We start from the raw sequence: 72,089 nt of genomic DNA, 5'->3' as shown, positions 1-72,089 counted from the left end.
CCCACCCCCTCGGTTTCACCAACTTACCTTTCCAGCAGGGGCGCTGCCGACACTCCATCGTTCTGCGCTGCTCTGCTCCTGACGTCACACAGTGCATCAGGTCACGGCGTGCGTACGTCAGAGCAGCGCGGGACCATGGACGTACTGTGGAGTGTCCAGAGGCCGCCTGCTGGAAAGGTAAGTATTCCGCTCCGTGGTCTCCCGCGGCGCTTGGGAGTAATAGCAAGCGCTTCACTCCCCCTCCGTGGTCACATGACACAAACGAATCTTCGATGCAAAAAATTTGCATCGAGGATTTTTTTGTGTCGAATTACTCGTTTCAGCCCTACTATGGGCAAGTAAGCCAGTTTTTCTTTGCCATTTTTGAACAATCTTCCCCATTGCTTTTTTTCTTAGGTGTGGAAATTGACCTGCTGTGCAGATTTTGAAGTCCTCAGCATGTCAATTGTTTGTGCAACATACCTGTGTTCTTGCTGCGTTCTCTTTCAGAGGAAATTACATTATATTAACATAACTAAATTTTGTAATTAAAGGGGTATTCCCATCTTAGACAATGGGGGCATATCGCTAGGATATACCCCCATTGTATGATAGGTGCGGGTCCCAGTGGTGGGACCTGCACCTATATCGAGAATGGAGCTCGGCCATTTTCGGCGGCCCCATAGAAATGAATGGAGGGCGGCTGCACATGCGCAGTGCGCCCTCCTTCACTTTCGGGGCTCCATTCTCGATATAGGTGTGGGTGCCACCTCTGCGACCTGTACCTATCAGACAATGGGGGCATATCCTAGTGATATGTCCCCACAGCAGCCGTGGGACCCGCACCTGTAAGACAATGGGGGCATATCCTAGCGATATGCCCCCATTGTCTGAGATGAGAAAACCTCTTTAATGTAATTCAGTTTTACTGTGTATGCCCTTCCCCTTTGTTGGAAGAAAATGCAGCATAAAACACAGGTAGGTTATTGCAAATACCAAATGCTTTTTTTTTTCTTGCTACATGTGGCAACATCCCTTAGGGCTCCTGCACACTAAGGCTACTTTCACACTTGCGGCAGAGAGATCCGGCAGGCAGTTCCGGCGACGGAACTGCTTGACGGATCAGGCAAAATGTATGCTAACTGATGGCATTAGTAAGACTGATCAGGATCCTGATCAGTCTTAAAAATGCCTGATCAGTCGAAAAAAATGCATTGAAATGCCGGATCCGTCTTTCCGGTGTCATCCGGCAAAAACGGATCCGGCATTTATTTTTTCACCTTTTTTTTCAGTCTGCGCATGCGCATACCGGAAGGACGGATCCGGCATTCCGGTATTCTGAATGCCGGATCCGGCACTAATACATTCCTATGGGAAAAAATGCCTGATCCGGCATTCAGGCAAGTCTTCAGTTTTTTTAGCCGGAGATAAAACCGTAGCATGCTACGGTTTTCTCTTTTGCCTGATCAGTCAAAACGACTGAACTGAAGACATCCTGATGCAAACTGAACGGATTACTCTCCATTCAGAATGCATGGGGACATACCTGATCAGTTCTTTTCCGGTATAGAGCCCCTGTGACGGAACTCTATGCCGGAAAAGAACAACGCAAGTGTGAAAGTAGCCTAAGGTTTCTCCATTCCAGCTTGTTGTGGCCTGTATGCAAAAACCATAAACTTCAATGGTCAAAAAAAACAAACACAAGGATAGGACTGTTCCATTAGGGGCCGGCCGTTCTGTTCCGCAAAATGCACAAGGTCGTATCCATGTTTTGAGGATCTCTAATTTGTGGACCGCAAAATGACAAACACCTGTATGCAAGATAACCTCCACCAAATGCTTGTTATTCCAGTTTTGATGGCTGTGCATCGATGATAAACTTAGGGGGTCATTTACCAACATACTTACGTCAGATTTTGGTGTAAAAGTAGTCACAAGACACCTTTGCAACTTTTTAAACGACTTATAAATAATGGTCATGCTCCAGCAGCTCAAACCACCGGTCTTTGCAAATGACCACCTTACAGGCTTAGTGGGATTCCAGTTGGTACAAGTTATTCCCTATCCACAGGATAGAGGTCCAACCGGAATACCCCTATAGGAATGAAAGGATCATAGCTTGACATAACACTTCCTGATCAGTATGGCTTTCCCCTTAGAGGACATGGGTTGCAATATCCACTGACAGCCCATTTGTATATACAGTTCATACATCTGAAGGAAGTTTGATATATACCACAGGATGGGCAAAAGTCTTCCAATATAAAATAGATAAAGCACAGTATACACAAGATTATTCACACAAAACAGAATTACACATATCAGTATTTTAAAAAAAAAGCACATTAACAACAGCAACATTTCATTTCAATCTTCAGTAGCAAAAATACACACTTAAGATACATCCTCAACTCTTAGTTTGTCAATAGGCAAAGGCTTTTTCGCCAGATTTTAGGGCGCACAGTTACAACACATTTAGGGCATATTCACACGACCGCACATTGTGGTCCTCATATAACATATGCTGTCCGTGTGCATTCGTACAGAACGGAGGCCCATTAGGCTAGACGCACACGAACGTATGCATTTTGCGGGTCCGGGGGGAAAAAAAAAAAAACGAAAAAAAAAAATCCATATAGCATTTTTTTTGCAGATCCATCGTAACAATGCCTATCCTTGTCCGCAAAACGGACTAGAATAGGACATGTTCTATATTTTTTGGCGGGGCTATGGTACTGAGCAACGGAGTGCCTGTCCGCATCTTTCGCGGACCCATTGAAATAAACGAGTCCGCACGCGAGCCGCAAAATTGCAGACTCAGTCATACGATCGTGTGAATGAGCCTTTGATGTAGTGAAATTTAAATAGTGGCTTTAGCTACACAAGTGAATAATGTAAAAATAGGAGCATGGATACAGGTTTACCAGAAACCTGCGCTAACGTCCTCGTCAGTCTGTCTGTCCATTCATGTGGTCACTTTTCAGGGGGTTGACAATTTAAATAAAAAAAATATAAAAAACTGTAACCCATTCTGGCCCTTTTATTCTCTCAGCCCCTAAAAGATTGAAGCAGTTAGTGAAGTCCGCAGTGTATCATTTAGGCCAGGTACCAGCAACCTCCGGCGCTGCAGCTCTGCGCAAACTACAATTCATTTCTATGGGAGTAAAAGAACAAGTGGGAATGCTGGGAGTTGTACTATCATAGGAACAGGAGTGCCGAAAGCTGCCGACCCCTGATTTAGGCTCAGGATACAGCCATACAAGGCATTCTCTCCAGAGCAGAAATTCTGCGGATGGTCACCCAGTGCAGAATCCAACATGCATTAATATGCTGTAGATTGTTTTTGCAGCAAACACACAGGATAACATTTCCTAAAATCGCCCACTACTTTGCTGGGACAGTGAAGCGCTTTGGATTTTCTGCACACAAAGCTATAGAATATGCATCCCGTTTGCACTTACCCCCAAGAGTGCTGGAACTTTGGATATAGTCTATAAATCACTCATGCTCAACCTGCGGCCCCTCCAGCTGTTGCAAAACTACAACTCCCAGCATGCCCGAACAGCTACAGCAGGGCATTGTGGGAGTCGTAGTTTTACAACAGCTGGAGGGCCGCAGGTTGAGCATGCCTGGTCTAAATACAGTTTAAACGTGCAAGGGACAATGCAATTCCCTCAACACAAGTAGCCAACACCCTGGAGCAGGGATGCTCAACCTGCGGCCCTCCAGCTGTTTTAGGCCGACACCATGCCCTTCTGTAGGCCGATAGCTGTAAGCTGTCCAGGCATGCTGGGGAGTTGTAGTTTTGCAACAGCTGGCGGGCCACAGGTTGAGCATCCCTGCCCTAGACAGACTATCCTAGAGCCCATAAAAAACCCAAGTACAAATGGAGCAAATGTAGTTTAATTCTCAGTAATAATGGTTGCTAGAAAATGGTCGGGCATGTGAATTCCCAGTCTCAACCTCCTTCTTGTAACAGTTGGTTAGCAGATTGGCTTTTTTGGTCAGCTTTGTTAGGACAGACAAGAGCCCTCTTAAATGATGCTGAAATTGGTCCACTAGATCACCAGTCTCTTCCTCGGGAGCTTCCTTGTCAGGGCAGCGATCGTCCGTTTTTCCATTTTCATGATGCACTCCCCATTTCATGTCGTTTCTCAGAGACTTCAGAAGGAGATAGGAATCATAGAGATTATTGTTCTGGCCAAGGAGATCCTTAGGTTTGATGGGCTCTTCCTGTTCTTCTTTGGCTGGGGGTAATGTCCTGTAGCATACCTGGGAACCATGATTGTCTCATCCATGATGGTAGTGGCAGTGTTGAAACGGTGGATGGCATCTAGGAGGGAATGGCGGTGCGGACTGTACTCTGACACTTCCATGGCGCTTTAGTCTGAAAATAAATAATATATAATTAGACCACTTAACTTTTTTGCACACTTGTTTTAATGGCCTTTCCACAGAAGTCGTGGTGGATGAGGGGTTGGTAGCCCCTAGGCGGGATAAAATGTGACACCCTCATGGCCTAGGGAAAGCTGTGAGAAGGCCGTGGCGCTACGGCCATTGTCCTTCTCAAACAGGCGATCAGGTGTCAGACCCCCACTGATCAGATACTGATTTAGGCTCATGCACACAGCAGTTACCCGGTCATATTGCGGCCGCGCAAAGAGCGGGTACGCATATGCTTGCATCGGCCGAGTGTGCTCCCCACATTACGGATACGGACCCATTCACCTGAACTTTCGTGGTGCTTCTGTCCATGCCTCCGCACCGCAAAAAAAAAAAAAGAAAAAAAAATAGAACATGGTTTATTTTTTTGCGGTGCAGACGGATCACGGACCCATACAAGTTGAATAAGTCTCGATCCTTCCCGACCGCCGCACGGATGTTGCCCGTGCATTGGGGACCGCAAAGTTCTACGTTTAGGCATACAAATACCGCTGCAAAATGGCGACCAGAGAACCGCTTTGTAAAAGTTGGTTAAACTTAATCTTTTTGATTTTTTTTCTTCTGCAGTTGTCTCCCTGTAAAAATGGTAGTTTCAAAACTGAAATGTACTAATGAAGTAAATGCAAATCTACCACAACATCGGCACATTTAAGGGTCCGGGTGTTGTGACCATAATACAACTGTGTGAAGTCTGTTCTAGGTAGGTTCACACCTAGGTAGATACGCTATGGATTTGCTGCCTCCAATTTTTTGTGCAGCAAATCCACAGAATTGGGCAGCACCAATTACTATGAAGAACGTGTAATCCACATCCATTTCTGGAGCAATAAAACCTCATGTAATTCTCATTTGTAGTGTGGATTTCTGCAGAACTCACCCTTGCATTGAAAAGTGCAAAATCCACACACAAAAATAAAATAAAAATCCACAAGATTTGCAGATCGCCTCAGGATTCAGAATGCCTGATCCTCTTGAGGTCCTAGGAGAGAAGTGGCCTCCCGTTCTCTGGAACAGATATGCCGAGCATGCATGGGTAGAGGTAGATGCTCATTTGGGTTACTATTCCTACCTTACTCAGCTCTAAGCCCAGGCACACTTTCTTTTAGCATAACTTAGCCGCACAAAAATAAGATCATGAGCCAGGTGTACATAAAGTACAGGAAGATGGTGCCACCCAGCGCTCCCCACGCTGGAGGGGAGGAGAGGCGCTGCCCAGGCTTAGTCACTTTTACAAAGCCGGTTTCTGGTCAGGGCTAGCCGTGGTGTTTGTAAGCCTAGACCAAGTGGAACCTGCACACAGAAATAGTCGTTTTGCACATCTCCCACTTTTTAGCTTACAAATACTATACCTATACACAACACCCAAGTGTGAATGAGACTTTAGAAAAAAAAAGAAAAAAAAGAAAGAAGAAGTTCAGGACCCGTTTGTAGCCCGCCATAAAACACAGACACATCCGGACTGTACTCACACAAAATGATGTAGTGTGCCACCATTCTGCAAGCCATACAACGAATGTGCTCTGAATTATTTTTTTTTTATCCTTCTGTCAAAAAAAGAAGCAATGTAAACAGAGCCCAACCCGGCTATAACGAGCAGACTTTAAGCATTGTCTGCAAACAGCTTGCTGAGACTTGTAGTTCAAAAAACAGCTAAAGCAGTTATGCCTTCTACAAAGTGGGGCTCCCCAGCATTAAAAAGCTATAAGAAAAAAAACTTTTAAATTTCCACTGCAATAATACCTGATCTGTAATTCAAAAGTTCTAACCAAGACAGATGATGGGTAAGAGAGAAGATCCACCCAAACCAAAGATCTCTGTCCTACTAATTCATTGCATCCCCTGATACATACAACACACCGCACCCTAGACATGGTGTCGATTACCATTAGATGATCATCCTTCCTCTCTGTCCAGGTTCCAGCACAAAGTCCTTTCTTAAAAAACTTGGCACCTACAACCAAGCAAGCACTGCCCCCCTCGCCCAGCTGCTGCTCTATTTATGGAGGAGGCCACCCTGCTGCAGCTCTGCTCCTCAGCTGATCCTCTGCTATTGGCCAGCAGTGCAGAACAACACACCCTCATCTCTGCACCTCTTCACTGCCAGAGGAGCCTGTCGGATGCTCAGAAGTCCTGAGTCACGTTGTAATGTCTAGGCTGTGCCCTGCGGCAGTGGGAGAGTTAAAAGCAGGATGTTATTCTCTGTTACTACAGAAGATTGGCAGGGTGGGCCGTCAGAACAATGCTAGGTCTCTTTCACAATTGCATACTTGATCAGTAAATTGTATCTGGGTTTTTTGTGTGTTTTTTGTTTGTTTTTTAGAAAAAAGTTTCCATTATATTTTTCTGTGTTTATGATCCTTTCCTGGTTTTGGCATAGAAAAAAAAAAAAAAAAAAAAGAGGCAAAAACTAATGAAATACACAAGTGTGAATGAGACCTTAGGTTGGTTTCAACATGATCACTAGGGCGTATTTTTCTTCCGTTTTTTTTACAGGTCCGTATAGGGAACCATTCATTTCAATGGGGCTTGAAAAAAATTGGAAATGACTCCGTGTGCAATCGATCCGCCAAAAAATAAAAAGGATGCAACACGGATGTCATTCGTTTTTTTTTTGCGGATCCGTGTTTTGTGGACCGCAAAATACATACTGTCGTGTGAATGAGCCCTTCAATTGCATTCACATGGCTCTGTGTGGTCCAAGTGACAGTTGCATTGCTTGGACCAAGCTCACTTCAGTTCCAGTCCTACTGCAGGTCCAATGTCTTGTACTCAAATGATGCTGTGAGTACTGAACAGTACTGCTGGAACTCACCGCATTATAGATCATTATGATGCAGTGAGCTTGGCTCACATGAGATGCAGTCGCTTGAGGAAATGTAGTTGCCACACAGACCACAGCCTTAAGGCCCCTTTCACACGGGCTAGAATTCCGTGCGGGTGCAAGCACCCGCACTGAATCCAGACCCATTCACTCCAATGGGGCTGTGCACATGAGCAGTGATTTTCACGCATCACTTGTGCATTGCATGAAAATCGCAGCAAGCTTTATATTGTGTGTTTTTCACGCAACGCAGGCCCCATAGAAGTAAATGAGGCTGTGTGAAAATCACAAGCATCCGCAAGCAAGTGCGGATGCGGTGCGATTTTCACGCATGGTTGCTAGGAGACGATCGGGATGGGGACCCGATCTTTATTATTTTCCCTTATAACATGGTTATAAGCAAAATAATAGCATTCTTAATTTAGCTCAGTTTCGTCAAGCGGACAGCAAAGCGCTGCAGGCAGCGTTTTGGTGTCCGCCTCCAGAGTAGAATGGAGACTGATCGGAGGCAAACTGATGAAGATCCTTTTCCATTCAGAATGCATTAGGGCAAAACTGATCCGTTTTGGACCGCGTGTGAGAGCCCATGACGGATCTCTCAAACGGAAAGCCAAAACGCGAGTGTAAAAGTACCTAATACTGTACGGAGCGCTCCTGCTCCGTACAGTATTAGAACGAAGTTTTATGCAAATCGACTTTGGATGTTTCATGCCTACTTACAAGCATAGGACTGTTCTATAGACGGCAGGACGTTCTGTGCCACAAAATGCGGAACACACACAGCCGGTATCAATATGCAGTGTAAATTGACCTGTGGAGAGGATTTGAAATCGGCTGCGGATTTCTCCCTTTGCAACGGAGAAGCTGAAATCCACAGCAGTTTCTGATTTCCAAAGAAAAAAACGCATTCGACGCATGTTGTTTTTGCAAAAACAAAGGGGGTCATTTACAAAGTCTTTTTATGTCAGTCTTTTACTCCTTCATTTTTTGACATTTTATGCCGGCTTTGTTGTTGGAAGATGTCCATAATTTATCACCCTGTCATAAATTAGGTGCATCTTTGGTAGTTCTTGTGTAACACCCCAGAGTTGTGTTACTAAACTCTTCTACCCCGCTACAATCTGTTAAGAGCCTTAACCTTGTCATCTCATGTAATTTCACATAATATCCTCGCAACTGTGCATTCTAAACCTTGTCAAATGTATACCGTAATTGTTGCAATTTCCATGTTCACCAGCAGGTGGCAGCAATGTTCTGGCAAGGAGCTAAGTTTCAGTTTAGTGTTTCTGAGCTGGAATAGTTCATTCTAGTTCAGCTCCCCCCTCTGTGAGCAGAGTGGGTTGCTCCCACATCCTGCCTCATGGGTGGAGAAGGAAGTTAGAGTCAGTGTGCCAGCCACTCCGGCTAGGGGAAGGCTGTGCGTGTAGGAGCTCCCAGATATAGGTATTTAAGCCAGGATCTTGTGTCGGCTGAGACATTGATCATTAGCCTCAGCTGGAAGAAGCAAGCAGACCACTCCAACTCCAGGAAGAAGCATACCCTGTGAAGATAGCTGTGAGTACAGGCCAGAGACCCAGCCATATTCCTCGTCAGCTAGTCAGTCCCCAGACAGCAGAAGATAGAAAGTGCAGAAGCCAAATTCCTGCCACAGTTTAGAGCTAACAAGCAGACATCCTTTTCCTGCAAAGCTCCAGGTACATGATAGAACAGAAGATATATTCCTGCCACACATTGTCAATACCTGCTGGGACCAAAGACTAATGCTGTACCTTGCTTGGATGAAAGCTAAAACCAGTAAAGACAAGTTTGAACATTACCCAAGGTCTGGATCTCAATTACTGCTGCAAATTCCTCTATTACTCCTACTAGCACCACACTAATTTTATTGCAAGTGAGCCAGGAGTCCAGCCGTACCCAGGTAGAAGACACCGTTGACACCATTACCACTACCATACAGAGACATTACACCACTCTGGCATTCCTAACCTGGTACGTGAGTTACAACACCTTAAAGGCCCTGTGTTAGTACCCTGCGCACGCTGCATTGGCGTCACGAACAAACTATAGACTATTATATCACCTACACCTGACCCAGCCATTGCATATTTTGGCGGCAGAGTGCATACCCCGGTCCAGCTCACCGCACTTGCACCTGCCGGAAAATCTACGCCGGCCCCTTTTGCTGGTGTAAAATTAGTACGTTTGGAGGCAATAGCTATAGAGCTATATAGCTATTGAAAGTGCATTCTCTGCCAATCCCAGCATGCATATCCAACAGCTACTGAAGGTGTATGTCCAGCATTTTTGACCCTGCTTTCCCTTTCCTGTTGACAGCACTAGACAGGGGAGAGCAGGACAAAGCTACCGTACTTTTTGTGAAACTTTTCTCAACAGGAGTGATGAGAATTAGAATTTTTATTCTGCCAGGTTCTGCTCCTGCAGCAGCCCCCCTCCCCCGCCTCCCGCTCTGAGTGATAGCTGCAGCGTCAGTACATCCATTACTTCAGTGATTTCCATCAGTGATTTTTAAACCAAAACAAGGAATGGAGCTTCCATTGATAAGGTAGAATGGAAAAATCTTTACTCGTTCTGTGTTTTGGCTGAAAATCACTGATGGAAATCACTGACTTAAGAGCTCATACACACGACCGTGTGCTGGCCGTTCAGTGCATTGGAGACTGCAAATTGCGGTCCCCAATGCACGGCAACATCCGCGCGGCTGCCGCAGACAGATCCAGACCCATTCAACTTGAATGGGTCCGTGATCTGTCCGCACCACAAAATATTAGTGCATGTACTACTTTTTTGCTGTGCGGAGGCACGTACAGTAAACCCACGGAAGCACTCCATAGTGCTTCCGTGGGCTTCGGTTCCGTGCCTCCGTTCCGCATCTCCCGGATTGCGGACCCATTGAAGTGAATAAGTCCGTGATGCGGGATGCACACGGCCGGTGCCCCTGTATTGCGTACCCGCCGTGTGCGGGCCGCAATACGGCCACGGGGGGCACACGGTCGTGTGCATGAGCCCTAACACTGAAATGTGAACTAGGCCTGAAGCCGCACCTCTGGGCACTTGTACTAGCAGAATCTGGCAGAATAAAACTTCATATTCTACCCCCTCCTGATAATAAAAGCTCCACAAAAAGTATATTTGTACCGTTCTCACGAACGCTATCTCTATTCATATTGCTGTCAGCAGTTTAGCATGGTCAAAAGTGCTGACAGACTCAATTTAAATACCATGTGTCTTTCCTATGTCCTTGCTTTAGACATACATTCTGAGGAGGGAGGCCGCATGTAGCTTCTGAAAAAAAAGGGGTTCAAGTAACTTTTATATAATGTGTATGGCCAGCTTTATATTTGAAATGACATGCTACTGAAAGAAGAAGCCCCAAAATGTGTCCATGTCCTACATCTTATACCTCCTATACAATCCTTTCTGTTTATACGCTAACTATCTATAGAAATATCTCTGGGCGAGTATTTGTGTAGTACTTCTTTGTCTCGCAAGACTGGTATGGGGCATTTCATGTTCAAGAATTAAGGCCTCGTTCACATCACCGTTTCTCCTTTCCGTTCTCCGGCTCCATTGAGGACGGATTCTGCAGATAACTGAGACCTAACTGAGCGTAACGGAGCCTAAAGACCCCATAGACTATAATGGGGTCCGTTCAGGTGTCCGCTCAAAACATGATGCATGCAGGACTTTCGTCTCCGCTCAAAAATCATGTTCTGAGCGGACCCCATTATAGTCTATGAGGTCTTTAGGCTCCGTTACGCTCAGTTAGGTCTCAGTTATCTGCAGTATCCGTCCTTTCCGTTCTCCTGCTCCTCAACGGAGCCGGAGAACGGAAAGGAGAAACGGTGATGTGAACGAGGCCTAAGACCATTGGCCAGTTTTACACATTTGCAACAAAACCACCCATCGATCGAAATAACACGTATTACTAGCAGCACATTGTCCAGAAACCATGAGTCTGAAATCCAACCTCATAATCATGATTTTGTTGAAGTGATGTCTGAGCTACACTCATTTTTGTCACTTTTATAGATTTACACATTAATAGTGAAAGACGTAAAAACAACGGATGGGTTCTATGTCTGTTCTGCTATGGTTTGCTTTCTGCTTGGAAGCTGTCTGGAACCAGCAACAAGCAACTGACCGAGGCAGGAAGTCCACTATCCACTGGAGGAAGTGTGCACAGGAAACTTGCCTCTGAATAAGCAAAGTACAGAAAACTGTGTGAAATGCTGTAAATGCAGAGACGTTTAAAGGGAATCTGTCACCAGCGACCTCCCTATCCAGCTGTTTGCATAGACATATAGTTCACCTGATTAAAATGCGTTTTTCTGTTTTGTTGATCCAAGGCTCAGTCCCCAAGTTATGATACTTTTAATTAATACTCAAATTAGGCCTTTGGTGCAGTGCGGACATCATCATTGCTCTTTTTTCGCCCAGGCTCCACTAATTTTTGTGGCCATCCTCTCCCTTGCTGCTTTGTTTGGCAGGGCAAGGCAGTGGTAAAGCATCATGGGAGAGGATGGCTGCAAGAGCAGTGGTGACACCCTCGTTGCACTGGTTACCCAGGTGTTGAGGCCTCACTACACACTATGCGCTGGCACTTGCCTGTACTACATATTGGTGAGAGTTCCTGTCAGGCTGCTCAGCCATGATGGCATATCATAGGCAGAATCACAACATTACCACTATTGTAAAGCAGTGTGGTCCGACCCAACTCACACCCCGAGTCAGCTCTGTGAGTGGAGGCAACCAGTCCTGCTCACATGCTAGGACAGGATGCTGGCGGCCATTTTAAATCATTATTTGAGAATCCCTTTAAGAAAAAGTAGCATAGCTCGGGAATGGAAGCTCGGATCAACGAAAGAAAAACTTGGAACCGAACCCGAGTTCGGGAAATGTTTTTTTTTACAGTAGAAATCAATTTATGAAGTTATTACGCAAAGTCTCGCGAGATTTCGTGAAGTAATAACTTCGGCTCATCGGAGCCAATACATTCTGATACTGTACGGAGCGCTCGCTCTGTACAGTATTGAAACAAACATTTATGCGAATCAACTTCGGATGTTTCATGGTGCCTTGTAAGTCTGGAACACACATGCAACAAATTCGATGGGTTGTCCGAGAGTGTAAGGGCTTGTGCACACGACTGTTGTTTTTGTTCACATCCAATACTCCTATTTGTGTGGGTCAGATGTGGACCCATTCACTTCAATGGGGCCGCAAAAGATGGGGACAGCACGCGGCATACTGTCCGCATCCGTATGTCCGTTCTGTTACACTCGCAAAAATATAGAACATGTCCTATTCTTGTAATGCAAGGATATAACAGTTCTATTATGGGCCGGATGTTCCGCAAAATGTGGAAGGCACACGGCTGGTTTCTGTGTTTTGCAGATCCGGAATTTGCGGACCACAAAAACGGCTACAGCCATGTGCATGAGCCATAATACTGTTGACCTATTTTCAGGATAGGTCATCAATATCTAATTGGTGGGGGTCCAAATCCTTGGAACCCTGCCAATCAGCTGTTTAAAGAGGCCACGGCACTCACTGCAACCTCCTCCTAGGCCACGTTCATCAGTCACATGGCCTATGTGAAGCTCAGTCCCATTCAAATGAATGGGCCTGGGCTGTAGTAACAAGCACAGCCGCTATACAATGTACGATGCTTTGCCAGGTATCCTTTGATGAAGCCGTAGCTCTCACCCTCAACAATCAGATATTGATTACTTATTTATTTTATAGATATTTTCCTCCTGGAAAACCCCTTTAACCTATTAACGCATAATTATGTACATGTACGTGATTGGAGTTAAAGGGAACCTGTCATGTGGATATTTGATTATAATCTAACTAATTATATACAATCATTAACTACTAAAAAGTGCCTTAGATGTATTCACTTACTGGCGTGACAGATGGTTACCTCATAATATACACACAAAGATGCCACATGCCGCATGCTAATGAGCTGATTTGAGTCCAGCGTGATGTCAGTGAGTCCAGCGTATATTTAATTCAGAGCTGTAGCCACTCCCCTGCCCACCTGCTGCTGATTCATATGGAAAATAACTGTCATTCAGCAGCAGGTGGGCGGGGAGAGTCAGGAGCTCATGAATATTCAGGACTCATCATTATCAGCTGGAGCTTTTCAATACAAGATGTTGGCAGATTGACTGGGTCAATTAAAGAAAGTGACCCAGCATTTTGCTAAGAGAATCGGTCACTTATTTATGTTGCCCTTAGTTAGGACACCATAAAACTGGTGACAGGTTCCCTTTAAGTGAATATATGGAGCAAGCTCATGCACTGAGCTCACTCCACACGCGGCAGGTGCCAGCTGTATAATACAGCTGACACCCGCCTGCAGGTACCAGAAACAGAGATGACTGATCCCAGTCATTTAACCCCTCAGGTGCTGCTGTCAATAGTGACCTCTGCCTTTTCAGAGCCCCTGCATCGAAAACAAGGGGCTTCGAGTAGTTGCTATGACAGCCTGGGGCCTCGTGAAGGCTCCTGGTGCTGTTCTTAGAGAGCTGCCTCAAAAGGTGCGCCTGAGGCAGCCTGTCAGAATCCCATAGACTGCAGTAGTATTATATTGCAGTCTACGGTACAAGCGATCAGATTGTTTTAATCCCTAAGGCCTCTTTCACACGAGTGAGTTTTCCGTTCGGGTGTGAACACACAGCACTCTCACTGAATCCTGACCCATTCATTTCAGTGGGTCTGTGCACATGGCCTTTGTTTTTCACACATCATTTCTGTGTCGTGTGAGAATCGCAGCATGCTTTATAGGCCTCATGCACACGACCGTTGTGTGTTTTGCAGGCCACAAATTGCGCATCCACAAAACACGGATGGCGTCCGTGTGCGTTCCGCAATTTGCGGGACGTGGACAGCCATTAATATAACTGCCTATTCTTGTCCGCAAAACGGACAAGAATAGGATAGGTTATATATTTTTTGCGGACCACGGAACGGAGCAACGGATGCGGAAAGCACACGGAGTGCTGTCCGCATCTTTTGCGGCCCCATTGAAGTGAATGGGTCCGCATCCAAGCTGCAAATACTGCGGCTCGGATGCGAACCCAAACAATGGTCATGTGCATGAGGCCATATTCTGTGTTTTTCACAAAGCCCTGGCCCCATAGAAGTGAAAGGGGCTTCTGTAAAAAATACATGGCATCCTGATGCAATCCAGATGCAAAGCATTTTTCAGTGATAGTTGCTAGGAGATGTTATTTGTAATTCTTCAGTTTTTTTTCACGCGTGTGAAAAACGCATGTAAACGGATAGCATCCACGTGAGAAAAAACTGAACCACTGAATGCAGTCGCAGACAAAACTGACTGAATTGGCTTATGAAATGGTGCGAGTTTCACTAAACGCATCCTGACACAATCTGTATTGTTCGTGTGAAAGAGGCCTAAGGGAAATAAAAAGAACTGGGGAAAAAGTAACAACAAAAAAAAATTAAATTTCCCCCCTCTGCCAATTTTACACAAAAAAATAAATAAAAAAACATCGGCATGGCTATTGGAATCATTGTTAATTATTTTGCACTTTTTTTTTGTCCCGTTGCCCCCTCCCCCCACAATTTTTTTTTTAGAAAATGACACCACTAATAAAAACTACAGCCCTGTAAAAATGAGCCCTCACACATCAACGTAGATGAAAAAAAAAAAAAGTCATGGCTTAGAATATGACGAAGCCAAGAAAACTTTTTCTAAAGGTTTTTATTTTTTTAAGTAGTAAAACATAATGGAAACTATATACATTTGGTATCGCCGTAATTGTACCAACCAACAAAATGTGTACATTTTAGCATACAGTGAATGCCGTAAACACTGAACCAAAAAAATCCATGGCGGAATTGCATTTTTTCTCGATTTTACAATACAAGCTATGGTTAATTAAATGGTGTTATTAAAAAATAAAACTTATCTGTCCTCGAAAAAAAATAAGCCCTCATATGGCTATGTGAGCAGAAAATGTAAAAAGTTATGGCTCATGGAATGTGGTGGTGGCAGGGCCGGCGTCAGCACCCGGCAAAGCAGGGCAAGTACCGGGGCCACTGCTCTTGGGGGGGGGGGGGGGGGGGCACTCAGGTCTAGTCACAGATCGCTGAAGAGTGGGACTCCATATATGGCTATGTCCATATACCGAATTAGTGCTATAACCATGAAGGGGGTATCCCCAAGCATTGTCAGTATGCTTGGGGACACCCTGTGTATTTAAGTCTAATTATCCTCTCTTTCTAAAATGTTCCTGGTGGGATTTGAACTCACAACCTTCTACATTCAAGGCAAGAACCTTAACCACTCAGCTTATTTTTTGTTGGGAAAGGTGGCAACCCTAACAGAGCCCCTGCTCCCCGGGGACCCCCATCACTTTTTTTTATAGTTATGTCTACAGAGATGTGTGGGGGCTCATTTGAGGGAAATCTGTCTTTTTTGACAATACCATTTTGGGGTGTGTATGACTTGATCACTTTTCTTGGGAGATAAAGTAATGAAAAAACGGCAATTCAGCCTTTTTTTTTATTTTTTTCTGTTACATCCTTCACCATATGGGCTAACTTTTTTAAAATATTTTAATAGTATGGGTGTTTTCGCATGCGACAATGCCCATAATGTTATTCTTTTTTGTTTCTTTTTATTTTGGGGAAAGTGGGGTGATTTTACCTTTTAAGTTTTTTTATATTTTCAAAACTTTTTTTTTTTTTTACTTTTCATCAGATTGCAGTTTATACAGAATAATGGAAATTGCTCCATTATTCTGTATAGAAATCACTATTTCACAGTTTAGTGCTGCCACCTAGTGGCCTGAACTGGGATATACTAACAATGAGCCTGGAAGCCTAGTACAGGCCGCGGCTCATTTTTAGATCAGGGTGCTTTCTCTGATGTCCGCTGGGGGAAGGCGCGTCTGAGCAGGAGGCCCGCGCTTCCGTTTTTTTTAACACTCTCAGATGTCGTGGTGACATTTGGCAAATGCCACAAGGGGGCCCACTGAGATTTATCGCCCAAGGGCCCACATGAACCTGGAGCCGGCCCTGGGTGGTGGGGAGAACAAAAACTTAAAAATGAAAATTGGCCTGGTCTTTAAGGAGTTAAAACATTAAAAAAAATAGCAAAGAAAGTGTTATAAAAGTAAACCCTTGCAGAAGGCCTCATGCGTACGACCATGTGTATTACAGGCCTCGAACCACAGATCTGCAAAATACGGACACCTTCTCTGTGCACTCGCTCCATCCACAATGTGGAGTAGAAGAGGACATATTCTATCATTTGCAGAACAGACACACAGGGAGCCATAAAAAATACAGATGTGTCCATGGCCACATAGGAAGGAATGGGCCATTGTGCGATCTGCAAAAAATGTGGATAGTACACGGATGAAAAATGCGGTCGTGTGTAGGAGGCCAAATACTGAATGAAGAGACACTTTACAACCTGGACACTTCTGTATGACTGGGACACAGTGTATGTAGCGTCTCAGACAGAACCCGGGGCTGTGAACAAGCTGTAAATATCCAGCCTTTACGTCCCTGTCTGTTCTGCGGATCGTTGCTGGATAAATATTTACATTCCTGGAGTAGAAGCTGAAATCCAAGCTCCACCATCACAGATATAGTAGGGCAGCAAATGGGCCCCATGTTTGTGCATGTAATAGATCATTTGGGTTTTATTTGTGCATTTTAAAAACATGCATAAGAAGCACTACAAAAAAATAAAAGCTACAAAAGCCTTGTGTGCGAATCCAGACCCTTAGGCCTCTTTCACACGAGCGTGACGGATCGGCTCCAGATGCGTTCAGTGAAACTCGCACCATTTTGCAAGCAAGTTCAGTCAGTTTTGTCTGCGATTGTGTTCAGTTTTTTCCGCACGGTGCAATGCGTTTTGATAAAAAACTGAAGGTTTACAAACAACATCTCTTAGCAACCACTTTCTTGCGGATGCAATGCGTTTTTCACTGAAGCCCCATTGACTTCTATGGGGCCGGGGCTGCGTGGAAAACGCAGAATATAGAACATGCTGCGATTTTCACGCAACACAGAACTGATGCGTGAAAAAAAAAACGCTCATATGCACAGACCCATTGAAAAGAATGGGTCAGGATTCGGTGCGGGTGCTATGCGTTCACGTCACGCATTGCACCCGCGCGGAAAGCTCGCTCGTGTGAAAAGGGGCCTTAGGGCTGTTCCACACGAGCGGATGCCGTGCGTGACATCCGCTGCGTGAATGACAGCCAAGACCCGCTGCGGACAGAAGAAGCACGGAGTATTAACATGACTGATAACGCTCCGTGCCTCTCTGTGACCTTTATACTACAAAATCACAGTGAGATTAAGTCGTCAACGTGATTTTGTAGTAAAAAGATCAGAGAGAGGCGCGGAGCGTTATCTTCTGTCTTCTTCTGTCCGCAGCGGATGTCACGCACGACATCGCTCGTGTGAAACAGCCCTTAGGCATTGGCAAGGGCAGTCTGGCTATATAACCTACAGGGAAATTTCCTAGTGGGCTGCTGCCCATGAGACCGCCCGAGCCCTCCTCACTGCCGCTGGCCAGGTACACAACAATCAGATTCTCCCAGCATTAACTAATGCCAGGAGCATCAGGTACTTAAAGGGGTTCTGCACTTTGTTTAAACTGATGATCTATCCTCTAGATAGATCATCAGCTTCTGATCGGCGGGGGTCCGACACCCGGGAGCGCCGCCGATCAGCTGTTTGAGAAGGCAGCGGCGCTCGAGCAGCGCTGCGGCCTTCTCACTGTTTACCGCAGTCCCAGTGACGTCACGACTTGTATCAACTGGCCTGGAGGGGGCTAAGCTCCATTCAAGTGAACAGAGCTTAGCCGCGCCCAGGCCAGTAGTAAACAGTGAGAAGGCCGCGGCGCTGCCTTCTCAAACAGCTGATCGGCGGGCTCCGGGTGTCGGACCCCCGCCGATCAGAAGCTGATGATCTATCTAGAGGATAGATCATCAGTTTAAACAAAGTGCAGAACCCCTTTAAGCACCTGGCCAACAGCCGCAGAATTCAGCTGCATCATCATCCTGAATATGGCGATGGGACGGTATTTTATGCTGCACTGTGATATTTGGTTCTGCTGGGGTGGTAGTTTGTGCTGCAGTACAGCATTGCTGGCCCCACGTACATCCGTTATCCCTGCCTTCTGTCAATTTGGACTCACCTTAAACATTAAATGTTTTTTTTGAGATTTTAATACTGATTACCGGTACCTATCCTCTGGATAGATCATCAGTATCTGATCGGTGGTGGTCCAACACTCGAGACCTCCGCCGATCAGCTGTTTAAGACGGCAGCGGAACTCGCAGTGGCCTTCTCACAGCTTTTCCTAGGCCAATTCCATCACGTAGCCTAGGAGCAGCTCAGCCCCATAGAAGTGAACGGGGTTGAGCTGCGATACCAAGCTCAGCCTCTATATAATGTACGGAGAAGGCAGATCACAGCAGCACCAGTGCCTTCTCAAACAGCTGATGAGTGGGGGTCCTGGATGCAAATTTTTGAACGCCCCCATGGCTAGTCAAGACCACCCACGCTCACCATACAACCTTCCACTCACTCACCTGAGTGCCTCCTTCACCTCCATTATGGCAAGGCTCCTGCAGCGGTACATATGTCCTGTAGACAGTGAAACACAGAGACTGTAGAGCAGGGATGCTCAACCTGCGGCCCTCCATCTGTTGCAAAACTAAAACTCCCAGCATGCTCTAAATGCTGTAGGCTGTGCAGGCATGCTGGGAATTGTAGTTTTGCAACAGCTGGAGGGCCGCAGGTTGGGCATCCCTGCTGTAGAGCACCTACCGTCAAGGGCCTTATGTTCTCTGCCAGAATCACTGAGAATTGAAATCAGAGGGAAACCTCTGTGTGCCTCCAAATTAAATCAGTAAAGTTCCCATACACTAGAATGGCAGGAGAAGATGATGACAAATGCACATTTAAGTTCTGCTAGGGTTGCTTCACGTGATAAAAACAGAAATGTCCAGAAGCCAGGGATGATGTTATCTAATGGACACCTTATCCTCCCTGGGGGGAATAAATCAGTGCAAAAATATCTAATAGCTTTAGAGGTTAAAAAAAGACAATTGTTTAACTAGTACGTGTGCAAAAGTGCACCGGTTATTAAATGGTTAACAAACGGTAATCAATAAGATTAAGCCTGCCTCCTGGTGGTTAATGTGAGAATAGCAGGAGTCCCTACAAATCCATATTAGGGACGTGTAGGGGGAGTTTATCATTGTCGGTGTATTGAGGTCCGTTTTTAGATTGTAGTTTCTGTGTACACTTACGCCAAATTTATGAAATTTGTGCACAGTAATAAATTAGGTGCAATTGCGATGTGGTTAATGCCTATATCAGTAAAAAGTATGCTGGGGCGCGCTTGGCATAGAGGTTGTGACTTTAAGAAACAAAAGAAAAATGAAACTTTAAAGGGGTTGTCCCATCTCAGACACTAGGACATGCCCCCAATGTCTAATAGATGCAGGTCCTATCAGATGTTGGGGGCATATCCTAGCGATATGCCCACGATTAGCGAATTGACTTCGGATGAAACATCCAAAGTCGATTCGCATAAAACAGAATACTGTAGGGAATGGGAGCTGCGTACAGTATTAGAATGTATTGGCTCTGATAAGCCAAAGTTATTACTTCGCAAAGTCTCGAGAAACTTCGGGTAATAACTTAAAAAATTAATTTCTACTGTAAAAAACCTTTTACAGAACTCTGGTTCAGTTCCAAGGTACCACTTGGAATCGAACCCGGAGCCAATACATTGTAATACTGTACTGAGCTCCAGCTCCCTACAGTATTCTAACGACGTTTTATGTGAATCGACTTCGGATGTTTCATCCAAAGTAGATTCGCTCATCCCTACCCACAATATCCGAGATAGGACAACCCCTTTAAAAGTGATCTACAAAACAAACTTAGGCCCGAAATATGAGGGCACCAGCCGTGTGCTCCCCGCATCACGGATGCGGACCCATTGACTTGAATAGGTCCGCAATCCGGAGCTGCAGTGCAGGAACGGAGGCACGGAACCCCACGGAAGCACTACGGAGCGCTTCCGTGGCATTGTGTCCGTGCCTCCGCACCGCAAAAAAATAGAACATGTTCTATTTTTTTGCTGTGCGGACGAATCACGGACCCATTCAAGTTGCATTACGGCCGCACAACCGTGTGCACGAGCCCTTAGCTTGGACTTTTGAAAGTGGCTCGAGGTGGTGCAGGAGGCTAACGGTCCCAACATTTTGTGTAACTAAAAACATGCCAAAAAACTGGTGTAACGCCTTTAAGAAATGTCTCCTTGTGTGCGCTGCTATGTGGTGCCACCCTATACTAGCGCATCAATCCCAAAAGAAGTGCCTGTAAGTTGGACATTTCCGTGATATGTATATAAAGTCTGTCCTTCTGGTTCTCATAGAATCTGTGGAGGGGAAAAAAATAAGTGCCATCATGTAAAATCAGAGGCACACTGGTACTTTATAGGTGTCACATTAAAAATATATTAAAATGGATCCTTCACACATTTCTCTGTATTTCAGAACGCCTATAACTATGTGCTTTAAAGTGCTTTAATGCCCTTTTTTTTCAAAATATCTTATGACTTTTTTTTTTGTAGCGTTTGAGGTTCCATAGGCAGAAAAAAAGCCACACGTAAAGCATACCACATGTGGCAAAAGGCTCACTACGTAGATGACACAATATTTATAAGGCAAAATTCACTCAGCCATTCCATGTGCAAAACAAAGACGTATGCCTGTGTCCATATGGCGTCCAGGTGGGTCAGGGTTTTTTTTTCTGGAGCCATTCACTTTAAATGAGTTTCCAATGGAAAACCGACATGTGGATGTTAATGTGTCTGTGTGTTGTGTGGGTGCAGTCCAGATGGCACAAACTGATTCAAGCCGTAAAGAGGAGTTTTCTGGCCGATCAGCGGCCACATCGGATTCAACAGCATGTGTCTAAATATTTTTAATCTAGAGAAGTCTAATAGTGTAAAAAAAATAAAAAATATGATATATATATATACACACACATACATACATACATACATACATACACATATATACACAATACAGACCAAAAGTTTGGACACACCCTCTCATTCAAAGAGTTTTCTTTATTTTCATGACTATGAAAATTGTAGATTCACACTGAAGGCATCAAAACTATGAATTAACACATGTGGAATTATATATATAACAAACACGTGTGAAACAACTGAAAATATGTCATATTCTAGGTTCTTCAAAGTAGCCACCTTTTGCTTTGATTACTGCTTTGCACACTCTTGGCATTCTCTTGATGAGCTTCAAGAGGTAGTCCCCTGAAATGGTTTTAACTTCACAGGTGTGCCCTGTCAGGTTTAATAATTGGGATTTCTTGCCTTATAAATGGGGTTGGGACCATCAGTGGCGTTGAGGAGAAGTCAGGTGGATACACAGCTGATAGTCCTACTGAATAGACTGTTAGAATTTGTATTATGGCAAGAAAAAAGCAGCTAAGTAAAGAAAAACCAGTGCCCATCATTACTTTAATAAATGAAGGTCAGTCAGTCAGCCGAAAAATTGGGAAACCTTTGAAAGTAAGGGCTATTTGACCATGAAGGAGAGTGATGGGGTGCTGCGCCAGATAACCTGTCCTCCACAGTCACCGGACCTGAACCCAATCGAGATGGTTTGGGGTGAGCTGGACCGCAGAGTGAAGGCAAAAGGGCCAACAAGTGCTAAGCATCTCTGGGAACTCCTTCAAGACTGTTGGAAGACCATTTCAGGGGACTACCTCTTGAAGCTCATCAAGAGATTACCAAGAGTGTGCAAAGCAGTAATCAAAGCAAAAGGTAGCTACTTTGAAGAACCTAGAATATGACATATTTTCAGTTGTTTCACACTTGTTTGTTATGTATATAATTCCACATGTGTTAATTCATAGTTTTGATGCCTTCATAGTCATGAAAATAAAGAAAACTCTTTGAATGAGAAGGTGTGTCCAAACTTTTGTTCTGTACTGTATATATATATATATATATATATATATATTATAGAACAAAGAAGTAGGACTGCACTCCAAGATAGTGATAAAATCAGCAAGTGGTTTATTCACCCATAATATGGCAAGTCTTGCGACGTTTCGGCTCACAAGAGCCTTCCTCAAGCATGGTAACAGTGAAAGTGAGAGCATTATAAAGGCATTTACAAAGTGTCCAACCCATAAGGGTGTGGTTACAATCAATTACAATTGCAAACATACGATGCATAGCAATACAAATAAAGTGCATGTGCATAAAGTGAGCAGTGGTATACAATTCATGACTAAGGGATGCCATCCCTACAAAGTGTATTAAAATGTATGTGATACTTCATCTAAGCTAAAATCACAATTATATAAGTGATAATATGATGAAGGTGGATCACAGAAGTCAAACCGTAGGAAGCAATGGGGCCCGCACATACCATGGCGTTCTTTGTGCGTCTCCAGGTCCTCATTGCGCATGACCACACTGACATCATCCGATGCATCACAGTGTAAAGGTCAAGCGCTCGCGTTCTGCCTGGGTCGACATGAGAGCGCCATTTTACATAAGGGAAAGACCCCTAAAGGTTACGTACAGGTTATCTATTTAACTGTTGTCCACACGGAACAATCATATCTCCGACCGCTGCAGGGATCTCCTACATATATCAGCAAATGGACAGGGGTCCCGTCCAAATGGGCGGGACACCTGACCAAAGCGCCACTACAAGCACAATTGCCAAAAAAATAGCAGTCGTAGAGGGATGATCCCTCAATTGTACCAACAACCTTATCTTGTTAAAATATAATGACATATCTGGAGTAACGCATTAATAAAAGAACGCTGATGTCCACCTCGGGTCGCATAGCTTCCAAAGGGTCTGATTCTAGGATCCACATCCAATTTAGTGAAAATATAAAATCCTAAAAAGCAGAGAAAATATATTTTAGTTTCAAAATAGATCTTTTTCATAATTGTAAATAAATCTTTCACGGTTATCAAGCACCAATATACAAAAATGAGAAAGACAAAGCGCAAACATGCCAAGGGACCGGGGGTCAGCCACAGATCCTAGGTCTCTCACCTGAACTCAATATTGAGACCCCTGGGATGCAGGCTATCCAGATCATATATCCAGCGTAACTCTCTTTTCTTCAAGAGTGTCAGGCGATCACCGCCTCTTCTAGGAAGCCTGACCTGATCAATGATCCAGCATCTTAGATCACGCTCGGAGTGTCCGAGGGATCCAAAATGTCTGGACACTGGTAGGTCAGTACGTTTCTTCCTTATTGAATTCCTGTGGTTATTCAACCTTACTTTCAATTCTGTGGAAGTTTCCCCGACATATAATAGGTTACAGGGACAAGCCAACACATAAACTACATATGACGAGGAACAGTTTAGATGGAACTTTATCGGATACTCTTTGTTGGTAAGCGGGTGTGTGAAAGATCTAGTTTTACATATATATCGACAATTGACACAACCGAGACACGGATAACATCCAAGTCCCGGCTGTGTCAATGTCCGCTGTATGCTGGTTTTCTTTGGACCTGCATCCGCTCTGACCAAGTGGTCTTTAAGATTTTTGTTTTTACGGTACGATAAAAGGGGCGGAAGCTCCCTAAACTTATCTGACATCGTATCCAGTATACTGAAGATCAGGATCTATATCATTCAAATATGTATGAAACTCCCTCAATTGTAGTTCAGTGCCTGATCTTCAGTATACTATATCATACTCTAAAACGCAATTGTCATTTCTAGACACGAACGTCAAGCTAATTGATGGTATGGTTGGCACAGGCTTATATGTCAAATCGACAGATAGAATAATACTATCCTACGTTATGAAAGCAATTATCCACGCAGCCTGGTTAAACACCTCCCCCATTCGCAGTTCCTCCGTACGAAACGCATTGTTTCAGACCACACTGAGTTGGAGACTACACTGGATACGATGTCAGATAAGTTTAGGGAGCAGGGTTATCCTCGCAGATTATTAGATGCACATAAGAACAAAATCCTACATATGAATACTGAAATAACACATACCACCTCTAAAAAACTCAGAGGATACCATTTATGTCCACATATTCTGGATGTAGTATGGAGATAGGACGTATCCTGAAGGACAACTGGGGTATCCTAAGCAGGTCTATTAAAGATGTACCAGAGTTTAAGCTTCCGCCCCTTTTATCGTACCGTAAAAACAAAAATCTTAAAGACCACTTGGTCAGAGCGGATGCAGGTCCAAAGAAAACCAGCATACAGCGGACATTGACACAGCCGGGACTTGGATGTTATCCGTGTCTCGGTTGTGTCAATTGTCGATATATATGTAAAACTAGATCTTTCACACACCCGCTTACCAACAAAGAGTATCCGATAAAGTTCCATCTAAACTGTTCCTCGTCATATGTAGTTTATGTGTTGGCTTGTCCCTGTAACCTATTATATGTCGGGGAAACTTCCACAGAATTGAAAGTAAGGTTGAATAACCACAGGAATTCAATAAGGAAGAAACGTACTGACCTACCAGTGTCCAGACATTTTGGATCCCTCGGACACTCCGAGCGTGATCTAAGATGCTGGATCATTGATCAGGTCAGGCTTCCTAGAAGAGGTGGTGATCGCCTGACACTCTTGAAGAAAAGAGAGTTACGCTGGATATATGATCTGGATAGCCTGCATCCCAGGGGTCTCAATATTGAGTTCAGGTGAGAGACCTAGGATCTGTGGCTGACCCCCGGTCCCTTGGCATGTTTGCGCTTTGTCTTTCTCATTTTTGTATATTGGTGCTTGATAACCGTGAAAGATTTATCTACAATTATGAAAAAGATCTATTTTGAAACTAAAATATTTTTTCTCTGCTTTTTAGGATTTTATATTTTCACTAAATTGGATGTGGATCCTAGAATCAGACCCTTTGGAAGCTATGCGACCCGAGGTGGACATCAGCGTTCTTTTATTAATGCGTTACTCCAGATATGTCATTATATTTTAACAAGATAAGGTTGTTGGTACAATTGAGGGATCATCCCTCTACGACTGCTATTTTTTTGGCAATTGTGCTTTTAGTGGCGCTTTGGTCAGGTGTCCCGCCCATTTGGACGGGACCCCTGTCCATTTGCTGATATATGTAGGAGATCCCTGCAGCGGTCGGAGATATGATTGTTCCGTGTGGACAACAGTTAAATAGATAACCTGTACGTAACCTTTAGGGGTCTTTCCCTTATGTAAAATGGCGCTCTCATGTCGACCCAGGCAGAACGCGAGCGCTTGACCTTTACACTGTGATGCATCGGATGATGTCAGTGTGGTCATGCGCAATGAGGACCTGGAGACGCACAAAGAACGCCATGGTATGTGCGGGCCCCATTGCTTCCTACGGTTTGACTTCTGTGATCCACCTTCATCATATTATCACTTATATAATTGTGATTTTAGCTTAGATGAAGTATCACATACATTTTAATACACTTTGTAGGGATGGCATCCCTTAGTCATGAATTGTATACCACTGCTCACTTTATGCACATGCACTTTATTTGTATTGCTATGCATCGTATGTTTGCAATTGTAATTGATTGTAACCACACCCTTATGGGTTGGACACTTTGTAAATGCCTTTATAATGCTCTCACTTTCACTGTTACCATGCTTGAGGAAGGCTCTTGTGAGCCGAAACGTCGCAAGACTTGCCATATTATGGGTGAATAAACCACTTGCTGATTTTATCACTATCTTGGAGTGCAGTCCTACTTCTTTGTTCTCTATACCATTGGGGATTGCCGTTACCCTACGTTGGACCTTGCACCCACATGCTGGCTGGTGCTCCCACTGGACTTTTTCTTCTATCTATCTATCTATATATATATTTTTAAAAAAAATTGTGCAGTAGCATATGCCAACTTATGCCCCTTCCTTCAGTACTGTATATTACATCATGGTCTGTACTGGTTAGTACCAGCATTTATTATATTACGTCCAGCCACCTTCATAGAGCCGCCCCCTATTAGTACATAAAACACACAGTACAGGGAGACTTCACCCCAGTATAGCTCATGCTGATATCATGGCTTGTGTGGCTCAGATCACCCGCTCACAGTACTTACCGCTGTGCAGCAGAAGCGGATGGGCTGGTAGTTTGCAGCAAGCAGGGAAGAGACTCCTGAACAAGCAGCAAGAACAGATGAAGCAGCGGTCAGCAGTCCATCATGCACGATTTCAAAGGCTGCAACTCCATGTAATGCTCCCTTCCCCTGCAAATGGCACTGGGTTTGAGTGGCCACTTGGCATTGGGAGATTGGAGTAAATGGGCAAAAAAAAAATATATATAAAAATAAAATCTGTGCTGTCCAGTAGGATCTGCCCTTGGTGGATATACATGTCTGAAACCATATTTTCTATGGAATCCATGATAGAAATCCAAGGCTAACCCTCTGATTTCGGCCGAACTTGTGCAGTTTACAGTGCCACAGAATATATTTGCCCCATTCAATGTGGCTAATCCACGTGTGGCTGCACTTTGAGAATTAACAGGTCCATTCTTTTTTCTGCAACACAGAATTCAGTGTGGGGGAAAAAACACACCGTAAGCACGAACGACACCAATTCCCATTTAAATCAATAAAAAAAATAAAAAAACTTAAGGCATTTCAGAAGAAAAGACAACTTTATTGTATATGAAAGGAAAAACAAATACAAGGTTATCTGTCCTCCATACAAAACATGTATTCCACATTACAGCAGCATATAATACTGATAATCAATGTGACGCGCTGGTCAAGGAAGAACCGCCACACGTCTGGGTAAACACTTTGTATTCCCTTTCAGTTTAATAACAGTTATAAAAGTACAAGATACATTATATCAGTAAATAAAGTGAAGTTAATAAAGGAGGAGGAAATCCCTAAGCTTCAGTTGGTTTTCATAGTAGCCAAAAGTTCATAACAAACAAAATAACTTATAATAAAACAAAAAGCTAAACGGCTCATTCAGAAGCAGGAATCTTTTTCGGGCTTATTAATTGCAAAACAATTAACTTCTATACTAAAAACGATATATACTAGTGTTAAAGAAAAAGAGGAATGTGATCTCAGCAAAGGTATAACTATACACATAGAGGGGACATAGTGCGCTAGTATTAAAGGGGTTTTCATAGAACATAAAGAAAGACATACTGTCTCCTTTCTCCCCTGCAGGTTCCAGCATCGTGCTCCAGTCCTGGCGGCAGTGGCGACAGCCTGTAAACACAATGCCACTGCTGCAGCCAATCACTGGCCTCAGGATTCACGTCCGGCATACTGCGGAGGCCAATGATTGGCTGCAGTGGTGACCTCTTGTGTATGGGACGTTAGCGCTGCAGGACCAGAACGCGATGCCGGAAGCGCTAGAGGATAAACATTTTTACTGCTGCTGCCGCCTGAGTTTTTGTTTAAGGCCTCTTTTCACATAGGCGTTGCGGGAAAATGTGCGGGTGCGTTGTGGGAACACCCGCGATTTTTCCGCGCGAGTGCAAAACATTGTAATGCGTTTTGCACTCGCGTGAGAAAAATCGCGCATGTTTGGTACCCAACCCCGAACTTCTTCACAGAAGTTCGGGCTTGGGATCGGTGTTCTATAAGATTGTATATTTTCCCTTATAACATGGTTATAATGGAAAATAATAGCATTCTGAATACAGAATGCATAGTACAATAGCGCTGGAGGGGTTAAAAATTTTTTAACTCACCTTAGTCCACTTGATCGCGTAGCCGGCATCTCCTTCTGTCTCCTTTGTTGAATAGGACCTGTGGTGAGCATTCATTATAGGTCAAGGACCTTTGATGACGTCACTCCGGTCATCACATGGTACGTCACATGATCTTTTACCATGGTGAATCACCATGGTAAAAGATCATGTGATGACCGGAGTGACGTCATCAAAGGTCCTTGACCTATAATGAATGCTCACCACAGGTCCTATTCAGTAAAGGAGACAGAAGGAGATGCCGGCTACGCGATCAAGTGGACTAAGGTGAGTTAAAAATTTTTTTATTTTTTTTTAACCCCTCCAGCGCTGTTTTACTATGCTCTCTGTATTCAGAATGCTATTCTTTTCCCTTATAACCATGTTATAAGGGAAAATAATAATGATTGGGTCTCCATCCCGATCGTCTCCTAGCAACCGTGCGTGAAAATCGCACCGCATCTGCACTTGCTTGCGATTTTCACGCAACCCCATTCACTTCTATGGGGCCTGCGTTGCGTGAAAAACGCAGAATATAGAGCATGCTGCGATTGTCACGCAACGCACAAGTGATGCGTGAAAATCACCGCTCATGTGAACAGCCCCATAGAAATGAATGGGTCCGGATTCAGTGCGGGTGCAATGCGTTCACCTCCCGCATCGCACCCGCGCGGAATACTCGCCCGTGTGAAAGGGGCCTAACTCTGACAACCTCACTGCAGTGAAAGATTTCCCTGTCATCCAGCAAATGGTTTCCTCAGAAGGCTTTGACACAAATTTTCTCAAAATAAAAAAAATGGTCTTAAGGCAGGTATAGGCTACAGGAATGAACAATAAAGGATAACGGCCCAGTCCCACCAATTCAGGCCTAGATTAAATAAGCTCCCTATTTTCCTCAGAGCCTTGAGTTGATTAATTATATTCCAGAAATAAATTATTACCAAGACTAGGAAATGTGATTAGTGTCGTCAGTGACTGTAGTCTTATCTCCTTCCAAACAACATTCTGTCCCTCGTTAGAGAATGAATAGTGACGTCTATCTTTTTATACGACGGGTTGCTGGTGGCTACATAATAAAAACATTATATGAGCAGGATTGTGGGCCGTTGATCTGGCCGATTCCTGTTGATGGAAATTTGTATCGCTCCTTGACAAGCAGTTAACAAGGCTAATGATACTATATTAATTAAACTCGCAAATGTTTAATGTGCCGTGATTGAGAATAACAACAACATGGAGAATCTTCTCCCCCTGCTGCTTGTAGTGTTTTTGAACATGTGGCACTAATTTCCAGACAGCAAAAAGGGGTCCTCCGAAGAACCCTACAGGAAAAGTTTCCCAAATGTAATAATGACAGACTTATCTGGATTTATTAGAAAGTGTCTGGAAAAAAACACCACTCAAACACACCCGAAGCTGCAGGCTGCTCAGCCATTGCTTCAGGCCTCTGTACAGGTAAAGCCGGTCATACACACGAGTCTAAAACTGAACGGACAACTTCAACCAGTCATTCGCCAGGTGACAATCTTTTTAGCCTTTTTAAAATGTTATAGGCTGACTTAAGGAGATACAAAAATCATGAGGTCCGAAAGAAGAAACTCTTCTGTCAGGGGCAAGCGGAGTCAAACAAAGTATAGATAATTCCCTGAAAAGAAAGATGCAGAGCAAATTAGAACATTGGATCTAATATTAACAAACTCCCCCAGGATTAAGAAATACATCAATCCATTTTACAATATCTGTAAATGCTGACCCCCCCCCCACTATACCTTTATCCTGAACATCCAGACGATCAACGCGTTTACACCATCTCATACTGGTTGTTTGTGATATATCGTGACAGACAGCAAGCCAGGAACATTCCTACCAGCTGCAAGAGAAATAGCTCATCATCAATTTTGAAATCACAATCGTTTAGAAACTTGAGTTTAAAAAGAGGTTTTCATCAGGATAAGTTATCAATATCTGTAGGGTCCGTCAACCAGCTGCGGCACTCCAGTGGGCAACCAGCTGCGGCACTCCAGTGGGCAACCAGCTGCGGCACTCCAGTGGGCAACCAGCTGCGGCACTCCAGTGGGCAACCAGCTGCGGCACTCCAGTGGGCAACCAGCTGCGGCACTCCAGTGGGCAACCAGCTGCGGCACTCCAGTGGGCAACCAGCTGCGGCACTCCAGTGGGCAACCAGCTGCGGCACTCCAGTGGGCAACCTCCTCACAGCATTAAAAGCACAGCACCGTCCATTATATAGCAGCTGTGCTTGGTATTACAGCCCAGGCTCATTCACTTGAATAGGACTGAGCTGCACATAGGCCATGTCACCAATGAACGTGACATCACTGGCCTAGGAAGAGGCTGCGGCGCCCACCCGGACACCGTGGCCTCTTCACAAAGCTGATCAGCGGGGTGCCAGGAGTTTTATAGATTTGTGGTCTGTAGTTGGCATTTTCCATTAAATGGGTTTTCCGGGAGTAGAATACTGATAACTTATCCTCAGGATCCTGAGGATTGGTGGAAAACCAACTCCTGGCACCCCGCCGATCAGCTTTGTGAAGAGGCCACGGTGTCCGGGTGAGCGCCGCAGCCTCTTCCTAGGCCAGTGATGTCACATTCATCGGTGACATGGCCTATGTGCAGCTCAGTCCTATTCAAGTGAATGAGCCTGGGCTGTAATACCAAGCACAGCTGCTATATAATGGACGGTGCTGTGCTTTTAATGCTGTGAGGAGGTTGCCCAATGGAGTGCCGCAGCTGGTTGTCCACTGGAGTGCCGCAGCTGGTTGTCGGACCCTACTTATCCTGAAGATAAGTTATCAGTATTCTACTCCCGGAAAACCCCTTTAATGGAAAATGGCAACTACAGACCACAAATCTATAAAGTATTTAATCTAAAAAGCATAAATGGCAATTCTTATTCACATAGAATAGGACATCAACATGTTATGGCTCAGCCATACGAGGGCTTCCATGGAGGAGAGTACTGCGTCTCCACTACCAACGAATATACAGTGTCATCTGAGACTTTGGTGGCATATCACTAGGATATGCCATCAAGGTCAGATAGGTGCGGGCCCCAAAGGTGGGACCTGCACCCATCTCAAGAACGGGGCCCCCCGAAGTGAGCGGAGAGCAGCCGTGCATGTGTAGCGCCCTCCATTTATTTCTATTGGACTGCCGAAAATAGCTGAGCATTGGCCCAGCTATCTCCTGGCAGTCGCATAGAAGTGAATGGAGCAATGGCCACACTTGCACGATATGCTCTCCATTAATTTCTCACTCGCTCGGCTAATTTTGGAACTCCCATAGAAATTAACGTGCTCTCTTCACTTTCGGGAGGCCCCTTTTAGAGATAGGTGTGGGTCTCAGATCTGACTTTGATGGCATATCAAAGTCCCAGATGAACCAACCCCTTTAATTCTTCTGAGGTTTTGTACAAAGTGGACCCCATCTGTCCATAGGTCTTTTTATTGACTATGGACATCATAGAGGGAACGTACCCACTCGGAAACACTTTCTATTCGGCTCCTCCTCTGCATGTATTAGATACCAACACAAAAAGCAGAACGCCATGAAATCTCTATTAGTAGTAAAATGGGTCACAGGGAAGAGCTCAGTGACATGTAATTCATAGGGTTCCACTGTCTGTGTCAGGTAAAAGTTCCATGACACAGACTGCACCTAGTTAGGGCAAAATAATGGCGAGCCGAGTCCACATCCAGTAGAAGAATGCTATAACTATAGGTCTGGCCAGAAATAACTAACTGCCTATACATGAATTATGTTTAAAGTAGGGCTGAAACGAGTACTCGATTGAATCGAGTAATTCGACACAAAAAGAAATCCTCGATGCAAGATTCGTTTTTGTCATGTGACCACGGAGAGGGAGTGAAGCGCTTGCTATTACTCACCGCTTCGTCGTCACCCGCTGGCCCACACCGCGCTGCACTGTCCTCCTGACACATCGTAAGCGCGCACCATGACCCGACGCTGTGTGACGTCAGGACGACAGTGCAGCGCGCGGAGGAGAAGATGAAGGAGCTGTGGAGCCCCTACAGGAGAGGTAAGTAATTTATTTCACTGGCGCTGGAGACATGGCTAGGAGGGGATGCTGGTGGCACTGGGGGGGGGGGCAAGCTGGTGGCACTGAGGGGGCAATGAGTTTTTATAAAGAAAAACGTTCTTTTACTTAGTTTTTTGTTATTAGAGTACTCGATTAATCAATAGAATACTCGCTTACAAAAATAGTTGATAGTCGCAGCCCTAGAGAGTCACCGTCATGTGACAATGCCACGTAAAATAAAAGCTTCTCTAAAGGGTCTATGAGCAGTTGGGAAGGCGGGTACACAGCCCCCACATTGCTTGCTCCTGCCTTGGTCTCTGCGAAGTCAGTCAATGTCTCTCCTACAATCAGCAGTGCCAAGGGTTCTAGCATCCACTGCCACAACGGCTCATAATGCTCATGTCAATGCTACATGCACATTTATACTCACCTGGAAACAAGCTATACCAAACGAAATTCCTGCTACAATGCCCATCCGAGACTCCATCACTGATGTCACTTTAGAGATGCAGCCCTGAAGGGAGAAGAGCATTATACTGTATTATGATCAGCTTAGAAATGTTTAGATTCCTAAACAGCCTCCAACTAAAGAAATGTAATGGCCTTTCCCATATAAGATTCCCATAAACTGCATTTTTCCCCAGCGCAGAGTAATGTCTGACAACTACTCTCCTGAAGAGACCTGGTGGAAGCTGCAACTTGGCGCAGAAGGATCACAAGCACAAAAACATGGAAGTGCCACTGCACATTCGTAGAAAATAGTTAGACGTGGCTATGTGGTCTGCTCTCGGATGGGCCTTTATTCTTCCTGCAGAGTCCCAAAATCTCACATTTCTGTAAAAAGTATTTTCTATGGATATGGCCACTTCATTACTTTACAGAGTAAGCCTATTGGTGGCATCCGATTCTTAGTGTATCCATTAGGGTCCTTAATGGAGTTTTCGGACAATTTTTGCCACCACCCTGTTCTAAACATCCAAAATGCCGGCAATCTGCAATGTATTTGTGATTCAGAAACTGCGGCTATACTTTGGTCAGAGTGTGGGTGCTGTGAGGCCTGCCTCACTGTGTATTTCCCATGGTTAGCTTCTTGCATCCACCTCCCAATGTACAGGATATCATCCGTGATACATCGAGCTAGAAATGCGGATAGTCGAAATGAGCACCCTGCGCATGTGCAGAAGAGAGTATTCATGAGAATGAAGTTAGGCGAGGAGTTTGCTAGGCAGATATTGTCTGGTACGTTAAATGCTGGGAATTGTAGTTTGCAACGTCATACTAAAACCAAACGCCCCGAACAGGAAGCCAACAATATAGACCAGGGGTAGGCAACCTCCGGCACTCCAGGTGTTGTGAAACTACAACTCCCAGCATGCATACTTGCTCTGCTCTTCTCAGAACTCTCATAGAAATGAATGGAGCATGCTGGGAATTGTAGTTTGCAACATCATACTAAAACCAAACGCCCCGAACAGGAAGCCAACAATATAGACAATGGTGGACGCTCAGACCATGGAAGAAGGTAAATGCTGAATGTTAAATGGGCCTGGTTCTGGTAAAAAACCTTTAAATATAACTTTATACACTGACAACTTATCAATCACACAAGTTATCCAGACTAGTAATATCTTTTATCACACTCATCATTGACTTACATCTGGGAAGACAACATTCTTGGCCTTCACCATGTCCTTCATGGCCTCCTGTGTACAGTTTCCTGGCAGTGCACAGCAGCTTTGGGAATTCCACTGGTCTTGTAGTACGGGCTCTGCCCCAGTCGGTGTAGGATTTCACCCCACAGCATTTCAGCTGCACAATACAGAAGACATGCAGAAATCTCAACATACAAAAATGACATTTGTCAGTAACAGGAATAGAGTTAAAAAGGAAAAAAAAAACAACAATACAACCAATTTCAAGTTATTCTGGAATCAACACAAACATGAACACAGCAGAGTGACGGGGGAAAAAAAATATATAAAAATAAAAAATCTGTAGCGGATTACTAGCTGAGAACAGGTCGTTTTTTGTGGAGGCTTAGAGGAGTTTTTATGGGTATTAGAAGAGTATTTGGTTGAGGTTTCTCTGCTTCTCCATTGACTTCTATGAAATCCAAAATCAAAGTCCCACGTCAATTCTCAATGTCCATCTTCCGCTGCGGAATCGCTGGCAGATTTTAGCCATTAAGGCCGGGGTCACATGTGATGGAAAATCCAGCGGCAAATTCAGCTACGGTTTTTGCTGCATTTCCGCCACAAAAACAGCATGAAAAAAACATATGTATTACGTGCAGATTGGAAAGGGTGAAAACCGCAAGACAAATCCGCTGTATAAATGGACATGCTACAGATTTTTTTTTTCCCGCAGCATGTGGATGAGAATTCAGAGATTCTCATCCAGTTTGCTGTTACTGTACAATGCTGCGTATTTGCCTTGTGTAAGAACTAGTCTGTCATGTGTGACCCAGGACTGAAATTCGCCTCAGCCTAGTCTGGTCAGCGCAACCAGTAGAGGACACATCACCTCTACCCGACGGGTCTTTTTTAGTAACTACTTGCATTCTCCTGTAACAACAATTCTGGAGCATCTTTTTATATAACTATGTTGTGCCATTCCTCTATTATTCCTTCTAGAAGTGTATGAATTCATTACCCAGCTGTCTGCAATAAAGGACCATCCGGGTGTTACCAGTTGAGGGTATGTCCCACTGTCCGATCAGTGCAGGGACGCACCCAGGCGGAGCTTTATTGCAGACCGCTGGCAACATACCCATAAACCTCTAATAAGAACAATAGAGGAATGACACAGCAGAGTTACATGGAAAGATGCTCCAAGATTATTACATGGGAATGCAAACTGTTATCATGTATCCATCACACACTCACCTAGCAAATAGAGGAGGGACGTGTTCTTTGCATTAAAATTAGAATATTATTAATTACCAGATCCTAAAATGTAACACAAAATGCCTTCACACGCACCTTTCACATTCACACAGCCGTCTAGGGCTACTTTCACACTTACGCTTAGTCCTCATGCATTCTGAATGGAAAGAGCCGCTCCGGACGCATCAGGAGGTTTTCCGTTTTGTGACCGGTCATAAAAACAGGAAAAAATGGATCCAGCACTGAAAACAATGTAAGTCAATTGTGACCGATCACTTATTTATTTTTTTTGGCCCAACGGATCCGTCACCCACTGACTTTCAATGTATTTAGTGACGCATCCATTTTTTTCTGTTTTTGATTTCACCTGATGTGCAAAATCAAAACGGACCTGTTTAATTGCGGTATTGAGATCCTCTGCCTTATCTCAATAGCGGAATTAACAACGCAAGTGTGAAAGTAGCCTGAAACTACAAGCCATTAAAATGTGACCACTATGAAAAAACATCCAAGCAGACGAGCGTTCCTCCCGCAGCGAGTGCGCATCGCAGCTCCCACGGGATTCACATAGCATTATATTGATTTATGATGCTATGTAACCCTTACAGTTCTGGAATGTATTGGATAACACTCTCAGCATTATGCCAGTGTTATCCAATACATTCCAGAACTGTAAGGGTTACATAGCATCATAAATCAATGTAATGCTATGCGACCCCCGGCCGGGAGCTGCGCTGCGCTGCGGAACGCTCGTCTGCGAGGGGCCTTAGGCCTCTTCTACAAGAGCGATTCGGATTGTGTCAGGATCTGCTCAGGGAAAAACCGATGGTTTTGTATGCGAGTTCAATCCGTTTTGTCTGTGGTCGCGTTCAGCATTTCAGTTTTTTCCCGCGCGGATGACATCAGTTTTGATGCTACTGAAGAATAGCCAGCTACCATCAGTGAAAAACGCATTGCATCCGGATGCCTTCAGTTTTTCACGCAAACCCCAAAGCACAATATAGAAGATGCTGCGATTTCTCCTGGACACAAAGATGATGCATGAAAAACGATGCTCATGTGCACAGACCCATTGAGATGAATCTCGTGTGAAAGAGCCTTACTCAGCTGACGCAGATATCTATATCCATGATCCGGTATGTTTCAGCAGATGTCCGTTACAGGACTATGGGAGCCAGGTCAAATCATCATTAAAATCTTACAGCAAATTCTAACATCTACTGTCCAGTAAGCTATTGCCTCCCGTTGCCACAAGGTGGCACTCCCGCTTAAGTTCTGCAAGAAACTGAACTGATAGGCGTACTACTAACGTAGATGTGCGAAGCCTTGGGGTTTACGGTCTTTTTATAGAGAACATTTGTCATATCAACCCTCAAGTGACAACTGTAGTCCACAGAACCTACATAGCACTGGTTTCATCCGTTTTATGGAGTCATCAACCCCTCTGGCCTTACTAACATACCCAAGATATTAAACCCTTCAATATATTATGCAACTTTGGCGCAACACAGCCATCAATAAGAAAGATGTGATGAAAGAAACGTCACATGCACATTGTGCTATCAAAACTGCTGCAAGAGCTGCGTCTTCAGGGAGTATAAATGCGGTAACGCTCTTGCGGAGGACATCATAGAAGGATTCACGGTCTACTCACCGTCCTCTGAATGGTGTCCACCGCCTGGCTCCTGGGATCTCCAGTAGAATTATACTGTTTGAGGGCTTGCATGTAACCTTGTTCAAAGCTGTCCTTAATCTGAGAAGAGACGCGTACAGCACAATCATATGTGTAATGTAAGTTATTGTAATTCCACAACCAGAAGTCTAGAGTTGGCCATATATATATATATTGTTCGAAACTGCAAATTTTGGTGGAATGGGCTGACCATCTGTGTATGGGGCCTCATCACGACTGATATCATGGGAGAGAAAGGTACCTGCACACCAGTGCGAGTGAACGCCCATAAGATCCACGTGAATTTAAGCGCGTTTCTGCACCAAAATCCGCAATTTCTTACGTGTGGATTTGATGCGGTCTTGCAGCAGATCTCACCCTTCATTGGAAAGGGCCGAAAATCCACAGCTGAAACCGCAAGCAAAAATTGATATGCTGCGGATTTGGAAAGCCACATGGCAGGTCAATTTCCGCACAGAAAAAAGTTACATAAAACATTTGTATAATTTCATACACTTTGCTGTTACTGTACTACGCTGCAGTTTTCTGCGCAGGTGGCCTACGGGTTGGACTGCTGGATTTTACCATACCCGAGCCTTTTCTTCCTGGGAAGACGAGCCGCAATCAGAGGCGTTTCACCCCTCTTTACATTCAGTACATTGAGCCAGCTGATAGTTTCTCTAGTGTGTATGGCCATGGCCTAGTGTGTATACTCCCCGCCTTACATTAAAGGGTTTGTCTGGCGTTTAATACGGATGACCTATCCTCAGGGTAGGTCGTCGACATCTGCTCAGTGGGGGTCTGACTCCTACAGCACCCCCGCCGATCAGCAGTTTGAAGAGGCTGGGGTGCTTCTCCGAGCGCTGCTTTCTCTTCCAAGTCCAGTGATGTCTTATGAATCACACAGCCTAGGTTCAAGTGAATAGGGCTGCAAGGAGACCATGGCGTTCACCAAACAGCTGATCAGTGGAGGTCTGACTCCCACAGCACCCCCGCCGATCAGCAGTTTGAAGAGCTGGGGTGCTTCTCCGAGCGCTGCTTTCTCTTCCAAGTCCAGTGATGTCTTATGAATCACACAGCCTAGGTTCAAGTGAATGGGGCTGGGAGGAGACCATGGCGTTCACCAAACAGCTGATCAGTGGGGGTCTGACTCCTACAGCACCCCCGCCGATCAGCAGTTTGAAGAGCCTGGGGTGCTTCTCCGAGCACTGCTTTCTCTTCCAAGCCCAGTGAGGTCTTATGAATCACACAGCCTAGGTTCAAGTGAATGGGGCTGCGAGGAGACCATGGCGTTCACCAAACAGCTGATCAGTGGGGGCTTCCGGTCTCCACTGATCATATACTGATCAGTATAAAACCCTCGGAGAACCCATTAGATTATTCTCAGTGCTGGTACTGCCACTAGTAATAACTCAGGGCCGACAGAACTACTGAGGACAAAGCTTTACCTAGCTGCTACAATGTGGAATTTACATGGAGGGTTAACAAAGATCTTCAAATTTCCAACTCTTAACCATAAAAAAAATAAAAAATAAAAAATACAGGGTAATTAGAGAATAATTAAGTTTCAGCTATATAGTAATGACATTCCATTAGGTGATTCATTTATGTAATTCCTCTGATTACAGAGTAATAATTCTAACATAATTGCACTGTGTGTGATTTCCTTTACAAGATCCTCAAAAAAGCAGCAATTTGGGAATTCTGTTAGGTAAAAAAAAAATAATGGATTCCTTAGTGGTTGATACTTTTTAATGGCTAACTGAAAAAATGATAAAAGGCATCGAGCACTAAGGAATCTCTTTTGTATCTTCTGTTTACGGCTCATGCACACGACCTATTTTGCATCAGAGTCCGAATTGCGTGCGGATTGCCCGAGACCCATTCATTTCCACGGGTCTGCAAAAAACAGACAGCACACGGTTGTCATCCATGTGTCTGTTCTGCAAACGACAGAACTTGTCCTGTTTTTGCCCGTATTGCAGACAAAAATAGTCATTTCTAGTGATGGGAGTGAGAAAAACGCAGACCGCACACAGGATTGGCGGACCACAATACCGAGGATCGCGTGCATTAGGCCTAACAACACACAGATTATATTTTGCCATTTTGATAGGGATCTATTCTATGCCAGACTCCTTTCACTTTTGGAAGTGTTTTTCGGTCACATACATGACACGGTGACCTTTGGGCCTGGCAGGCGTTAGACAGCTCACCTCATGTCTGAAAACCAAGCCCACTATGGCAGCAACCAGTTCAATCAGGAAGATGAGGGACAGGAACATGGCGTACTGAAAAGAGAGGAGGAAAACCAAAGAGAGAGAGTGACCATTAATAAGAAGAACTCCTGTCGATCGATGATTTTCAGTAATAATTTGCTTTTTTCCATGCTACAGCAGATAAATATGGGCAATACTGTCAAGGAAATATCATTTACTTAGCAAAATATTTATGCAGCTACAAGAACAAATGTTCCAACATGGAAGACACAGCAGAAGAAGGATTGTCTGACCAAAGAGGAATCTATGCCGATTTAAAGGGAACCTGTCACCGGGATTTTGTGTATAGAGCTGAGGCATGGCCGCTAGCACATCCGCAATACCAGTCCCCATAGCTCGTGTGCTTTTATTGTGTAAAAAACCGATTTGAACATATGCAAATTAACCTGAGATGAGTCCTGTCCCCGACTCCTCTCACGTACAGGACTCATCTCAGGGTAAATTTGCTAAGTTTTTCTTACACAATAAAAGCACACAGAGCTATGGGGACTGGGTACTTGCGGATGTGCTAGCGGCCATGCCCTCAGCTCTATACACCAAATCCCGGTGACAGGTTCCCTTTAAATCGGCATAGATTCCTCTTTGGTCAGACAATCCTTCTTCTGCTGTGTCTTCCATGTTGGAACATTTGTTCTTGTAGCTGCATAAATATTTTGCTAAGTAAATGATATTTCTCCTTGACAGTATTGCCCATATTTATCTGCTGTAGCATGGAAAAAAGCAAATTATTACTGAAAATCATCGATCGACAGGAGTTCTTCTTATTAATGGTCACTCTCTCTCTTTGGTTTTTCCTCCTCTCTTTTCAGTACGCCATGTTCCTGTCCCTCATCTTCTGATTGAACTGGTTGCTGCCATAGTGGGCTTGGTTTTCAGACATGAGGTGAGCTGTCTAACGCCTGCCAGGCCCAAAGGTCACCGTGTCATGTATGTGACCGAAAAACTTCCAAAAGTGAAAGGAGTCTGGCATAGAATAGATCCCTATCAAAATGGCAAATATATCTGTGTGTTGTTAGGCCTAATGCACGCGATCCTCGGTATTGTGGTCCGCCAATCCTGTGTGCGGTCTGCGTTTTTCTCACTCCCATCACTAGAAATGACTATTTTTGGTCTGCAATACGGGCAAAAACAGGACAAGTTCTGTCGTTTGCAGAACAGACACATGGATGACAACCGTGTGCTGTCTGTTTTTTGCAGGACCCGTGGAAATGAATGGTCGCGGGCAATTCCGCACGCAATACGGACCTCTGATGCATAATATGGTCGTGTGCATGAGCCGGTAAACAGAAGATACAAAAGAGATTCCTTAGTGCTCGATGCCTTTTATCATTTTTTCAGTTAGCCATTAAAAGTATCAACCACTAAGGAATCCATTATTTTTTTTTTACCTAACAGAATTCCCAAATTGCTGCTTTTTTGAGGACTTGTAAAGGAAATCACACACAGTGCAATTATGTTAGAATTATTCCTCTGTAATCAGAGGAATTACATAAATGAATCACCTAATGAATGTCATTACTATATAGCTGAAACTTAATTATTCTCTAATTACCCTGTATTTTTTATTTTTTATTTTTTTTATGGTTAAGAGTTGGAAATTTGAAGATCTTTGTTAACCCTCCATGTAAATTCCACATTGTAGCAGCTAGGTAAAGCTTTGTCCTCAGTAGTTCTGTCGGCCCTGAGTTATTACTAGTGGCAGTACCAGCACTGAGAATAATCTAATGGGTTCTCCGAGGGTTTTATACTGATCAGTATATGATCAGTGGAGACCGGAAGCCCCACTGATCAGCTGTTTGGTGAACGCCATGGTCTCCTCGCAGCCCCATTCACTTGAACCTAGGCTGTGTGATTCATAAGACCTCACTGGGCTTGGAAGAGAAAGCAGTGCTCGGAGAAGCACCCCAGGCTCTTCAAACTGCTGATCGGCGGGGGTGCTGTAGGAGTCAGACCCCCACTGATCAGCTGTTTGGTGAACGCCATGGTCTCCTCCAGCCCATTCACTTGAACCTAGGCTGTGTGATTCATAAGACATCACTGGACTTGGAAGAGAAAGCAGCGCTCGGAGAAGCACCCCAGGCTCATCAACTGCTGATCGGCGGGGGGCTGTGGGAGTCAGGACCTCCACTGATCAGCTGTTTGGTGAACGCCATGGTCTCCTTGCAGCCCTATTCACTTGAACCTAGGCTGTGTGATTCATAAGACATCACTGGACTTGGAAGAGAAAGCAGCGCTCGGAGAAGCACCCCAGCCTCTTCAAACTGCTGAGCGGCGGGGGTGCTGTTAGGAGTCAGACCCCCACTGAGCAGATGTCGACGACCTACCCTGAGGATAGGTCATCCGTATTAAACGCCAGACAAACCCTTTATGTAAGGCGGGGAGTATACACACTAGGCCATGGCCATACACACTAGAGAACTATCAGCTGGCTCAATGTACTGAATGTAAAGAGGGGTGAAACGCCTCTGATTGCGGCTCGTCTTCCCAGGAAGAAAAGGCTCGGGTATGGTAAAATCCAGCAGTCCAACCCGTAGGCCACCTGCGCAGAAAACTGCAGCGTAGTACAGTAACAGCAAAGTGTATGAAATTATACAAATGTTTTATGTAACTTTTTTCTGTGCGGAAATTGACCTGCCATGTGGCTTTCCAAATCCGCAGCATATCAATTTTTGCTTGCGGTTTCAGCTGTGGATTTTCGGCCCTTTCCAATGAAGGGTGAGATCTGCTGCAAGACCGCATCAAATCCCACGTAAGAAATTGCGGATTTTGGTGCAGAAACGCGCTTAAATTCACGTGGATCTTATGGCGTTCACTCGCACTGGTGTGCAGGTACCTTTCTCTCCCATGATATCAGTCGTGATGAGGCCCCATACACAGATGGTCAGCCCATTCCACCAAAATTTGCAGTTTCGAACAATATATATATATATGGCCAACTCGGACTTCTGGTTGTGGAATTACAATAACTTACATTACACATATGATTGTGCTGTACGCGTCTCTTCTCAGATTATGGACAGCTTTGAACAAGGTTACATGCAAGCCCTCAAACAGTATAATTCTACTGGAGATCCCAGGAGCCAGGCGGTGGACACCATTCAGAGGACGGTGAGTAGACCGTGAATCCTTCTATGATGTCCTCCGCAAGAGCGTTACCGCATTTATACTCCCTGAAGACGCAGCTCTTGCAGCAGTTTTGATAGCACAATGTGCATTGTGACGTTTCTTTCATCACATCTTTCTTATTGATGGCTGTGTTGCGCCAAAGTTGCATAATATATTGAAGGGTTTAATATCTTGGTATGTTAGTAAGGCCAGAGGGGTTGATGAACTCCATAAAACGGATGAAACCAGTGCTATGTAGGTTCTGTGGACTACAGTTGTCACTTGAGGGTTGATATGACAAATGTTCTCTATAAAAAGACCGTAAACCCCAAGGCTTCGCACATCTACGTTAGTAGTACGCCTATCAGTTCAGTTTCTTGCAGAACTTATGCGGGAGTGCCACCTTGTGGCAACGGAGGCAATAGCTTACTGGACAGTAGATGTAGAATTTGCTGTAAGATTTTAATGATGATTTGACCTGGCTCCCATAGTCCTGTAACGGACATCTGCTGAAACATACCGGATCATGGATATAGATATCTGCGTCAGCTGAGTAAGGCTCTTTCACACGAGATTCATCTCAATGGGTCTGTGCACATGAGCATCGTTTTTCATGCATCATCTTTGTGTCCAGGAGAAATCGCAGCATCTTCTATATTGTGCTTTGGGGTTTGCGTGAAAAACTGAAGGCATCCGGATGCAATGCGTTTTTCACTGATGTAGCTGGCTATTCTTCAGTAGCATCAAAACTGATGTCATCCGCGCGGGAAAAAAACTGAAATGCTGAACGCGACCACAGACAAAACGGATTGAACTCGCATACAAAACCATCGGTTTTTCCCTGAGCAGATCCTGACACAATCCGAATCGCTCTTGTAGAAGAGGCCTAAGGCCCCTCGCAGACGAGCGTTCCGCAGCGCAGCGCAGCTCCCGGCCGGGGGTCGCATAGCATTACATTGATTTATGATGCTATGTAACCCTTACAGTTCTGGAATGTATTGGATAACACTGGCATAATGCTGAGAGTGTTATCCAATACATTCCAGAACTGTAAGGGTTACATAGCATCATAAATCAATATAATGCTATGTGAATCCGTGGGAGCTGCGATGCGCACTACGTGCGGGAGGAACGCTCGTCTGCTTGGATGTTTTTTCATAGTGGTCACATTTTAATGGCTTGTAGTTTCAGGCTACCTTTCACACTTGCGTTGTTAATTCCGCTATTGAGATAAGGCAGAGGATCTCAATACCGCAATTAAACAGGTCCGTTTTGATTTTGCCACATCAGGTGAAATCAAAAACAGAAAAAAATGGATGCGTCACTAAATACATTGAAAGTCAGTGGGTGACGGATCCGTTGGGCCAAAAAAAATAAATAAGTGATCGGTCACAATTGACTTACATTGTTTTTCAGTGCTGGATCCATTTTTTCCTGTTTTTATGACCGGTCACAAAACGGAAACCTCCTGATGCGTCCGGAGCGGCTCTTTCATTCAGAATGCATGAGGACTAAGCGTAAGTGTGAAAGTAGCCCTAGACCGGCTGTGTGAATGTGAAAGGTGCGTGTGAAGGCATTTTGTGTTACATTTTAGATCTGGTAATTAATAATATTCTAATTTTAATGCAAAGAACACGTCCCTCCTCTATTTGCTAGGTGAGTGTGTGATGGATACATGATAACAGTTTGCATTCCCATGTAAAATCTTGGAGCATCTTTCCATGTAACTCTGCTGTGTCATTCCTCTATTGTTCTTATTAGAGGTTTATGGGTATGTTGCCAGCGGTCTGCAATAAAGCTCCGCCTGGGTGCGTCCCTGCACTGATCGGACAGTGGGACATACCCTCAACTGGTAACACCCGGATGGTCCTTTATTGCAGACAGCTGGGTAATGAATTCATACACTTCTAGAAGGAATAATAGAGGAATGGCACAACATAGTTATATAAAAAGATGCTCCAGAATTGTTGTTACAGGAGAATGCAAGTAGTTACTAAAAAAGACCCGTCGGGTAGAGGTGATGTGTCCTCTACTGGTTGCGCTGACCAGACTAGGCTGAGGCGAATTTCAGTCCTGGGTCACACATGACAGACTAGTTCTTACACAAGGCAAATACGCAGCATTGTACAGTAACAGCAAACTGGATGAGAATCTCTGAATTCTCATCCACATGCTGCGGGAAAAAAAAAATCTGTAGCATGTCCATTTATACAGCGGATTTGTCTTGCGGTTTTCACCCCTTTCCAATCTGCACGTAATACATATGTTTTTTTCATGCTGTTTTTGTGGCGGAAATGCAGCAAAAAACCGTAGCTGAATTTGCCGCTGGATTTTCCATCACATGTGACCCCGGCCTTAATGGCTAAATCTGCCAGCGATTCCGCAGCGGAAGATGGACATTGAGAATTGACGTGGGACTTTGATTTTGGATTTCATAGAAGTCAATGGAGAAGCAGAGAAACCTCAACCAAATACTCTTCTAATACCCATAAAAACTCCTCTAAGCCTCCACAAAAAACGACCTGTTCTCAGCTAGTAATCCGCTACAGATTTTTTATTTTTATATATTTTTTTCCCCCGTCACTCTGCTGTGTTCATGTTTGTGTTGATTCCAGAATAACTTGAAATTGGTTGTATTGTTGTTTTTTTTTTCCTTTTTAACTCTATTCCTGTTACTGACAAATGTCATTTTTGTATGTTGAGATTTCTGCATGTCTTCTGTATTGTGCAGCTGAAATGCTGTGGGGTGAAATCCTACACCGACTGGGGGCAGAGCCCGTACTACAAGACCAGTGGAATTCCCCAAAGCTGCTGTGCACTGCCAGGAAACTGTACACAGGAGGCCATGAAGGACATGGTGAAGGCCAAGAATGTTGTCTTCCCAGATGTAAGTCAATGATGAGTGTGATAAAAGATATTACTAGTCTGGATAACTTGTGTGATTGATAAGTTGTCAGTGTATAAAGTTATATTTAAAGGTTTTTTACCAGAACCAGGCCCATTTAACATTCAGCATTTACCTTCTTCCATGGTCTGAGCGTCCACCATTGTCTATATTGTTGGCTTCCTGTTCGGGGCGTTTGGTTTTAGTATGATGTTGCAAACTACAATTCCCAGCATGCTCCATTCATTTCTATGAGAGTTCTGAGAAGAGCAGAGCAAGTATGCATGCTGGGAGTTGTAGTTTCACAACACCTGGAGTGCCGGAGGTTGCCTACCCCTGGTCTATATTGTTGGCTTCCTGTTCGGGGCGTTTGGTTTTAGTATGACGTTGCAAACTACAATTCCCAGCATTTAACGTACCAGACAATATCTGCCTAGCAAACTCCTCGCCTAACTTCATTCTCATGAATACTCTCTTCTGCACATGCGCAGGGTGCTCATTTCGACTATCCGCATTTCTAGCTCGATGTATCACGGATGATATCCTGTACATTGGGAGGTGGATGCAAGAAGCTAACCATGGGAAATACACAGTGAGGCAGGCCTCACAGCACCCACACTCTGACCAAAGTATAGCCGCAGTTTCTGAATCACAAATACATTGCAGATTGCCGGCATTTTGGATGTTTAGAACAGGGTGGTGGCAAAAATTGTCCGAAAACTCCATTAAGGACCCTAATGGATACACTAAGAATCGGATGCCACCAATAGGCTTACTCTGTAAAGTAATGAAGTGGCCATATCCATAGAAAATACTTTTTACAGAAATGTGAGATTTTGGGACTCTGCAGGAAGAATAAAGGCCCATCCGAGAGCAGACCACATAGCCACGTCTAACTATTTTCTACGAATGTGCAGTGGCACTTCCATGTTTTTGTGCTTGTGATCCTTCTGCGCCAAGTTGCAGCTTCCACCAGGTCTCTTCAGGAGAGTAGTTGTCAGACATTACTCTGCGCTGGGGAAAAATGCAGTTTATGGGAATCTTATATGGGAAAGGCCATTACATTTCTTTAGTTGGAGGCTGTTTAGGAATCTAAACATTTCTAAGCTGATCATAATACAGTATAATGCTCTTCTCCCTTCAGGGCTGCATCTCTAAAGTGACATCAGTGATGGAGTCTCGGATGGGCATTGTAGCAGGAATTTCGTTTGGTATAGCTTGTTTCCAGGTGAGTATAAATGTTCATGTAGCATTGACATGAGCATTATGAGCCGTTGTGGCAGTGGATGCTAGAACCCTTGGCACTGCTGATTGTAGAGAGGACATTGACTGACTTCGCAGAGACCAAGGCAGGAGCAAGCAATGTGGGGGCTGTGTACCCGCCTTCCCAACTGCTCATAGACCCTTTAGAGAAGCTTTTATTTTACGTGGCATTGTCACATGACGGTGACTCGCTAGGGCTGCGACTATCGACTATTTTTGTAAGCGAGTATTCTATTGATTAATCGAGTACTCTAATAACAAAAAACTAAGTAAAAGAACGTTTTTCTTTATAAAAACTCATTGCCCCCTCAGTGCCACCAGCTTGCCCCCCCCCCAGTGCCACCAGCATCCCCTCCTAGCCATGTCTCCAGCGCCAGTGAAATAAATTACTTACCTCTCCTGTAGGGGCTCCACAGCTCCTTCATCTTCTCCTCCGCGCGCTGCACTGTCGTCCTGACGTCACACAGCGTCGGGTCATGGTGCGCGCTTACGATGTGTCAGGAGGACAGTGCAGCGCGGTGTGGGCCAGCGGGTGACGACGAAGCGGTGAGTAATAGCAAGCGCTTCACTCCCTCTCCGTGGTCACATGACAAAAACGAATCTTGCATCGAGGATTTCTTTTTGTGTCGAATTACTCGATTCAATCGAGTACTCGTTTCAGCCCTACTTTAAACATAATTCATGTATAGGCAGTTAGTTATTTCTGGCCAGACCTATAGTTATAGCATTCTTCTACTGGATGTGGACTCGGCTCGCCATTATTTTGCCCTAACTAGGTGCAGTCTGTGTCATGGAACTTTTACCTGACACAGACAGTGGAACCCTATGAATTACATGTCACTGAGCTCTTCCCTGTGACCCATTTTACTACTAATAGAGATTTCATGGCGTTCTGCTTTTTGTGTTGGTATCTAATACATGCAGAGAAGGAGCCGAATAGAAAGTGTTTCCGAGTGGGTACGTTCCCTCTATGATGTCCATAGTCAATAAAAAGACCTATGGACAGATGGGGTCCACTTTGTACAAAACCTCAGAAGAATTAAAGGGGTTGGTTCATCTGGGACTTTGATATGCCATCAAAGTCAGATCTGAGACCCACACCTATCTCTAAAAGGGGCCTCCCGAAAGTGAAGAGAGCACGTTAATTTCTATGGGAGTTCCAAAATTAGCCGAGCGAGTGAGAAATTAATGGAGAGCATATCGTGCAAGTGTTGCCATTGCTCCATTCACTTCTATGCGACTGCCAGGAGATAGCTGGGCCAATGCTCAGCTATTTTCGGCAGTCCAATAGAAATAAATGGAGGGCGCTACACATGCACGGCTGCTCTCCGCTCACTTCGGGGGGCCCCGTTCTTGAGATGGGTGCAGGTCCCACCTTTGGGGCCCGCACCTATCTGACCTTGATGGCATATCCTAGTGATATGCCACCAAAGTCTCAGATGACACTGTATATTCGTTGGCAGTGGAGACGCAGTACTCTCCTTCATGGAGGCCCTCGTATGGCTGAGCCATAACATGTTGATGTCCTATTCTATGTGAATAAGAATTGCCATTTATGCTTTTTAGATTAAATACTTTATAGATTTGTGGTCTGTAGTTGCCATTTTCCATTAAAGGGGTTTTCCGGGAGTAGAATACTGATAACTTATCTTCAGGATAAGTAGGGTCCGACAACCAGCTGCGGCACTCCAGTGGACAACCAGCTGCGGCACTCCATTGGGCAACCTCCTCACAGCATTAAAAGCACAGCACCGTCCATTATATAGCAGCTGTGCTTGGTATTACAGCCCAGGCTCATTCACTTGAATAGGACTGAGCTGCACATAGGCCATGTCACCGATGAATGTGACATCACTGGCCTAGGAAGAGGCTGCGGCGCTCACCCGGACACCGTGGCCTCTTCACAAAGCTGATCGGCGGGGTGCCAGGAGTTGGTTTTCCACCAATCCTCAGGATCCTGAGGATAAGTTATCAGTATTCTACTCCCGGAAAACCCATTTAATGGAAAATGCCAACTACAGACCACAAATCTATAAAACTCCTGGCACCCCGCTGATCAGCTTTGTGAAGAGGCCACGGTGTCCGGGTGGGCGCCGCAGCCTCTTCCTAGGCCAGTGATGTCACGTTCATTGGTGACATGGCCTATGTGCAGCTCAGTCCTATTCAAGTGAATGAGCCTGGGCTGTAATACCAAGCACAGCTGCTATATAATGGACGGTGCTGTGCTTTTAATGCTGTGAGGAGGTTGCCCACTGGAGTGCCGCAGCTGGTTGCCCACTGGAGTGCCGCAGCTGGTTGCCCACTGGAGTGCCGCAGCTGGTTGCCCACTGGAGTGCCGCAGCTGGTTGCCCACTGGAGTGCCGCAGCTGGTTGCCCACTGGAGTGCCGCAGCTGGTTGCCCACTGGAGTGCCGCAGCTGGTTGCCCACTGGAGTGCCGCAGCTGGTTGCCCACTGGAGTGCCGCAGCTGGTTGACGGACCCTACAGATATTGATAACTTATCCTGATGAAAACCTCTTTTTAAACTCAAGTTTCTAAACGATTGTGATTTCAAAATTGATGATGAGCTATTTCTCTTGCAGCTGGTAGGAATGTTCCTGGCTTGCTGTCTGTCACGATATATCACAAACAACCAGTATGAGATGGTGTAAACGCGTTGATCGTCTGGATGTTCAGGATAAAGGTATAGTGGGGGGGGGGTCAGCATTTACAGATATTGTAAAATGGATTGATGTATTTCTTAATCCTGGGGGGAGTTTGTTAATATTAGATCCAATGTTCTAATTTGCTCTGCATCTTTCTTTTCAGGGAATTATCTATACTTTGTTTGACTCCGCTTGCCCCTGACAGAAGAGTTTCTTCTTTCGGACCTCATGATTTTTGTATCTCCTTAAGTCAGCCTATAACATTTTAAAAAGGCTAAAAAGATTGTCACCTGGCGAATGACTGGTTGAAGTTGTCCGTTCAGTTTTAGACTCGTGTGTATGACCGGCTTTACCTGTACAGAGGCCTGAAGCAATGGCTGAGCAGCCTGCAGCTTCGGGTGTGTTTGAGTGGTGTTTTTTTCCAGACACTTTCTAATAAATCCAGATAAGTCTGTCATTATTACATTTGGGAAACTTTTCCTGTAGGGTTCTTCGGAGGACCCCTTTTTGCTGTCTGGAAATTAGTGCCACATGTTCAAAAACACTACAAGCAGCAGGGGGAGAAGATTCTCCATGTTGTTGTTATTCTCAATCACGGCACATTAAACATTTGCGAGTTTAATTAATATAGTATCATTAGCCTTGTTAACTGCTTGTCAAGGAGCGATACAAATTTCCATCAACAGGAATCGGCCAGATCAACGGCCCACAATCCTGCTCATATAATGTTTTTATTATGTAGCCACCAGCAACCCGTCGTATAAAAAGATAGACGTCACTATTCATTCTCTAACGAGGGACAGAATGTTGTTTGGAAGGAGATAAGACTACAGTCACTGACGACACTAATCACATTTCCTAGTCTTGGTAATAATTTATTTCTGGAATATAATTAATCAACTCAAGGCTCTGAGGAAAATAGGGAGCTTATTTAATCTAGGCCTGAATTGGTGGGACTGGGCCGTTATCCTTTATTGTTCATTCCTGTAGCCTATACCTGCCTTAAGACCATTTTTTTTATTTTGAGAAAATTTGTGTCAAAGCCTTCTGAGGAAACCATTTGCTGGATGACAGGGAAATCTTTCACTGCAGTGAGGTTGTCAGAGTTAGGCCCCTTTCACACGGGCGAGTATTCCGCGCGGGTGCGATGCGGGAGGTGAACGCATTGCACCCGCACTGAATCCGGACCCATTCATTTCTATGGGGCTGTTCACATGAGCGGTGATTTTCACGCATCACTTGTGCGTTGCGTGACAATCGCAGCATGCTCTATATTCTGCGTTTTTCACGCAACGCAGGCCCCATAGAAGTGAATGGGGTTGCGTGAAAATCGCAAGCAAGTGCAGATGCGGTGCGATTTTCACGCACGGTTGCTAGGAGACGATCGGGATGGAGACCCAATCATTATTATTTTCCCTTATAACATGGTTATAAGGGAAAAGAATAGCATTCTGAATACAGAGAGCATAGTAAAACAGCGCTGGAGGGGTTAAAAAAAAATAAAAAAATTTTTAACTCACCTTAGTCCACTTGATCGCGTAGCCGGCATCTCCTTCTGTCTCCTTTACTGAATAGGACCTGTGGTGAGCATTCATTATAGGTCAAGGACCTTTGATGACGTCACTCCGGTCATCACATGATCTTTTACCATGGTGATTCACCATGGTAAAAGATCATGTGACGTACCATGTGATGACCGGAGTGACGTCATCAAAGGTCCTTGACCTATAATGAATGCTCACCACAGGTCCTATTCAACAAAGGAGACAGAAGGAGATGCCGGCTACGCGATCAAGTGGACTAAGGTGAGTTAAAAAATTTTTAACCCCTCCAGCGCTATTGTACTATGCATTCTGTATTCAGAATGCTATTATTTTCCATTATAACCATGTTATAAGGGAAAATAATACAATCTTATAGAACACCGATCCCAAGCCCGAACTTCTGTGAAGAAGTTCGGGGTTGGGTACCAAACATGCGCGATTTTTCTCACGCGAGTGCAAAACGCATTACAATGTTTTGCACTCGCGCGGAAAAATCGCGGGTGTTCCCACAACGCACCCGCACATTTTCCCGCAACGCCTATGTGAAAAGAGGCCTTAAACAAAAACTCAGGCGGCAGCAGCAGTAAAAATGTTTATCCTCTAGCGCTTCCGGCATCGCGTTCTGGTCCTGCAGCGCTAACGTCCCATACACAAGAGGTCACCACTGCAGCCAATCATTGGCCTCCGCAGTATGCCGGACGTGAATCCTGAGGCCAGTGATTGGCTGCAGCAGTGGCATTGTGTTTACAGGCTGTCGCCACTGCCGCCAGGACTGGAGCACGATGCTGGAACCTGCAGGGGAGAAAGGAGACAGTATGTCTTTCTTTATGTTCTATGAAAACCCCTTTAATACTAGCGCACTATGTCCCCTCTATGTGTATAGTTATACCTTTGCTGAGATCACATTCCTCTTTTTCTTTAACACTAGTATATATCGTTTTTAGTATAGAAGTTAATTGTTTTGCAATTAATAAGCCCGAAAAAGATTCCTGCTTCTGAATGAGCCGTTTAGCTTTTTGTTTTATTATAAGTTATTTTGTTTGTTATGAACTTTTGGCTACTATGAAAACCAACTGAAGCTTAGGGATTTCCTCCTCCTTTATTAACTTCACTTTATTTACTGATATAATGTATCTTGTACTTTTATAACTGTTATTAAACTGAAAGGGAATACAAAGTGTTTACCCAGACGTGTGGCGGTTCTTCCTTGACCAGCGCGTCACATTGATTATCAGTATTATATGCTGCTGTAATGTGGAATACATGTTTTGTATGGAGGACAGATAACCTTGTATTTGTTTTTCCTTTCATATACAATAAAGTTGTCTTTTCTTCTGAAATGCCTTAAGTTTTTTTATTTTTTTATTATTGATTTAAATGGGAATTGGTGTCGTTCGTGCTTACGGTGTGTTTTTTCCCCCACACTGAATTCTGTGTTGCAGAAAAAAGAATGGACCTGTTAATTCTCAAAGTGCAGCCACACGTGGATTAGCCACATTGAATGGGGCAAATATATTCTGTGGCACTGTAAACTGCACAAGTTCGGCCGAAATCAGAGGGTTAGCCTTGGATTTCTATCATGGATTCCATAGAAAATATGGTTTCAGACATGTATATCCACCAAGGGCAGATCCTACTGGACAGCACAGATTTTATTTTTATATATATTTTTTTTTTGCCCATTTACTCCAATCTCCCAATGCCAAGTGGCCACTCAAACCCAGTGCCATTTGCAGGGGAAGGGAGCATTACATGGAGTTGCAGCCTTTGAAATCGTGCATGATGGACTGCTGACCGCTGCTTCATCTGTTCTTGCTGCTTGTTCAGGAGTCTCTTCCCTGCTTGCTGCAAACTACCAGCCCATCCGCTTCTGCTGCACAGCGGTAAGTACTGTGAGCGGGTGATCTGAGCCACACAAGCCATGATATCAGCATGAGCTATACTGGGGTGAAGTCTCCCTGTACTGTGTGTTTTATGTACTAATAGGGGGCGGCTCTATGAAGGTGGCTGGACGTAATATAATAAATGCTGGTACTAACCAGTACAGACCATGATGTAATATACAGTACTGAAGGAAGGGGCATAAGTTGGCATATGCTACTGCACAATTTTTTTTAAAAATATATATATATAGATAGATAGATAGAAGAAAAAGTCCAGTGGGAGCACCAGCCAGCATGTGGGTGCAAGGTCCAACGTAGGGTAACGGCAATCCCCAATGGTATAGAGAACAAAGAAGTAGGACTGCACTCCAAGATAGTGATAAAATCAGCAAGTGGTTTATTCACCCATAATATGGCAAGTCTTGCGACGTTTCGGCTCACAAGAGCCTTCCTCAAGCATGGTAACAGTGAAAGTGAGAGCATTATAAAGGCATTTACAAAGTGTCCAACCCATAAGGGTGTGGTTACAATCAATTACAATTGCAAACATACGATGCATAGCAATACAAATAAAGTGCATGTGCATAAAGTGAGCAGTGGTATACAATTCATGACTAAGGGATGCCATCCCTACAAAGTGTATTAAAATGTATGTGATACTTCATCTAAGCTAAAATCACAATTATATAAGTGATAATATGATGAAGGTGGATCACAGAAGTCAAACCGTAGGAAGCAATGGGGCCCGCACATACCATGGCGTTCTTTGTGCGTCTCCAGGTCCTCATTGCGCATGACCACACTGACATCATCCGATGCATCACAGTGTAAAGGTCAAGCGCTCGCGTTCTGCCTGGGTCGACATGAGAGCGCCATTTTACATAAGGGAAAGACCCCTAAAGGTTACGTACAGGTTATCTATTTAACTGTTGTCCACACGGAACAATCATATCTCCGACCGCTGCAGGGATCTCCTACATATATCAGCAAATGGACAGGGGTCCCGTCCAAATGGGCGGGACACCTGACCAAAGCGCCACTACAAGCACAATTGCCAAAAAAATAGCAGTCGTAGAGGGATGATCCCTCAATTGTACCAACAACCTTATCTTGTTAAAATATAATGACATATCTGGAGTAACGCATTAATAAAAGAACGCTGATGTCCACCTCGGGTCGCATAGCTTCCAAAGGGTCTGATTCTAGGATCCACATCCAATTTAGTGAAAATATAAAATCCTAAAAAGCAGAGAAAAAATATTTTAGTTTCAAAATAGATCTTTTTCATAATTGTAGATAAATCTTTCACGGTTATCAAGCACCAATATACAAAAATGAGAAAGACAAAGCGCAAACATGCCAAGGGACCGGGGGTCAGCCACAGATCCTAGGTCTCTCACCTGAACTCAATATTGAGACCCCTGGGATGCAGGCTATCCAGATCATATATCCAGCGTAACTCTCTTTTCTTCAAGAGTGTCAGGCGATCACCACCTCTTCTAGGAAGCCTGACCTGATCAATGATCCAGCATCTTAGATCACGCTCGGAGTGTCCGAGGGATCCAAAATGTCTGGACACTGGTAGGTCAGTACGTTTCTTCCTTATTGAATTCCTGTGGTTATTCAACCTTACTTTCAATTCTGTGGAAGTTTCCCCGACATATAATAGGTTACAGGGACAAGCCAACACATAAACTACATATGACGAGGAACAGTTTAGATGGAACTTTATCGGATACTCTTTGTTGGTAAGCGGGTGTGTGAAAGATCTAGTTTTACATATATATCGACAATTGACACAACCGAGACACGGATAACATCCAAGTCCCGGCTGTGTCAATGTCCGCTGTATGCTGGTTTTCTTTGGACCTGCATCCGCTCTGACCAAGTGGTCTTTAAGATTTTTGTTTTTACGGTACGATAAAAGGGGCGGAAGCTTAAACTCTGGTACATCTTTAATAGACCTGCTTAGGATACCCCAGTTGTCCTTCAGGATACGTCCTATCTCCATACTACATCCAGAATATGTGGACATAAATGGTATCCTCTGAGTTTTTTAGAGGTGGTATGTGTTATTTCAGTATTCATATGTAGGATTTTGTTCTTATGTGCATCTAATAATCTGCGAGGATAACCCTGCTCCCTAAACTTATCTGACATCGTATCCAGTGTAGTCTCCAACTCAGTGTGGTCTGAAACAATGCGTTTCGTACGGAGGAACTGCGAATGGGGGAGGTGTTTAACCAGGCTGCGTGGATAATTGCTTTCATAACGTAGGATAGTATTTCTATCTGTCGATTTGACATATAAGCCTGTGCCAACCATACCATCAATTAGCTTGACGTTCGTGTCTAGAAATGACAATTGCGTTTTAGAGTATGATATAGTATACTGAAGATCAGGCACTGAACTACAATTGAGGGAGTTTCATACATATTTGAATGATATAGATCCTGATCTTCAGTATACTGGATACGATGTCAGATAAGTTTAGGGAGCTTCCGCCCCTTTTATCGTACCGTAAAAACAAAAATCTTAAAGACCACTTGGTCAGAGCGGATGCAGGTCCAAAGAAAACCAGCATACAGCGGACATTGACACAGCCGGGACTTGGATGTTATCCGTGTCTCGGTTGTGTCAATTGTCGATATATATGTAAAACTAGATCTTTCACACACCCGCTTACCAACAAAGAGTATCCGATAAAGTTCCATCTAAACTGTTCCTCGTCATATGTAGTTTATGTGTTGGCTTGTCCCTGTAACCTATTATATGTCGGGGAAACTTCCACAGAATTGAAAGTAAGGTTGAATAACCACAGGAATTCAATAAGGAAGAAACGTACTGACCTACCAGTGTCCAGACATTTTGGATCCCTCGGACACTCCGAGCGTGATCTAAGATGCTGGATCATTGATCAGGTCAGGCTTCCTAGAAGAGGCGGTGATCGCCTGACACTCTTGAAGAAAAGAGAGTTACGCTGGATATATGATCTGGATAGCCTGCATCCCAGGGGTCTCAATATTGAGTTCAGGTGAGAGACCTAGGATCTGTGGCTGACCCCCGGTCCCTTGGCATGTTTGCGCTTTGTCTTTCTCATTTTTGTATATTGGTGCTTGATAACCGTGAAAGATTTATTTACAATTATGAAAAAGATCTATTTTGAAACTAAAATATATTTTCTCTGCTTTTTAGGATTTTATATTTTCACTAAATTGGATGTGGATCCTAGAATCAGACCCTTTGGAAGCTATGCGACCCGAGGTGGACATCAGCGTTCTTTTATTAATGCGTTACTCCAGATATGTCATTATATTTTAACAAGATAAGGTTGTTGGTACAATTGAGGGATCATCCCTCTACGACTGCTATTTTTTTGGCAATTGTGCTTGTAGTGGCGCTTTGGTCAGGTGTCCCGCCCATTTGGACGGGACCCCTGTCCATTTGCTGATATATGTAGGAGATCCCTGCAGCGGTCGGAGATATGATTGTTCCGTGTGGACAACAGTTAAATAGATAACCTGTACGTAACCTTTAGGGGTCTTTCCCTTATGTAAAATGGCGCTCTCATGTCGACCCAGGCAGAACGCGAGCGCTTGACCTTTACACTGTGATGCATCGGATGATGTCAGTGTGGTCATGCGCAATGAGGACCTGGAGACGCACAAAGAACGCCATGGTATGTGCGGGCCCCATTGCTTCCTACGGTTTGACTTCTGTGATCCACCTTCATCATATTATCACTTATATAATTGTGATTTTAGCTTAGATGAAGTATCACATACATTTTAATACACTTTGTAGGGATGGCATCCCTTAGTCATGAATTGTATACCACTGCTCACTTTATGCACATGCACTTTATTTGTATTGCTATGCATCGTATGTTTGCAATTGTAATTGATTGTAACCACACCCTTATGGGTTGGACACTTTGTAAATGCCTTTATAATGCTCTCACTTTCACTGTTACCATGCTTGAGGAAGGCTCTTGTGAGCCGAAACGTCGCAAGACTTGCCATATTATGGGTGAATAAACCACTTGCTGATTTTATCACTATCTTGGAGTGCAGTCCTACTTCTTTGTTCTATATATATATATATATATATATATATATATATATATACAGTACAGAACAAAAGTTTGGACACACCTTCTCATTCAAAGAGTTTTCTTTATTTTCATGACTATGAAGGCATCAAAACTATGAATTAACACATGTGGAATTATATACATAACAAACAAGTGTGAAACAACTGAAAATATGTCATATTCTAGGTTCTTCAAAGTAGCTACCTTTTGCTTTGATTACTGCTTTGCACACTCTTGGTAATCTCTTGATGAGCTTCAAGAGGTAGTCCCCTGAAATGGTCTTCCAACAGTCTTGAAGGAGTTCCCAGAGATGCTTAGCACTTGTTGGCCCTTTTGCCTTCACTCTGCGGTCCAGCTCACCCCAAACCATCTCGATTGGGTTCAGGTCCGGTGACTGTGGAGGACAGGTTATCTGGCGCAGCACCCCATCACTCTCCTTCATGGTCAAATAGCCCTTACTTTCAAAGGTTTCCCAATTTTTCGGCTGACTGACTGACCTTCATTTATTAAAGTAATGATGGGCACTGGTTTTTCTTTACTTAGCTGCTTTTTTCTTGCCATAATACAAATTCTAACAGTCTATTCAGTAGGACTATCAGCTGTGTATCCACCTGACTTCTCCTCAACGCCACTGATGGTCCCAACCCCATTTATAAGGCAAGAAATCCCAATTATTAAACCTGACAGGGCACACCTGTGAAGTTAAAACCATTTCAGGGGACTACCTCTTGAAGCTCATCAAGAGAATGCCAAGAGTGTGCAAAGCAGTAATCAAAGCAAAAGGTGGCTACTTTGAAGAACCTAGAATATGACATATTTTCAGTTGTTTCACACGTGTTTGTTATATATATAATTCCACATGTGTTAATTCATAGTTTTGATGCCTTCAGTGTGAATCTACAATTTTCATAGTCATGAAAATAAAGAAAACTCTTTGAATGAGAGGGTGTGTCCAAACTTTTGGTCTGTATTGTGTATATATGTGTATGTATGTATGTATGTATGTATGTGTGTGTATATATATATATCATATTTTTTATTTTTTTTACACTATTAGACTTCTCTAGATTAAAAATATTTAGACACATGCTGTTGAATCCGATGTGGCCGCTGATCGGCCAGAAAACTCCTCTTTACGGCTTGAATCAGTTTGTGCCATCTGGACTGCACCCACACAACACACAGACACATTAACATCCACATGTCGGTTTTCCATTGGAAACTCATTTAAAGTGAATGGCTCCAGAAAAAAAAACCCTGACCCACCTGGACGCCATATGGACACAGGCATACGTCTTTGTTTTGCACATGGAATGGCTGAGTGAATTTTGCCTTATAAATATTGTGTCATCTACGTAGTGAGCCTTTTGCCACATGTGGTATGCTTTACGTGTGGCTTTTTTTCTGCCTATGGAACCTCAAACGCTACAAAAAAAAAAGTCATAAGATATTTTGAAAAAAAAGGGCATTAAAGCACTTTAAAGCACATAGTTATAGGCGTTCTGAAATACAGAGAAATGTGTGAAGGATCCATTTTAATATATTTTTAATGTGACACCTATAAAGTACCAGTGTGCCTCTGATTTTACATGATGGCACTTATTTTTTTCCCCTCCACAGATTCTATGAGAACCAGAAGGACAGACTTTATATACATATCACGGAAATGTCCAACTTACAGGCACTTCTTTTGGGATTGATGCGCTAGTATAGGGTGGCACCACATAGCAGCGCACACAAGGAGACATTTCTTAAAGGCGTTACACCAGTTTTTTGGCATGTTTTTAGTTACACAAAATGTTGGGACCGTTAGCCTCCTGCACCACCTCGAGCCACTTTCAAAAGTCCAAGCTAAGGGCTCGTGCACACGGTTGTGCGGCCGTAATGCAACTTGAATGGGTCCGTGATTCGTCCGCACAGCAAAAAAATAGAACATGTTCTATTTTTTTGCGGTGCGGAGGCACGGACACAATGCCACGGAAGCGCTCCGTAGTGCTTCCGTGGGGTTCCGTGCCTCCGTTCCTGCACTGCAGCTCCGGATTGCGGACCTATTCAAGTCAATGGGTCCGCATCCGTGATGCGGGGAGCACACGGCTGGTGCCCTCATATTTCGGGCCTAAGTTTGTTTTGTAGATCACTTTTAAAGGGGTTGTCCTATCTCGGATATTGTGGGTAGGGATGAGCGAATCTACTTTGGATGAAACATCCGAAGTCGATTCACATAAAACGTCGTTAGAATACTGTAGGGAGCTGGAGCTCAGTACAGTATTACAATGTATTGGCTCCGGGTTCGATTCCAAGTGGTACCTTGGAACTGAACCAGAGTTCTGTAAAAGGTTTTTTACAGTAGAAATTAATTTTTTAAGTTATTACCCGAAGTTTCTCGAGACTTTGCGAAGTAATAACTTTGGCTTATCAGAGCCAATACATTCTAATACTGTACGCAGCTCCCGTTCCCTACAGTATTCTGTTTTATGCGAATCGACTTTGGATGTTTCATCCGAAGTCAATTCGCTAATCGTGGGCATATCGCTAGGATATGCCCCCAACATCTGATGGGTCTGGACCTGCATCTATTAGACATTGGGGGCATGTCCTAGTGTCTGAGATGGGACAACCCCTTTAAAGTTTCATTTTTCTTTTGTTTCTTAAAGTCACAACCTCTATGCCAAGCGCGCCCCAGCATACTTTTTACTGATATAGGCATTAACCACATCGCAATTGCACCTAATTTATTACTGTGCACAAATTTCATAAATTTGGCGTAAGTGTACACAGAAACTACAATCTAAAAACGGACCTCACATACACCGACAATGATAAACTCCCCCTACACGTCCCTAATATGGATTTGTAGGGACTCCTGCTATTCTCACATTAACCACCAGGAGGCAGGCTTAATCTTATTGATTACCGTTTGTTAACCATTTAATAACCGGTGCACTTTTGCACACGTACTAGTTAAACAATTGTCTTTTTTTAACCTCTAAAGCTATTAGATATTTTTGCACTGATTTATTCCCCCCAGGGAGGATAAGGTGTCCATTAGATAACATCATCCCTGGCTTCTGGACATTTCTGTTTTTATCACGTGAAGCAACCCTAGCAGAACTTAAATGTGCATTTGTCATCATCTTCTCCTGCCATTCTAGTGTATGGGAACTTTACTGATTTAATTTGGAGGCACACAGAGGTTTCCCTCTGATTTCAATTCTCAGTGATTCTGGCAGAGAACATAAGGCCCTTGACGGTAGGTGCTCTACAGCAGGGATGCCCAACCTGCGGCCCTCCAGCTGTTGCAAAACTACAATTCCCAGCATGCCTGCACAGCCTACAGCATTTAGAGCATGCTGGGAGTTTTAGTTTTGCAACAGCTGGAGGGCCGCAGGTTGAGCATCCCTGCTCTACAGTCTCTGTGTTTCACTGTCTACAGGACATATGTACCGCTGAGGGAGCCGTGCCATAATGGAGGTGAAGGAGGCACTCAGGTGAGTGAGTGGAAGGTTGTATGGTGAGCGTGGGTGGTCTTGACTAGCCATGGGGGCGTTCAAAAATTTGCATCCAGGACCCCCACTCATCAGCTGTTTGAGAAGGCACTGGTGCAGCTGTGATCGCGTCTGCCTTCTCCGTACATTATATAGAGGCTGAGCTTGGTATCGCAGCTCAACCCCGTTCACTTCTATGGGGCTGAGCTGCTCCTAGGCCACGTGATGGAATTGGCCTAGGAAAAGCTGTGAGAAGGCCACTGCGAGTTCTGCTGCCGTCTTAAACAGCTGATCGGCGGAGGTCTCGAGTGTTGGACCACCACCGATCAGATACTGATGATCTATCCAGAGGATAGGTACCGGTAATCAGTATTAAAATCTCAAAAAAAACATTTAATGTGGCCACAAGTTTAAGGTGAGTCCAAATTGACAGAAGGCAGGGATAACGGATGTACGTGGGGCCAGCAATGCTGTACTGCAGCACAAACTACCACCCCAGCAGAACCAAATATCACAGTGCAGCATAAAATACCGTCCCATCGCCATATTCAGGATGATGATGCAGCTGAATTCTGCGGCTGCTGGCCAGGTGCTTAAAGGGGTTCTGCACTTTGTTTAAACTGATGATCTATCCTCTAGATAGATCATCAGCTTCTGATTGGCGGGGGTCTGACACCCAGGACCCCCGCCGATCAGCTGTTTGAGAAGGCAGCGCCGCGGCCTTCTCACTGTTTACCACTGGCCTGGGCGCGGCTAAGCTCTGTTCACTTGAATGGAGCTTAGCCCCCTCCAGGCCAGTTGATACAAGTCGTGACGTCACTGGGACTGCGGTAAACAGTGAGAAGGCCGCAGCGCTGCTCGAGCGCCGCTGCCTTCTCAAACAGCTGATCGGCGGCGCTCCCGGGTGTCGGACCCCCGCCGATCAGAAGCTGATGATCTATCTAGAGGATAGATCATCAGTTTAAACAAAGTGCAGAACCCCTTTAAGTACCTGATGCTCCTGGCATTAGTTAATGCTGGGAGAATCTGATTGTTGTGTACCTGGCCAGCGGCAGTGAGGAGGGCTCGGGCGGTCTCATGGGCAGCAGCCCACTAGGAAATTTCCCTGTAGGTTATATAGCCAGACTGCCCTTGCCAATGCCTAAGGGCTGTTTCACACGAGCGGATGTCGTGCGTGACATCCGCTGCGGACAGAAGAAGACAGAAGATAACGCTCCGCGCCTCTCTCTGATCTTTTTACTACAAAATCACGTTGACGACTTAATCTCACTGTGATTTTGTAGTATAAAGGTCACAGAGAGGCACGGAGCGTTATCAGTCATGTTAATACTCCGTGCTTCTTCTGTCCGCAGCGGGTCTTGGCTGTCATTCACGCAGCGGATGTCACGCACGGCATCCGCTCGTGTGGAACAGCCCTAAGGCCCCTTTTCACACGAGCGAGCTTTCCGCGCGGGTGCAATGCGTGACGTGAACGCATAGCACCCGCACCGAATCCTGACCCATTCTTTTCAATGGGTCTGTGCATATGAGCGTTTTTTTTTTCACGCATCAGTTCTGTGTTGCGTGAAAATCGCAGCATGTTCTATATTCTGCGTTTTCCACGCAGCCCCGGCCCCATAGAAGTCAATGGGGCTTCAGTGAAAAACGCATTGCATCCGCAAGAAAGTGGTTGCTAAGAGATGTTGTTTGTAAACCTTCAGTTTTTTATCAAAACGCATTGCAGCCGCGCGGAAAAAACTGAACACAATCGCAGACAAAACTGACTGAACCTGCTTGCAAAATGGTGCGAGTTTCACTGAACGCATCTGGAGCCGATCCGTCACGCTCGTGTGAAAGAGGCCTAAGGGTCTGGATTCGCACACAAGGCTTTTGTAGCTTTTATTTTTTTGTAGTGCTTCTTATGCATGTTTTTAAAATGCACAAATAAAACCCAAATGATCTATTACATGCACAAACATGGGGCCCATTTGCTGCCCTACTATATCTGTGATGGTGGAGCTTGGATTTCAGCTTCTACTCCAGGAATGTAAATATTTAATCCAGCAACGATCCGCAGAACAGACAGGGACGTAAAGGCTGGATATTTACAGCTTGTTCACAGCCCCGGGTTCTGTCTGAGACGCTACATACACTGTGTCCCAGTCATACAGAAGTGTCCAGGTTGTAAAGTGTCTCTTCATTCAGTATTTGGCCTCCTACACACGACCGCATTTTTCATCCGTGTACTATCCACATTTTTTGCAGATCGCACAATGGCCCATTCCTTCCTATGTGGCCATGGACACATCTGTATTTTTTATGGCTCCCTGTGTGTCTGTTCTGCAAATGATAGAATATGTCCTCTTCTACTCCACATTGTGGATGGAGCGAGTGCACAGAGAAGGTGTCCGTATTTTGCAGATCTGTGGTTCGAGGCCTGTAATACACATGGTCGTACGCATGAGGCCTTCTGCAAGGGTTTACTTTTATAACACTTTCTTTGCTATTTTTTTTTAATGTTTTAACTCCTTAAAGACCAGGCCAATTTTCATTTTTAAGTTTTTGTTCTCCCCACCACCCAGGGCCGGCTCCAGGTTCATGTGGGCCCTTGGGCGATAAATCTCAGTGGGCCCCCTTGTGGCATTTGCCAAATGTCACCACGACATCTGAGAGTGTTAAAAAAAACGGAAGCGCGGGCCTCCTGCTCAGACGCGCCTTCCCCCAGCGGACATCAGAGAAAGCACCCTGATCTAAAAATGAGCCGCGGCCTGTACTAGGCTTCCAGGCTCATTGTTAGTATATCCCAGTTCAGGCCACTAGGTGGCAGCACTAAACTGTGAAATAGTGATTTCTATACAGAATAATGGAGCAATTTCCATTATTCTGTATAAACTGCAATCTGATGAAAAGTTAAAAAAAAAAAAGTTTTGAAAATATAAAAAAACTTAAAAGGTAAAATCACCCCACTTTCCCCAAAATAAAAAGAAACAAAAAAAGAATAACATTATGGGCATTGTCGCATGCGAAAACACCCATACTATTAAAATATTTTAAAAAAGTTAGCCCATATGGTGAAGGATGTAACAGAAAAAAATAAAAAAAAAGGCTGAATTGCCGTTTTTTCATTACTTTATCTCCCAAGAAAAGTGATCAAGTCATACACACCCCAAAATGGTATTGTCAAAAAAGACAGATTTCCCTCAAATGAGCCCCCACACATCTCTGTAGACATAACTATAAAAAAAAGTGATGGGGGTCCCCGGGGAGCAGGGGCTCTGTTAGGGTTGCCACCTTTCCCAACAAAAAATAAGCTGAGTGGTTAAGGTTCTTGCCTTGAATGTAGAAGGTTGTGAGTTCAAATCCCACCAGGAACATTTTAGAAAGAGAGGATAATTAGACTTAAATACACAGGGTGTCCCCAAGCATACTGACAATGCTTGGGGATACCCCCTTCATGGTTATAGCACTAATTCGGTATATGGACATAGCCATATATGGAGTCCCACTCTTCAGCGATCTGTGACTAGACCTGAGTGCCCCCCCCCCCCCCCCAAGAGCAGTGGCCCCGGTACTTGCCCTGCTTTGCCGGGTGCTGACGCCGGCTCTGCCACCACCACATTCCATGAGCCATAACTTTTTACATTTTCTGCTCACATAGCCATATGAGGGCTTATTTTTTTCGAGGACAGATAAGTTTTATTTTTTAATAACACCATTTAATTAACCATAGCTTGTATTGTAAAATCGAGAAAAAATGCAATTCCGCCATGGATTTTTTTGGTTCAGTGTTTACGGCATTCACTGTATGCTAAAATGTACACATTTTGTTGGTTGGTACAATTACGGCGATACCAAATGTATATAGTTTCCATTATATAGTTTCCATTATGTTTTACTACTTAAAAAAATAAAAACCTTTAGAAAAAGTTTTCTTGGCTTCGTCATATTCTAAGCCATGACTTTTTTTTTTTTTCATCTACGTTGATGTGTGAGGGCTCATTTTTACAGGGCTGTAGTTTTTATTAGTGGTGTCATTTTCTAAAAAAAAAATTGTGGGGGGAGGGGGCAACGGGACAAAAAAAAAGTGCAAAATAATTAACAATGATTCCAATAGCCATGCCGATGTTTTTTTATTTATTTTTTTGTGTAAAATTGGCAGAGGGGGGAAATTTAATTTTTTTTTGTTGTTACTTTTTCCCCAGTTCTTTTTATTTCCCTTAGGCCTCTTTCACACGAACAATACAGATTGTGTCAGGATGCGTTTAGTGAAACTCGCACCATTTCATAAGCCAATTCAGTCAGTTTTGTCTGCGACTGCATTCAGTGGTTCAGTTTTTTCTCACGTGGATGCTATCCGTTTACATGCGTTTTTCACACGCGTGAAAAAAAACTGAAGAATTACAAATAACATCTCCTAGCAACTATCACTGAAAAATGCTTTGCATCTGGATTGCATCAGGATGCCATGTATTTTTCACAGAAGCCCCTTTCACTTCTATGGGGCCAGGGCTTTGTGAAAAACACAGAATATGGCCTCATGCACACGACCGTTGTTTGGGTCCGCATCCGAGTCGCAGTATTTGCGGCTTGGATGCGGACCCGTTCACTTCAATGGGGCCGCAAAAGATGCGGACAGCACTCCGTGTGCTTTCCGCATCCGTTGCTCCGTTCCGTGGTCTGCAAAAAATATATAACCTATCCTATTCTTGTCCGTTTTGCGGACAAGAATAGGCAGTTATATTAATGGCTGTCCACGTCCCGCAAATTGCGGAACGCCCACGGACGCCATCCGTGTTTTGCGGATGCGCAATTCGTGGACCGCAAAACACACAACGGTCGTGTGCATGAGGCCTATAAAGCATGCTGCGATTCTCACACAACACAGAAATGATGTGTGAAAAACAAAGGCCATGTGCACAGACCCACTGAAATGAATGGGTCAGGATTCAGTGAGAGTGCTGTGTGTTCACACCCGAACGGAAAACTCACTCGTGTGAAAGAGGCCTTAGGGCTCTTTCGCACTTGCGTTGTCCGGATCCGGCGTGTACTCCATTTGCCGGAGGTGCCCGCCGGATCTGGAAAAACGCAAGTGAACTGAAAGCATTTGAAGACGGATCCGTCTTCAAAATGCGTTCAGTGTTACTATGGCACCCAGGACGCTATTAAAGTCCTGGCTGCCATAGTAGGAGCGGGGAGCAGGGGAGCGGTATACTTACAGTCCGTGCGGCTCCCCGGGCGCTCCAGAATGACGTCAGAGCGCCCCATGCGCATGGATGACGTGATCCATGTGATCACGTGATCCATGCGCGTGGGGCGCCCTGACGTCACTCTGGATCGCCCGGGGAGCCGCACGGACGGTAAGTATACTGCTCCCCCGCTCCCCACTACACTTTACCATGGCTGCCAGGACTTTAGTGTCCTGGCAGCCATGGTAACCATTCAGAAAAAGCTAAACGTCGGATCCGGTAATGCGCTGAAACGACGTTTAGCTTAAGGCCGGATCCGGATTAATGCCTTTCAATGGGCATCAATTCCGGATCCGGCCTTGCGGCAAGTGTTCAGGATTTTTGGCCGGAGCAAAAAGCGCAGCATGCTGCAGTATTTTCTCCGGCCAAAAAACGTTCCGGTCCGGAACTGAAGACATCCTGATGCATCCTGAACGGATTTCTCTCCATTCAGAATGCATTAGGATAAAACTGATCAGGATTCTTCCGGCATAGAGCCCCGACGACGGAACTCTATGCCGGAAGAAAAGAACGCAAGTGTGAAAGAGCCCTTAGGGATTAAAACAATCTGATCACTACTGCAGTCTATGGGATTCTGACAGGCTGCCTCAGGCGCACCTTTTGAGGCAGCTCTCTAAGAACAGCACCAGGAGCCTTCACAAGGCCCCAGGCTGTCATAGCAACGACTCGAAGCCCCTTGTTTTCGATGCAGGGGCTCTGAAAAGGCAGAGGTCACTATTGACAGCAGCACCTGAGGGGTTAAATGACTGGGATCAGTCATCTCTGTTTCTGGTACCTGCAGGCGGGTGTCAGCTGTATTATACAGCTGGCACCTGCCGCGTGTGGAGTGAGCTCAGTGCATGAGCTTGCTCCATATATTCACTTAACGCCAATCATGTACAGGAGGAGAATATCTATAAAATAAATAAGTAATTAATATCTGATTGTTGAGGGTGAGAGCTACGGCTTCATCAAAGGATACCTGGCATAGCATCGTACATTGTATAGCGGCTGTGCTTGTTACTACAGCCCAGGCCCATTCATTTGAATGGGACCGAGCTTCACATAGGCCATGTGACCGATGAACCTGGCCTAGGAGGAGGTTGCAGTGAGTGCCGTGGCCTCTCTAAACAGCTGATTGGGTTCCAGGGATTTGGACCCCCACCAATTAGATATTGATGACCTATCCTGAAAATAGGTCAACAGTATTATGGCTCATGCACATGGCTGTAGCCGTTTTTGTGGTCCGCAAATTCCAGATCTGCAAAACACAGAAACCAGCCATGTGCCTTCCACATTTTGCGGAACATCCGGCCCATAATAGAACTGTTATATCCTTGCATTACAAGAATAGGACATGTTCTATATTTTTGCGAGTGTAACAGAACGGACATACGGATGCGGACAGTATGCCGCGTGCTGTCCCCATCTTTTGCGGCCCCATTGAAGTGAATGGGTCCACATCCGACCCACACAAATAGGAGTATTGGATGTGAACAAAAACAACAGTCGTGTGCACAAGCCCTTACACTCTCGGACAACCCATCGAATTTGTTGCATGTGTGTTCCAGACTTACAAGGCACCATGAAACATCTGAAGTTGATTCGCATAAAAGTTTGTTTCAATACTGTACGGAGTGAGCACTCCGTACAGTATCAGAATGTATTGGCTCTGATGAGCCGAAGTTATTACTTCACGAAATCTCGCGAGACTTCGCGTAATAACTTCATAAATTGATTTCTACTGTAAAAAAAAAACATTTCCCGAACTCGGGTTCGGTTCCAAGTTTTTCTTTTGTTGATCCGAGCTTCCATTCCCGAGCTATGCTACTTTTTCTTAAAGGGATTCTCAAATAATGATTTAAAATGGCCGCCAGCATCCTGTCCTAGCATGTGAGCAGGACTGGTTGCCTCCACTCACAGAGCCGGACCTCACTACTCACTGCACTGCTTTACAATAGTGGTAATGTTGTGATTCTGCCTATGATATGCCATCCTGGCTGAGCAGCCTGACAGGAACTCTCACCAATATGTAGTACAGGCAAGTGCCAGCACATAGTGTGTAGTGAGGCCTCAACACCTGGGTAACCAGTGCAACGAGGGTGTCACCACTGCTCTTGCAGCCATCCTCTCCTATGATGCTTTACCACTGCCTTGCCCTTCCAAACAAAGCAGCAAGGGAGAGGATGGCCACAAAAATTAGTGGAGCCTGGGCGAAAAAAGAGCAATGATGATGTCCGCACTGCACCAAAGGCCTAATTTGAGTATTAATTAAAAGTATCATAACTTGGGGACTGAGCCTTGGATCAACAAAACAGAAAAACGCGTTTTAATCAGGTGAACTATATGTCTATGCAAACAGCTGGATAGGGAGGTCGCCGGTGACAGATTCCCTTTAAACGTCTCTGCATTTACAGCATTTCACACAGTTTTCTGTACTTTGCTTATTCAGAGGCAAGTTTCCTGTGCACACTTCCTCCAGTGGATAGTGGACTTCCTGCCTCGGTCAGTTGCTTGTTGCTGGTTCCAGACAGCTTCCAAGCAGAAAGCAAACCATAGCAGAACAGACATAGAACCCATCAGTTGTTTTTACGTCTTTCACTATTAATGTGTAAATCTATAAAAGTGACAAAAATGAGTGTAGCTCAGACATCACTTCAACAAAATCATGATTATGAGGTTGGATTTCAGACTCATGGTTTCTGGACAATGTGCTGCTAGTAATACGTGTTATTTCGATCGATGGGTGGTTTTGTTGCAAATGTGTAAAACTGGCCAATGGTCTTAGGCCTCGTTCACATCACCGTTTCTCCTTTCCGTTCTCCGGCTCCGTTGAGGAGCAGGAGAACGGAAAGGACGGATACTGCAGATAACTGAGACCTAACTGAGCGTAACGGAGCCTAAAGACCTCATAGACTATAATGGGGTCCGCTCAGAACATGATTTTTGAGCGGAGACGAAAGTCCTGCATGCATCATGTTTTGAGCGGACACCTGAACGGACCCCATTATAGTCTATGGTGTCTTTAGGCTCCGTTACGCTCAGTTAGGTCTCAGTTATCTGCAGAATCCGTCCTTTCCGTTCTCCTGCTCCTCAACGGAGCCGGAGAACGGAAAGGAGAAACGGTGATGTGAACGAGGCCTTAATTCTTGAACATGAAATGCCCCATACCAGTCTTGCGAGACAAAGAAGTACTACACAAATACTCGCCCAGAGATATTTCTATAGATAGTTAGCGTATAAACAGAAAGGATTGTATAGGAGGTATAAGATGTAGGACATGGACACATTTTGGGGCTTCTTCTTTCAAATATAAAGCTGGCCATACACATTATATAAAAGTTACTTGAACCCCTTTTTTTTCAGAAGCTACATGCGGCCTCCCTCCTCAGAATGTATGTCTAAAGCAAGGACATAGGAAAGACACATGGTATTTAAAATGAGTCTGTCAGCACTTTTGACCATGCTAAACTGCTGACAGCAATATGAATAGAGATAGCGTTCGTGAGAACGGTACAAATATACTTTTTGTGGAGCTTTTATTATCAGGAGGGGGTAGAATATGAAGTTTTATTCTGCCAGATTCTGCTAGTACAAGTGCCCAGAGGTGCGGCTTCAGGCCTAGTTCACATTTCAGTGTTAGGGCTCATGCACACGACCGTGTGCCCCCCGTGGCCGTATTGCGGCCCGCACACGGCGGGTACGCAATACAGGGGCACCGGCCGTGTGCATCCCGCATCACGGACTTATTCACTTCAATGGGTCCGCAATCCGGGAGATGCGGAACGGAGGCACGGAACCGAAGCCCACGGAAGCACTACGGAGTGCTTCGGTGGGTTTACTGTACGTGCCTCCGCACAGCAAAAAAGTAGTACATGCACTACTTTTTTGTGGTGCGGACAGATCACGGACCCATTCAATTTGAATGGGTTTGGATCTGTCTGCGGCAGCCGCGCGGATGTTGCCGTGCATTGGGGACCGCAAGTTTCAGTCTCCAATGCACGGAACGGCCAGCACACGGTCGTGTGTATGAGCTCTTAAGTCAGTGATTTCCATCAGTGATTTTCAGCCAAAACACAGAACGAGTAAAGATTTTTCCATTCTACCTTATCAATGGAAGCTCCATTCCTTGTTTTGGTTTAAAAATCACTGATGGAAATCACTGAAGTAATGGCTGTACTGACGCTGCAGCTATCACTCAGAGCGGGAGGCGGGGGAGGGGGGCTGCTGCAGGAGCAGAACCTGGCAGAATAAAAATTCTAATTCTCATCACTCCTGTTGAGAAAAGTTTCACAAAAAGTACGGTAGCTTTGTCCTGCTCTCCCCTGTCTAGTGCTGTCAACAGGAAAGGGAAAGCAGGGTCAAAAATGCTGGACATACACCTTCAGTAGCTGTTGGATATGCATGCTGGGATTGGCAGAGAATGCACTTTCAATAGCTATATAGCTCTATAGCTATTGCCTCCAAACGTACTAATTTTACACCAGGAAAAGGGGCCGGCGTAGATTTTCCGTGCAAGTGCGGTGAGCTGGACCGGGGTATGCACTCTGCCGCCAAAATATGCAATGGCTGGGTCAGGTGTAGGTGATATAATAGTCTATAGTTTGTTCGTGACGCCAATGGCAGCGTGCACAGGGTACTAACACAGGGCCCTTTAAGGTGTTGTAACTCACGTACCAGGTTAGGAATGCCAGAGTGGTGTAATGTCTCTGTATGGTAGTGGTAATGGTGTCAATGGTGTCTTCTACCTGGGTACGGCTGGACTCCTGGCTCACTTGCAATAAAATTAGTGTGGTGCTAGTAGGAGTAATAGAGGAATTTGCAGCAGTAATTGAGATCCAGACCTTGGGTAATGTTCAAACTTGTCTTTACTGGTTTTAGCTTTCATCCAAGCAAGGTACAGCATTAGTCTTTGGTCCCAGCAGGTATTGACAATGTGTGGCAGGAATATATCTTCTGTTCTATCATGTACCTGGAGCTTTGCAGGAAAAGGACGTCTGCTTGTTAGCTCTAAACTGTGGCAGGAATTTGGCTTCTGCACTTTCTATCTTCTGCTGTCTGGGGACTGACTAGCTGACGAGGAATATGGCTTCTCCTGGGTCTCTGGCCTGTACTCACAGCTATCTTCACAGGGTATGCTTCTTCCTGGAGTTGGAGTGGTCTGCTTGCTTCTTCCAGCTGAGGCTAATGATCAATGTCTCAGCCGACACAAGATCCTGGCTTGGATCCCTATATCTGGGAGCTCCTACACGCACAGCCTTCCCCTAGCAGGGGTGGCTGGCACACTCACTCTAACTTCCTTCTCCACCCATGAGGCAGGATGTGGGAGCAACCCACTCTGCTCACAGAGGGGGGAGCTGAACTAGAATGAACTATTCCAGCTCAGAAACACTAAACCGAAACTTAGCTCCTTGCCAGAACATTGCTGCCACCTGCTGGTGAACATGGAAATTGCAACAATTACGGTATACATTTGACAAGGTTTAGAATGCACAGTTGCGAGGATATTATGTGAAATTACATGAGATGACAAGGTTAAGGCTCTTAACAGATTGTAGCGGGGTAGAAGAGTTTAGTAACACAACTCTGGGGTGTTACACAAGAACTACCAAAGATGCACCTAATTTATGACAGGGTGATAAATTATGGACATCTTCCAACAACAAAGCCGGCATAAAATGTCAAAAAATGAAGGAGTAAAAGACTGGCATAAAAAGACTTTGTAAATGACCCCCTTTGTTTTTGCAAAAACAACATGCGTTGAATGCGTTTTTTTCTTTGGAAATCAGAAACTGCTGTGGATTTCAGCTTCTCCGTTGCAAAGGGTGAAATCCGCAGCCGATTTCAAATCCTCTCCGCAGGTCAATTTACACTGCATATTGATACCGGCTGTGTGTGTTCCGCATTTTGTGGCACAGAACGTCCTGCCGTCTATAGAACAGTCCTATGCTTGTAAGTAGGCATGAAACATCCAAAGTCGATTTGCATAAAACTTCGTTCTAATACTGTACGGAGCAGGAGCGCTCCGTACAGTATTAGGTTACTTTTACACTCGCGTTTTGGCTTTCCGTTTGAGAGATCCGTCATGGGCTCTCACACGCGGTCCAAAACGGATCAGTTTTGCCCTAATGCATTCTGAATGGAAAAGGATCTTCATCAGTTTGCCTCCGATCAGTCTCCATTCTACTCTGGAGGCGGACACCAAAACGCTGCCTGCAGCGCTTTGCTGTCCGCTTGACGAAACTGAGCTAAATTAAGAATGCTATTATTTTGCATATAACCATGTTATAAGGGAAAATAATAAAGATCGGGTCCCCATCCCGATCGTCTCCTAGCAACCATGCGTGAAAATCGCACCGCATCCGCACTTGCTTGCGGATGCTTGTGATTTTCACACAGCCTCATTTACTTCTATGGGGCCTGCGTTGCGTGAAAAACACACAATATAAAGCTTGCTGCGATTTTCATGCAATGCACAAGTGATGCGTGAAAATCACTGCTCATGTGCACAGCCCCATTGGAGTGAATGGGTCTGGATTCAGTGCGGGTGCTTGCACCCGCACGGAATTCTAGCCCGTGTGAAAGGGGCCTTAAGGCTGTGGTCTGTGTGGCAACTACATTTCCTCAAGCGACTGCATCTCATGTGAGCCAAGCTCACTGCATCATAATGATCTATAATGCGGTGAGTTCCAGCAGTACTGTTCAGTACTCACAGCATCATTTGAGTACAAGACATTGGACCTGCAGTAGGACTGGAACTGAAGTGAGCTTGGTCCAAGCAATGCAACTGTCACTTGGACCACACAGAGCCATGTGAATGCAATTGAAGGGCTCATTCACACGACAGTATGTATTTTGCGGTCCACAAAACACGGATCCGCAAAAAAAAAACGAATGACATCCGTGTTGCATCCTTTTTATTTTTTGGCGGATCGTTTGCACACGGAGTCATTTCCAATTTTTTTCAAGCCCCATTGAAATGAATGGTTCCCTATACGGACCTGTAAAAAAAACGGAAGAAAAATACGCCCTAGTGATCATGTTGAAACC

General features: G+C 44.6%; 3 protein-coding genes across 3 annotated transcripts; 1 reads left to right on the top strand and 2 right to left on the bottom strand.

Moving 5' to 3' along the window:
• Positions 1 to 3,864: 3,864 nt before the first annotated feature.
• On the bottom strand, positions 3,865 to 6,295 carry LOC121009237 (mid1-interacting protein 1-B-like). The gene is given in 4 exon segments (XM_040442217.1): positions 3,865 to 4,230; positions 4,232 to 4,255; positions 4,257 to 4,366; positions 6,163 to 6,295. Coding segments are annotated over 3 exon segments (465 nt in total). The 5' UTR covers positions 4,356 to 4,366; positions 6,163 to 6,295; the 3' UTR covers positions 3,865 to 3,888.
• A 20,671-nt stretch (positions 6,296 to 26,966) lies between these two features.
• Positions 26,967 to 39,365, bottom strand: LOC120978214 (tetraspanin-6-like). The gene is given in 10 exon segments (XM_040406437.1): positions 26,967 to 27,754; positions 28,745 to 29,686; positions 29,811 to 29,911; positions 32,529 to 32,612; positions 33,754 to 33,836; positions 33,839 to 33,868; positions 33,871 to 33,907; positions 36,638 to 36,736; positions 38,872 to 39,045; positions 39,357 to 39,365. Coding segments are annotated over 8 exon segments (585 nt in total). The 3' UTR covers positions 26,967 to 27,754; positions 28,745 to 29,686; positions 29,811 to 29,842.
• Positions 39,366 to 39,644: 279 nt separating this feature from the next.
• Positions 39,645 to 51,714, top strand: LOC120978213 (tetraspanin-6-like). Its single transcript, XM_040406435.1, is given in 8 exon segments — positions 39,645 to 39,768; positions 39,771 to 39,817; positions 41,944 to 42,042; positions 44,771 to 44,926; positions 46,068 to 46,151; positions 48,768 to 48,868; positions 48,994 to 49,935; positions 50,927 to 51,714. Coding segments are annotated over 6 exon segments (579 nt in total). The 3' UTR covers positions 48,837 to 48,868; positions 48,994 to 49,935; positions 50,927 to 51,714.
• Positions 51,715 to 72,089: the final 20,375 nt, after the last annotated feature.

The sequence above is a fragment of the Bufo bufo genome, chromosome 8, assembly GCF_905171765.1.
Source record: "Bufo bufo chromosome 8, aBufBuf1.1, whole genome shotgun sequence".
NCBI lineage: Eukaryota > Metazoa > Chordata > Amphibia > Anura > Bufonidae > Bufo > Bufo bufo.
This window is presented reverse-complemented; position numbering and strand designations above follow the sequence as displayed.